The sequence below is a fragment of the Acomys russatus genome, chromosome 5 (assembly GCF_903995435.1).
Source record: "Acomys russatus chromosome 5, mAcoRus1.1, whole genome shotgun sequence".
Lineage (NCBI taxonomy): Eukaryota > Metazoa > Chordata > Mammalia > Rodentia > Muridae > Acomys > Acomys russatus.
Window position 1 is genome coordinate 58,337,668 of NC_067141.1, and position 72,089 is coordinate 58,409,756.

Below are 72,089 nucleotides of genomic sequence, written 5' to 3' on the forward strand. Positions count from 1 at the left end.
TGGCTCAGAGGTTAAGAGCACTGCCTGCTCTTCCAGAGGTCCTGAGTTCAATTCCCAGGAACCACATTGTGGCTCACAACCATCTATAATGAGATCTGGTGCCCTTTTCTGGCATGCGGTTGTACATGCAGACACAACATTGTATATATAATAAATAAATACATCTTTAAAAAAACCCCAGAAAATGCAAATACTGAATGTAAGAGAGTAATTAGACCCTTAAAAACATGGGCAGGCCCAATAGATGGAGTGGATAAGAGACAGAACTGATATTGTCTTTCAGGAGTATTATGCTATTATCATAGGATAAGCCATAGCTAGAGGTCTCAGATATCAAAATACCTGATACTTTAATTGCAACAAATTTGGCCATTTTCAAAAAAATTGTAAGGTTAACAGCTAAAAATGAATGAATGAATAAGTAAATAAAGTAATAAATAAATAAATAAAAAGCTACAGAGATCAAAATAGCAGATGCATTAACTCTGGAGAATATGGTACTCATAGAAGAGGACAAGCAGTTTCTGGCTGCAATGCAATGCCAAGCCTCCCATGGTTTTGCAACTGCTGTAAAAAGGAAAAACACTGGCCTAGGGATTGCAGAGCCAAGAGATACATGTAAGGTAACCTCTTGCCATTGGGAAACAAACAGAGTGGCCTGTCAGTCAAGCAATATGAGCCATCTTTCTTTGGTCAGCCAGGAGCTAACAAGCAGACCAGAAAACCAAAATTAAGTATTGTTGGTCTTACGCATGCTACTGAAGCAGCGCAGCTTTGTGTCTGGCCACAGGTAAACCTCTTACACTATCCCCAAGAGTTGAATGTTACAAAATAACCATTGGTCTTTATAGCCCTTTACCATCAAAGACAGCAGGAAGTTGGGAAGTTGGGGAAGAAGTGGATTAACTTCTCAAGGATTTATTGTGTATCCAGCTAATATTGTTGGGGATTATAAGGAAGAAATTAAAATCATGGCAAGTGTAAAAAAAAAGAGATACAAACTAATGCAGGGGATAGAACTGCTCAACTGTTAATGATTCCTTACACCAAGGTCAAATCTGCTCCAGTAGAAAGTACAGCGGCACTTAGGAGTACTGGAAAACGTATGTTCTGGCAAATAGTGGTTAGGATTAGAGTCAAATGGTGTCAAAATAGAAGGCGTCAAAATCATTGGTTGATATAGAAGCTGATGTCAGTATATTTTCCCAAAAGTCTTGGAATCCAAAATGGCTACTTCAAAAGGTTTATTTATACACAGTTTATAGGAATTGATAAGTTATCTCAAATAAGACAAAGTGTACAATGGATTAAATGTGTGGGACCAGAAGGACAAACAAGAAAGTTGAGTACATTTATGGCTGACACAGCCTGGAATTCCTTCACCTTCTTTGTTACCTAGGTCATGACTTGTAATAACAATTGATTTAAAAGATTGCTTTTTCACAGTACCCTTGCATGAGCAGGGTAGGGAAAGGTTCACTTTCTCAGTATCTACTCTGAACAGTAGTGGTCCAATAAAGACATACCACTGGAAAGTTTTACCACAGGGAATGTTAAATAGCCAAACTTCGTGTCAATATTTTATGTGAAAACACTTAGAAATAATTTGTAGGTAATTTCCTCAATCTATCATTTACCATTACATGGGTGATATTTTGTTGGCTGGCTCTGATGCAAACACCTTAGAGAAAATGTTAAAGAAAACACATAGAATTCTGCTATGCTAGGAGTTACAGAGTGATGCAGAAAAAATACAAAGAGTAGATTCAATTAGTTGTTTGGATTATAAGAATGGATAAAGAAACTGTGGTACATATACACTATGGAATACTACTCAGCTATTAAAAACAAGGAATTCCTGAAATTTGTGGATAAATAGATTGAGCTAGAAATGATCATAATGAGTGAGTTAACCCAGAAGCAGAAAGACTCAAATGGTATATACTCACTTATATCTGCATACTAGCCCAAGGGGCATGTCCCATGAAAGCCTTCACTTACCAGGAAACTGGGACAGAGGGGAGGACATCCTATTGGGACTCTAAATGAGAGAAGCATGGGAGAATAGCAAAGTAGAAGGATCCAGAGGGTCCTAGAAACCTACAAGTAGAACATTATGATAGGCAGATTTGGGCCCAGGGGTCCCACTCAAACTAAGGCACCAGCCAAGGACAATACATGCTGTAAACTTTAAATCCCTACCCAGATCTAGCCAATGGTCAGAACATTCTCCACAGTTGAGTGGAGAGTGGGATATGACTTTCTCACGTACTCTGGTGCCTCACATTTGACCATGTCTCCTGGAGGGGGAGACCTGGTGGCACTCAGAGGAAGGACAGCAGGTTACCAAGAAGAGACTTGATACCCTATGAGCATATACAGGGGGAGGTAATCCCCCTCAGGAACAGTCATAGGGGAGGGGAATATTGGGAAAATGGGAGGGAGGGAAGAATGGGAGGATACAAGGGATGGGATAAACATTGAGGTGTAACAAGAATAAATTAATAAAAAAAAATAAGTCAACAAAAAATTCTGCTACAAAATGTACAGATCCATCGAGACCAGTTGCAAATTCTTAGTGATTTTCAAAAATTAATAGGAGATACTAATTGGCTGAGGCGTACAACTGGATCAGCTACATATGAGTTAAGTAATTTATTTCAAACATTACAAGAAGATTCAGATTTAAACAGTCAAAAATGTTTAACAACCGAAGCAGAAAAAGAGTTAACTCTGGCAGAACAAAGACTGCAAGATACATATGTAGATCAAATTGATCCTAAACTTGATCATATTTTGTTTATTTTGCCTTCAACTCCTTCTCCTACTGGGCTCATTATGCAAAGGGAAGATAGTATTATGGGATAGATTTTCTTAGCCCATAACCAATGTAAAAAATTGAAGACATATATAGAAAAGATTTCTGCATTAATTATAAAAAGTAGACTAAAACTACGTCCATTGTCAGGAACAGGCCTAGATGAAACTGTAGTGCCTCTTACTAATGTGGGTAATCCATGAAGATCGGCAAAGTGTTTGTAGTAACTACCTGGGAGAAATTAATAACAAATATCTGGAAGGCAACCATGCACAGTTTATAAAAAACTAATTGGATTCGTCCATGTATTGTAAAGAAAACACCAATTCCAGAGGCACCAATATTCTATACTGATGCAAAGAAGATGGGAATGGCAGGTTATAAGACAGACAAAATAACTGTATGTAATCCTTGTGACATTATTAGATTTTCTCGAATCTCTTAATTACTGACTCTCAGCATGCATAAAGAGTTGTCTTGCATTTAGAAACTGCTGAATTTGCTCCTGATAACTCAGAATTGACTTTGTTATTTATGCAATTGCAGGAGGTCATCAGAAGTAGAAACTATCCATTATATATTACTCATATTTATTCTCATACAGGTTTGCTAGGTCTATTGGCACAATGAAATGAGGAAATTGACCAATTACTAATAGGAAATGTGTTGGAAGCCTCAAAATTTCACAAAACACATGTTAATAGTAAAGGTTTAAGGAAATTATATCTTAAAAGAAATGTTTATTAAAAAAAAAAAAAAAGAAAAAGCAAAGACCTCCCAGGGACAGACTAAGTAATGCTTTGTTAAGTCTAAATTTTCTTAATGTTGGTGAAAAAGAAACAACAGCAACTGAGAGACATTGGGTTATAGAAAAAACTGAGGAACTATGCCAGCCAATATACTATAAGGATGTGTTGACATTAGAATGGAAAACTGAAATAGTTTTGAGATGGGGATGTGGTTATGTTTACATATCTACAGGGAATGAAAAATATATGGTTACCAACAAAGCTTATAAAGATTACATTTAACCAGGGAAGACCTCCTATTAGCTGGGACACGAATGTCTTTGCACAGCAAGTGAATCTTATTGGCTACCTGACCTTTATGACATCCCATTCTTTCATCTGGCATGGATGGAGATTTATATTACACTTCAAACAGACTTATAAACTTGATAGATGCCTCTCACCTACTCAAACATAGAACAGAAAATTATCTTTAGCTGATTTGTGCACCTATTCAGCCTAACAGACTGCCTCAGTTACTGTTTTCTCAAGAATTTGCATGCAAACCAACTTCAAAAGTGCTAACCTAAATGACTGAACATACAGAGACTGGACAGAAAAAGATACAGCTAGCTTTCTCAGGACTTGGCCAATATCCCAATTTTCATTAGGGTACCCAAAAGATATCTTTTCTCCCAGACAGAAACAAGTGAAAGAATATGATGCCCCTACTCCTAAGAGGTGGGGTGGATATTTTTAGTTATTTGATTGGTTATGAATGTTTGTTGTCATTTAGGGGGTTGGTTATAATTTAGTAAAGGTTAGAATTCAGGGATCTTTTTCTTTCTCTTCTCTATTCTTCTTTTTCACTTATCTTTCTTTCTTATTTAGTGATCTGGAAAAGGAGGGAAGAAGGGAGTGATAAAAAGTGAGGATATAGGATAATAGGATGAAAGTTGGAAGCTATTACTCTCAAGTATTTTACATTGGTATGGATTATTGTATAATGATAAAAATTGAAGATTTTTTGTTCAACTTTTGCTTTAATGCATATTGATAAGAATTTAAGGTTATTTTGTTCAACTTTTGCTTTAATGCAATTTACATATACAACTCATTTATTGTATACTGATCAAAATGTAAAGTTATTTTGTTGTTTTGTGTATTGTATATAGGCAGCTCATTTAAAATGTGATGTAAAGCTCATAATTTCTTTTATTGTATATATTTTATTAATGTTTGAGAGAAAGCCATTTTTTAAAAACAGAAAGGGGGACATGTAGTGGAAGTTGTGGTTAGTTAAACATGTTTTCTGTTTTGATCTTGTTTTGATGGGAAACTGACTGGGGAGAGAGCACGTGATGTGTGTTAGCTGGAAGCAGACTCATGGGGACTGTTTTTTGCCAGCTGGAACACATCCTGTTGTGGACTCTGAGAGGGTATAAATGAGCACACTCAAAAACCGAGAGAGATCACTTTACATCACTTCATATTGCTTGGCTTTGCATCACTTTATTTCCGTTCACATAGCTTTGCATTACTTCCCTTTGCTTTGAGATGCTCCCAGAGAGAAACACTCTGGAGAATGTTTTGAGGAGGCTGCTGCTGGTTCATTCTGTTGTTGCCATGTGCTCTTTGCTACTGTGTTTACCGTTGCTTTGCTGAATTGCTGGAATCCTGATGAAAAAGAGTGGAGGCACCCCAAGGAACTGAATCTAAAAAGGTTTACATCCCCAGTCCCTACTAACCTTCTTTCTCTTTTACCTAGGTTTGGTGGGTTGGAGGGAGGTAGAGGCATTAAGGAGCTCCAAATAAAGTGGGTTAAAAAAACTAAGTCTACACACTCTCATATATTTTTGTTTCTTGTTTTGTTTTATGATCCACTAGGTTTAATGAAGGTCACCAGCATTTGCATGGGTGTGGAGCTATCCTCTGTAGCTGTAGGGACATAGTGGCCACACCATTCTTAGTACAACTAATTAATAATTTCCTTAATTGGAAATCCTGAATTGTGAAATGATTTTTTATCCCTTTTGTACTTTTTTTTTTGAGACAAGGCTTCTCTGTGTAGCCCTGGCTATCCTGGACTTGTTTTGTTAGACCAAACTGACCTTGAACTCACAGAGATCTGCCTGCCTCTGCCTCTGCCTCCCTGAGTTCTGGAATAATAGGCGTGTACCACCACAACTGGCTCTGCTTATTCTTTTAAGGTAGGGTTAATCTGTGATGATAAGTTACCTAAGTTTTGAATTATAAGAAACATATAGTATATATCAATGATAAGTGCTCAATAAGTGACAGTGTACCTGTTGGTAATACAGTCAAAGTTATTACTAATTCGATCATATCTCTAATTAACAAAAATTTAAGCAAATGATTCTAAATTCTCCTGACTTTTCAAGAATGAACACAGACTTCCATCTATGACCATAGCCAATATGAGTTGAATGAGAATAGAAGTGATAAATACAGCAGTGGTGAGGGCAGACTTTAGCATCTAACATAGGTCATAACTAGAGTAGGTTCAGAAGTATTTTTACAAAAGCCCTAAGTACCCAGTCCTTCAACTGCTAGTGGAGATCAAAGTAGCAAAGCTGTTGCTACTGGTATTAAACTAATCTCATCAAATTTGTGTCTTCTTAAAATAAAAACAACACCAAGTGCAATTAGTGATGATTATATTCTCATAGATATGTAGCCATCTGCTGGAGTGTAGTTGACATACCAGGGGTCATACCCATAAAGAAAACTGACTCTCCTTCTCAACCTCCATCACAGAAGCTTTCTTTGCTCTAGATGAGTGGGGCTCAACACAGAGACCTACAACTAATCAAGACACAGAGAATAAGAGACCGCAGTAAGCTCAGCCCTAAATGGGATGTCTGTATTGCACTTCCTTCTTTCAAGGATAAAGAGTCATGTGGAAGAGAGGGAAGGAAGATAGTAAGAACCAGAAGTGGTAGATACATACAAGGAAACATTATCTTTTTGGCATGAGTAGACAGTTATATGTATGAACTTATACTAGTAGTGCCAATATGCATGAGATATGTACAAGTTCCAGCCAGAACATGGAGAAGGGAGATAAAGTTCCACCCTAGCTGAGGAGCTAGTGTCAATTAATCTCTATTGTATTTTGTCTGTGTGTAAATGTCATTGCTTTGCTTTTCATCCAGTGTTTTTATCCATAAGTCAGGTCGGTCTAGGTGACTTTCTTCAAGTCATCCTATTTAGGTTTCATTACGTCTGTTGGATATTTTCAGGGTACCACTATAATAACTTCACTGACATCCGTGCTGCATGATGACAAAGAATTTCCCAATCCAGATACGTTTGACCCTAGTCACTTTCTGGATGAGAGTGGCAATTTTAAGAAGAGTGACTACTTTGTGCCTTTCTCAACAGGTAACAGAAATTAATTTCCATTTGTGCTTTGGACGACATAATGGCATTTTAGGGTTAGGTGCAATTTCTATTGTGATTTTGCCGGGACTGGTAGATTTGCTCATCGTATGCCATAAGGACATACTTTATGACTATATATTTTCTTTGAATGTAATAATTCCTCTTTATTGGACCAGTTTTAGTGAGCATTGCAGACCCTAGCGCACTTTTTCCAAGTTAAGAAAGCAGAGTATATTATTTGTTGAATTTGGCTTCTGGATTAACTCCCAGATGCCTAGGAGCTCCTCTTGGAAGTTAACATCATTTAGACTTTCCTCATCTGCCATGACAGAGGCACCTATGCTCACATTCTGAGTATCTCCTCCATGGCACCCTTCTCTTCCCAGATAGCTCTGGGAATGCAAGGGCCCTGGAGACTATAACAGGTTCTGAGGAGACTTGCTTCTGAGTTAGGGAAGCAGGTGAGTCAGTGAGGCACTGTAATCTAGTTGGATTAGGGCTGTGAGAGAGGCAGTCAGTGGGGAAGTCACCGACATCCTGCTCTTTCATACTCTACAGCATTAGTGTAAAAGGTCAGAGGAAAGTTGGCTGGATTATACCGAGCAAGGAAGTAAGAAAAGAAGAGGAGGCAGGGAACTCTACCAAGAAAAGGAAGCACAGGAGGCGGCATTTTCTGTAGATGCAGGAGGTCAGAGTAAATGCAGGCTAAGAAAGACCTTGGGCATGTAGAGGGACACTGTACAGTGATTTCAGGGCCACAAGAGTTTCCTTTACTTATGACCCTCCACCTTGAATGTTCAATCTCACTGCTCATTATGTATGTTTAGTCTCTGCGCATGGGGTCACTTTCACCTTTTGGTGGAGGGTTTGATTCTTATATTGGTCTTGGAATGGTACAAATCAAGATTTGTACAGAGCCTCTTTTAAGGAACTCATTTTTTTTTTGGCAAGGAGGTGAGAGATAAGAAAGCATGGGATTCAAGCAATCTCTCCTATATAGAATATGCATATGATGAGGAAACCATACAAGGATTGTAAACGAGGAAAGGCCACTAGCTTCTGAGAGAGTGTACTCCATCAAACTGGGCAGCTTGAAGTTTTCAACTTAGTGGTGTTGGAGACTGGTGAAGGGAGCCATGCCTGAAGCAGAGAACATGATGTGCATGCCTTCTACACACACACCTAACAACTCATTGACTGCTGTATAATCTCTATGACAATTTACCACAATTCACAGGTGATTCAGGAACAAATCTCCTTTTGCTATTCCAGGGAAGCGGATGTGTGCAGGAGAAGGCCTGGCTCGCATGGAGCTGTTTCTGTTCTTCACCACTATCCTACAGAATTTTAGCCTGAAGCCTCTGGTTGATGTAAAGGACATTGATACCACACCCATTAACAGTGGATTTGGCCATGTGCCCCCATGGTACCAGGCTCGTTTTGTTCCCGTGTAAAGGGCAGACCCCCATCCACAGCCTCTCCTTTTTGAGTGTAATGTCTACTTCACTCTTAGTGCTATAGTTCTCTCACATCTCCCCATGCCCTGGAGATCCAGTGAACGCCAAACCGCATTAAGCAGAGTTCTCTGAGTCAATACACAGTTTTACCCCTTCCCCCCTGTATTTTGTGGCACTTCCATGTAGTACTGACATAGTAAGTGCTAATACTTATGTGACTCAGTAACTATTAATACTTTGTTTTTACTGTAAAGCAGAAAAATTATTAGAATATGACAATTCAGAGCCATCTGTCCCATGCATGTGCCAAATAAAAACTAATTTCTGGGCCAGTTTCCTGATTCTCTTCATTATGCGTCCAATGCAAGAAAGAAGTAAAATAAACAAAGTCTCGAGAGTGTTGTTGCTTGTGTGTGTTGTGTGTGTTGTGTGGGTGGTGTAACCTGCCTTCTGGTATTCCGGTGGAAGGGTGTCCACAGCTGGGAAGGTGTCCTAGCCCTGAGGTGTGACAGTGTCTCAAGGGTATTTTGAGGCATGGGAGCCCAGGAACCTCACAGCTCTGAGAGAAGGCCTCTTCAACAGAGACAATGCAGCTCTCAGGGAAGGGTTGCCCCTAAACCCTGAGGAACCTTGGAGCCTGAGCCCCACTCCTTCATTTTGTTTCTTTCTCCCCCTCCTCCTCTTCTTCCCCTTTCAGAGCCCTAATTTTTATTATACAAAAAGGAGGAGAATGTAGGGGGATTCTGCCACTGGAGTGGCGGAGGCCAGATCAAAGGCCGCCGCTGCTGCTGCCCAGATCAAGGCTGCCGCCACTGCCTCAGCGATGGCGGCCAGATCTACGCTACCATTGCCGCCACTCAATTTGAGGCTGCCACCGACACAGCCTCCACAGCCCACAGCCATTGCCACCGCCACAGAGGCTGCTGCCACCACCATAGCTGCTGTCAACACACACACACACACACACACACACACACACACACACACACACACACACACACACACACTTATAGATTTCTCCGTGCCTAGCACTATCACCCTCCCCCGCCCCCAACCCTGTGACAGGATACCTTCCTCAAGCTGCAGGAAGCCCACAGCCTCCTGTTCTCCCACCCCAGTTCCCAGTTTTTTTTTTTTTTTGCCCCAGAGTGCATAACATCATCACCATTCCCAAGAGCTATGTAGCCCTTAAGCAGTAGGCCACTAAAATTTAAAGTGGCTTGCTGCCAGTCCTTCTTCCCACCTCAGGGCATTCAGCCAATCCTTCCTGCTCTGGGGCTGTTGGAGATGGGAGACAAAATGGCAGCTCCTGTCAGTGCCTCAGCGAAAGCTGTCTATGGTGACTATTTCTTCTCCAGTCCACTGCTCTATGAAAACTGGACACCTTTCCTGCCATAGAAAGCCTCCTGCTGCCACCATGGGAGCTGGCCGTGATGATGGCAACCTTTTTTGATCCAGCCTACTGCCTTCATAGTGGACTCTTTGTCAAATTTGGACACATTGTAAACTTTATAACCTTTATAAAGTTATAACTTTATAAGTTTATAGCGAAAGACAGGAATCTACAGTCAAACAAGAGAAGGAAACAAATAAAAGATTTCAAGACATGAAAATGGAAATAGAAACTATAAAGAGAACACAAGCTGACATAATCCTGGAAATGGAAAACACAGGCAAGAGGACAGGATCTACAGACACAAGCATTAACAGCAGAATTCAAGCTATTGAAGAAAGAATATCAGGGATAGAAGATATGATTGAAGGAATGGATATAGCAGTCAAAGAAAATGTTAAATCTAAGAAGCTCCTGACACAGAATATCCATGGAATCTGGGACACTGTGAAAAGATCGAATGTAAGACTCATGGGGATAGAAAAAAAAAAGAAGACTCCCAACTGCAAGGCCCAGAAAATATTTTCAACAAAATCATGGAAGAAAACTTCCTCAACCTAAAGAAAGAAATGCTCATAAATATATAAGAGGCCTACAGAGCTCCAAATAGATTGGACCAGAAAAGAAAATCCTCCTGCCACATAATAATCAAAACACTAAGTGTACAGAACAAAGAAAGAATATTAAAAGCTGCAGGAAAAGGCCAAGTCACATATAAAGGCAAACCCATCAAAATTGCACCTGACTTCTCAATGGAGATTATGAAAGCCAGAAAGGCCAGGACAGATACCATGCAGACTCCAAGAGACCACAGATGCCAACCTAGGCTACTATACCCAGAAAAACTTTCAATCACCATACATGGAGAAAACAAGATATTCCATGACAAAACCAAGTTCAAACAGTACCTAACCACAAATCCAACTTTATAGAAGATACTAGGAGGAAAACTCCAACCCAGGGAGGATACGCTTACACAGGAAAACAAAGGAAATGATAAACCCACATCCACAAAAACAAAAGAAAGGAAGCTCTCTCTCTTTCTTTCTTTCTCTCTCTCTCTCTCTCTCTCTCTCTCTCTCTCTCTCTCTCTCTCTCTCTCACACACACACACACACACACACATACACACACACACTACCACTGTCAACATAAAAATAATAGGAACCAATAACCACTGGTCATTAATATATCTCAACATCAATGGCCTCTACTCCCCAATGAAGAAACACAGACTAACAGAATGGATGAATAAACAGGACCCATCATTCTGCTGCATACAAGAAACACACCTCAGCAATAAAGGTAAACATTACCTTAGAGTGAAAGGTTAGGAAAAGATATTCGAAGTAAACGGAGCCAAGACACAAGCTGGAGCAGCCATTCTAGTATTTAATAAAATAGACTTTCAACCAAAAGTAATCAAAAGATATGGGGAAGGACATTTCATATTCATCAAAGGAAAAGTACACCAAGATGATGTCTCAATTCTGAACATCTATACCCCAAATACAGGCGCACCCACATTCATAAAAGAAACATTACTAAAGCTTAAATCACACATTGAAACCCACACATTAATAGAGACTTCAACACCCCACTCTCACCAATAGATAGATCAGTGCAGTGAAAGCTAAATGAAGAAACAAGGAAATTAACAGACATCATGAATCAAATGGACTTAACTGATATATACAGAGCTTTTCACCCAAACACAAAAGAATTCACCTTCTTCTCAGCACCTCACAGAACCTTCTCCAAAACTGACAATAGACTTGGTCACAAAGCAAACTTCAACAGATACAAAAACATTGAATAATCCCTTGCATCTTTTCAGACCACCATGGATTAAAGCTGGAACTTAATAACAACAGAAACAACAGAAAGCCTACAAACTCAGGGAAACTGAACAACTCCTTATTCAATGATATCTGGGTAAGGAATGAAATAAAAAAAGAGATGAAAAACTTCATAGAATTCAAGGAATCTGAAGGCACAACATACCCAGATTTATGGAACACAATGAAAGCAGTGCTAAGAGGAAAGTTCATAGCACTAAGTTCCCTTATAAAGAAATTAGAGAGAGCTCATACTATCAACTTAACACACCTGAAAGCTCTAGAACAAAAAAGAAGCAAAGTCACTGAAGAGGTGTAGATGGATAGAAATCATCAAACTTTGGGCTGAAATCAATAAAATGGAAACAAAGAGAGCAACTCAAAGGATCAACAAGATAGACTAACCGTTTACTCAACTAACAAAAAGGTAAAGGCAGAGTATTCAAATAAACAAAATCAGAAATGAAAAGGGAGACATAACAAGAGACAGTAAGGAAATCCAAAAAAAAAAAAAAAAACATTGGGTCTTACTTCAAAAGCCTATATGCCACAAATTTTGAAAACCTAAATGAAATAGCCAATTTTCTTGACAGATACCAACTACCAAAATTGAATAAAGTCTAGGTAAACAAATTAAATAGTCCTATATCTCCTGAGGAAATTGAGGCAGTCATTAAAACTTTCCTAACCCAAAAGAGCTCAGGGCCTAATGTTTTCAGTACAAAATTCTACCAAACTTTCAAAGATGAGTTAATATCAATTCTCTTTACTATTCCACAAAAATAGAAACAGAAGGAACAAAAGCAAACTCATTCTATGAGGCCAGTCACCTTGATACCTAAACCACAGAAAGACTCCACAAAGAAAGGGAATTTCAGACCAATTTCTCTTATGAACATTGATGCAAAAATACTCAATAAAATACTCACAAACCGAATCCAAGAACACATAAAAAATATTATTCACCATGACCAAGTTGGGTTCATTCCAGGCATGCAGGGGTGTTTTAGTATATGGCAATCTATCAGTGTAATACACCATATAAACAAACTGAAAGAAAGAACCACATGATGATCTCTTTAGATGCTGAAAAAGCATTTGACAAATCCAACACCCATTCATGTTTAAAGTCTTTGAGAAAGCAGGGATGCAAAGCACATACCACAACATAATAAAGGCAATATACAGCAAGCCTATAGCCAACATCAAACTAAATGGAGAGAAACTCAAATAAATTCCACCAAAATCAGGGACAAGACAAGGCTGTCCACTCTTTTCATATCTCCTCAAGACCACTAAAGGAGATAAAGGTGATACAAATAGGAAAGGAAGAAGTCACACTATCACTACTTGTGGATGACATGAGAGTTTACATAAGTGACCCTACAAAATCTAAGAAGGAATTCCTGCAGCTGATAAGCACTTTCAGTAAAATGGCTGGATATAAAATTAACTGAAAAAAATCTGTAGCCCTGCTATATACAAATGACAAAGGGTTGAGAAAGAAATTAGGGAAACTAAACCCTTCACAACAGCACAAATAATATAAAATATATTGGTATAGCTATCACCAAGCAAGTTAAAGACTTATATGAAAACAACATCAAGTCTCTAAAGAAAGAAATTGAAGAAGATATCATGAGATAGAAAGACCTCCCATGTCCATGGATCAGGAGAATCAATATATTGTAAAATTGGCCATATTGCCAAGAACAATTTACAGATTTAATGCAATTCCCATCAGAATTCTAGCACAATTCTTTACAGACATTGAAAGATCAATTCTCAATTTGATATGGGAAAAAAAACCTAGACTAGCTAAAACAATCTTGTACAATAAAAGATCTTCTGGAGGAATCTCTATCCTGGATCTCAAGCTTTATTACAGAGCAACAATAGTAAAAACAGCATGGTACTGGCATATAAATAGGCTCATTGATTAATGGAATCAAGTAGAAGACCCAGAAATAAACCCATACACCAATGGGCATTTGCATTTGACAACCCCAAATCTATACAATGGAAAAAAGAAAGCATCTTCAACAAATGGTGCTGGTCTAACTGGATGGCTACATGTAGAAAAATGCAAACAGAGTCATATTTATCACCATGCACAAAACTAAAGTCCAAGAGGATTAACGACCTCAACTTAATACTAGACACTCTAAATCTGTTACAACAAAAAGTGGGGAAGAGCCTTGAACTCATTGAAATAGGAGACAACTTCCTGAATAGAACACCAACAGCTCAGGCTCTAAGATCAACCATTAATAAATGGGACATCATGAAACTGAAAAGCTTCTGCAAGGCAAAAGAAACAGTCAAGAGAACAAAAGGACAGGCTACAGACAGAGATCTTCACCAACCCTCCATCTGACAAAGGGCTAATATCCAAAATATACAAAGAACTCAAGAAATTAAACACTACTAAACCAAATATCCCAATTAAAAAATGGAGTACAGAGCTAAACAGAGAATTCTCAACAGAGTAATATCGAATGGCTGAGAAACACTTAAAGAAATGCTCAACATCCCTAGTCATCAGGGAAATGCAAATCAAAACGACTCTGAAATTCCATCTTATACCTATCTGAATGGCTAAGATCAAAAATTCAAGTGACAGCACATGCTGGCAAGGATGCAGAGCGAGAAGAACACTCCTCCCATCTTTACTGGTAGGAGTGCAAACATCTACAACCAGTTTGGAAATCAATCTGGCACTATCTCAAGAAATTGGGAATAAGTCTACCTTAAGACTCAGCCAAACAACTCCTGGGCATATACCCCAAAGATGCTCCACCATACAACAAGGTTATCTGATCAACTATGTTCATAGCAGCTTTATTCATAATAGCCAGAATCTGGAAACAACCTAGATGTCTCTCAACCAAAGAATGAATAAAAAAAATACCCATGGTACATTTACACAGTGTAATACTATTGAGCTATTAAAAACAAGGAAACCTTGAAATTTGCAGGCAAATGGAGTGAGGTAACCCAGACCCAGAAAGACGTACATGGTATATACTCACTCATAAGCAGATATTAGCCGCTTAATACACAATAACCACATTACAATACAGAGATAGATGTGCCAACCAAAGTCTATGTATGAAGTGGACCTAGACCCTCTGCTCAGATGTAGTAGATAGTCCGCACAGTCTCCTGGTGGGTCCTACAATAAGAGGAGTAGGGACTACTTCTGATATAGACTCTGGCCTTTCAACATTGATCCCTTCCCCCTGACCGGGAGGTCCTGCCAGGCCACAGAGGAAGAGGACACAGGTAGTACAGATGAGACCTGACAGGCAGAGGTCAGATGTTCGAGGAGTAGGGCTCTCCTTTCCAAGGACTAGGGGAGAGAAGAAGAGGGGATGAGGGAGGGAGGGTGGGATAAGGAAGTGATGAGGGAGGGGGTGACAATCAGGATGTAAAGAATTCAATCCTCAAAACCACCAGGTAATTTATAGTGCTAATCCCACTACGTGGAGATGAAGGAAAGAGAAACCTGTTTTTTAGGATCCCAAGTGCAGGATCGGAACCGTCTCGTGAGAGAACAGGTGAGGTTAATCCACTAGAAGACTGACCACCTCATGCGAGAGCTTAATTGTTGCCAGCTGAAAAGATCCTGTGAACAGACTTTGGGAAGAGATATATAAATGTGAGCCCAGAACTGGAGGCGGGGCTTTTTGGAGACTTGGGATCGTTTTGGCTGTTCATCACTGCACTTCGAGACGCTCCTAGAGAGAACCGCTCGAGGGAAGGCTTTGGGGCTCCGGTTCCTGCTGAGGTTCTGGGTTCTGGTTATTCTAGGTCCCAGCAGAAGAAATCCTATAGATTGTGCCAGGAGAATCATTCCTCAGAACTGATATCCTTACGGTTTTGTTATTGTGTCCATTAATCCTCATTTCCTATTGTTTTGATTAGTTGGGTTATAAGTGACATATGCTCAGTCACTAAGTTGTTAATAAAATATATTGGTTAAGAAAATTGAGCCTACATGGAAATAGCTCTGAGAGTGGCAGAGACATGTACATGCTTAGACAAGGCTTCTTCTTGGTTACAGATTCCCTGAGACTTATTATTAGATGCAATTCTTCATGTGGCATCAATGAAGATTATCAGATGTCTTTCTTCTGTTCATACTAAGAGCAGAGAACAAGTCTTAATTATTCTGTGTATCACACACACCCCATATATTTATAATTTTAGGACTGTATAATGCTTGTGAGAATTTATTTCTTTTCAGAACAAAAGATCCAGACACTGATGCTGGATCAGACCTGAAAGAATTCATTCCTTTCAGCATGTTGGACACTGACAGCCTGCATCTTTCATGTTCCAGCCCCAAGCATTTCAGTCTGCAACCTACGACCTTATTTGTTGCTAACAAATAAGGTTATTTTTAATTCATTGATATAGAATTTTGTATATTGATACAAAGTAAGCTCAATTTTGATACATTGGTATAGAATTCAAATTTAAGATTATTCTCCACACACATAATATATATTTCTATTCTAATATGAGTTATTGAACCCACATAAACCAATTATAATACAAAGCCGACTTCCAATACCTTGAAAGTGCTATAGCAGGCTTTTAGGATAATTAAGTAATACAAACTAATTGTCAATTATCAAATCATGGTCATGCCAACTACCAGGCAATTTTTATCACAAGAATATATATCCTAGATAGATAAAATAGTTATATAAGGTCCTCAAAGGCTCAGAGACCTACAGAATATGACATTCAAAGATTGTTTTAATACATCAAAGGTTTTTTGACAACAAGAACTGGTTAACTCCTGGCAACATCCAGCCTACCTCAAGAAGATGATGAGCATCAACGATGGAGATGGCTTCAAATGTGGCAAACCAGCCACTGGACAAAATGTCCTCATTTCAGCAACAGACAGAATTCTGCCTAAAAATGGGCAAGCTTGTATACTGACAGAGTCGACGTCCAAACTCTGCCAGGACAGGGTAAGCAAGTCCTCAAGAGTTCCTGCCTCACAAAAATGTCTGTCAGGTATATTGGGTCAGAAGGCTGAAGATGATGCTCCAACATTATAGAGAGTTTTGACTGACTGCTCAGGCAGCAAATTGTCTCCTGTCATTTTTTTGTCTCTTTTCAGAAACTGCTAACCTGCACTTCCTGGTCACTCACGTAACTAAGTTTCATTCCTTCTCAAGTCTCTGATGGGTTGGAAAACCAGATAGTTTCGTCTTACAAGTAACCTCAGTTGTTTAGGGGTTAAAATATTTTTAGGTCTAGATAGATGCTTTACGTATATAGAAATGAGATATGATAGACATTGATTCTCATTCAGAGTTTTAGAAACACCAATATAGGAAAGATGTTCTCTATAGGGTTGCCAAATACAATTAACCAAAACACCATGTATGTAACATCTATATAATCCCTGATTGTTTCGTGGTTGTTCTTGCTATATGTATTTTTTATTTATGTGTAATAATATAAATGTATATGCCAAAAATTAAAAAATAATAATAATAAAGGAAAAAAAAAAGACATACAAAAAGGGACCAGAAAGAAAAAGTCAGAAATGTTTTCTTTGTTTTTATTGGACATTTGGATTTAAAGGAGAGAAAATATGTCTAAGAAAAGTTCCTGGCTTTGGTAATCTATCAGTCATGGGAAGAGTGAATATTAAGCCTTAACACTAATGCTCCTGTTTTGATGTTTACAGTGAAGACAACGTAGGGATTGTAAATATTCTTTTTTTCCTTTTGTTTTTGTTTTCAACTTAGAGTTAAATAGTAACTAATGTGCCTATCTTGTTGGTTCAAATTCTATATGATAAAGACCTTGCTGTGGAAACATGAGGATACAAATCTGATACCTAGACTTACGTAAAGAAAAAAAAAAAAAGCAGAGAAACCCACTAGGAGTAGATGGCTGGAAATAATCAAACTCAGGGCTGAAATCAATAAATTAGAAACAAAGAAAACATTTCAAAGAATCAATGAAACCATGAGCTGGTTCTTTGAGAAAAATCAATAAGATAGACAAACCTTTAGCCAAACTAACTAGAAGGCAAAGGGAGAATATCCGAATCAACACATTCAGAAATGGAAAGAGAGATATAACAATGGATACTGAGAAAATCCAAAGAACCATTAGGTCTAACTTCAAAAGCCTATATGCCACAAAATTTGAGAATCTAAATGATATAGATAATTTTCTTGATAAATTCCACTTACCAAAGTTGAATCAAGATCAGACAAACAAATTAAACAGCTCTATATCCCCTAAGGAAATAGAAGCAGTCATCAAAAGTCTCCCAACCAAAAAAAAAAAAAAAAAAAAAAGCCAGGGCCAAATGGATTCAGCACAGAATTCTATAAGACCTTCAAAGAAGAATTAATACCAATACTCCTCAAAGTATTCCACAAAATAGAAACAGAAGGAATACTACCAAACTCATTCTATAATGCCACAGTCACCTTAATACCTAAGCTACACAAAGACCCAACAAAGAAAGAGAATTTCAGGCCAGTTTCCCTTATGAACATTGATGCAAAAATACTCAATAAAATACTTGCGCACTGAATCCAAGAACACATCGAAAGTCTCAACCAACATAACCAAGTAGGGTTCATCCCAGGCGTGCAGAGGTGGTTTCAATATATGGAGATCCATCGATTTAACCAACCATATAAACAAACTGAAGGAAAAAACCACATGATGCTGAAAAGGCAGACAAAATCCAACAGCTTTTCATGTTAAAAGTCTTAGAGAGATTGGGGATGTAAGGCACATACTTAAACATAGTAAAGGTAATATACAGCAAGCCTATAGCCAACATCAAACTAAATGGAGAGAAACTTAAACCAATCTCACTGAAATCAGAGACATGACAAGACTGCCCATTCTTTTTATATCTCAAGATAGTACTTGAAGTCCTAGCTAGAGCAATAAGACAATTAAAGGAGATCAAGGGGATGTAAATAGAAAAGAAGCTAAAGTTTTGTTATTTGCAGATGATATGATAGTATACATCAATGACCCCCCAAAATTCTACCAAGAAATTCCTTCAGCAAAGTGGCTGGATACAAAATCAACTCAAAGAAATCAGTAGCCCTCCTGTATGCTAACGACAGGTGGGCTGAAAAAGAAATCTGGGAAACTGCACCCACAAATAATATAAAGTATCTTGGTGTAACTCTCACTAAGCAAGTGAAGGACTTATATAAAAAAAAAACTTCAAATCTCTGAAGAAGGAAATTGAAGAAGACATCAGGAAATGGAAAAATTTCCCATGTTCATGGATTGGGAGAATTAACATAGTAAAAATGGCTATTTTACCAAAAGTAATTTACAGATTCAGTGCAATCACTATCAAACTAACTACAGAAATTTTTACAGACCTTGGAAGATCAATTCTCAACTTCATATGGAAAAACAAAAAACCCAGAAGAGCTAAAACAATCTTGTATAATAAAAGATATTCTGGAGGAATCTCCATCCCAGATTTCAAGTTGTACTATGGAGCAACAGTAATAAAAATGGCATGGTACTGGCATAGAAATAGGCCAATTGATCAGTGGAATGAAATTGAAAAGCCAGAAATAAGTCCACATTTAACTTTTGACAAAGAAGCCAAAACCATACAATGGACAAAAGACTGGACCTTAAAAAATGGTGCTGGTCTAACTGGATGTCTATTTGTATAAAATGCGATCCATGTTTATCACCCTGTACAAAATAAAATCCAAGTGGATTAAAGACCTCAACATAAAACCAGACATACTAAATCTGTTAGAAGAAAAAGTGGGAAAGAGCCTAGAACTCATTGGCACAGCAGAACTTTCTGAACAGAACACTAATAGCTCAGGCTCTAAGATCAACAATTAATAAATGGGACCTTATGAGACTGAAAGCTTCTGTAAAGCAAATGACACTGTCAATAGAACAAAGTGACAGCCTAAAGATTGGGAAAAGATCTTCAACAACCCTCCATCTGACAAAGGGCTAATATCTAAAATATATAAGGAACCCAAGAAATTAAGCACCACCAAACCAAATATCCCAATTAAAAAATAGGATACAGAACTAAACAGAGAATTATCAATAGAGTAAAATCGAATGGCTGAGAAACACTTAAATGCTCAACATCCCTAGTCATCAGGGAAATGCAAATCAAAACGACTCTGAGATTTAATCTTACACCTATCCAAATGGCTAAAATAAAAAACTCGAGTGACAGTACATGCTGGTGAGGATGTGGAGAAAGAGGAACACTCTTCCACTGCTGGTGGGAGTGCTAACTTCTACAACCACTTTGGAAATCAATCTGGTGCTGTCTCAGAAAACTGGGAATAGTGCTACCTCAAGACCCAGCTATTTATTCCACTCCTGGGCATATACCCAAAACATGCTCCACCATACAACAAGGACATTTGCTCAATTATGTTCGTAGCACCTTTATTTATAATAGCCAGAATCTGGAAACAATCTAGATGTCCTTCAACTGAAGAACAGATAAAGAAACACCTGAAACATTTCCTATTCAGCTATCAAAACCAAGGAAATCTTGAAAATCTCAGGCAAATGGATGGAACTAGAAACAATCATCCTGAGTGAGTTAACCCAGGCCCAGAAAGACATGCATGGTATATACTCACTTATAAGTGGATATTAGCCCAACATAGCTGTTCTCTGAGAGACTCCACCCAGTAGGGGATAGGGACAGTTACTGAGACTCGAAGCTGGACTCTGGGCAAAGTGCTGAGAGTTGTAGGGAAAAGTTCAGGGATGGGAGGTCCAGGAGAGAGGAAGAGCTCCACAGAGAGAACATAAAGGCCTGCAGGTCTAGGCACAGGGAGGCCTGTGCAAACTGATGCACCGGCCAAGGACAATGCATGAAGAGAACCAACACCCCCTGCTCAGATGGCAGATGGACTGCCAATTCTCCATATGGGGGACAGGGGACTGCTGCTGAACCTCTGACATGCACTCGGGTGCTCAGGATTCAGTCACTGCCCCTTGGAAAGATAGCCTAGTGGGTACACAAGGGAGGGGAGGCTCAGGCTATCCTGATGAGATTGAATAAGCTGTGGCCAGAGGTCTAGGGGAGGGGACTAAACAGAAGAGGGAAGGAGAGTGGGAATGGGGAGATAAGAGGGAGGAGATAACACTGTGTATGTAATGGGAACAAATTATAATAAATAAAATATACATGAAAAACATCTGGGTGGAGGAAGGGTGTGCTCCAGAGACTGATGTACCAACCAAGGACCATGCATGGTGAGGACCTAGACACTCTGCCCAGATGTTTTAGATAGGCAGTGCAGTCTCCTTGTGTGTCTCACAATATGAAGTGCAGGGACTACTTCGGACATGGACTCTGATCCTCCTAAAGTTGATCACTTCCCTCTTGCTGGGTGGCCTTGCCAGACCACAAAGGAAGGGGATTCAGGTAGTATAGATGAGACTTGATAGGCTGAGGTCAGATATTAGGGGAGGAGGGTTCCCCTTTCTGAGGACTAGGGGAGGGAGGGAGAGGGAATAAGGGAGAGAGTGAAGGCAATATGGGAGGGAACTACAAACGGGATGTAAAAAATTCAAACTGCAGAACAAGCAGGGAACTTGTGTTGCTAATCCTACTTCATAGCATTGGAATAGCTCTGAGACTTGCTGAGACATGTATGTCTGTGCATAGACAACGTTTCCTGTTAGTTACAGAATCCCTGTAACTTATGATTAGATGCCATTCTTTGTATGGCATGAATGAAGATTTACAGATGTCTTTCTTCTGCTCATACAAAGAGCAGAGAATTAGCCTTAATTGTTCTTTGTATCCTGAACACCTCATATATTTGTAATTTTAGAACTGTATAATGCTTGTGAGAAATTATATATTTTCAGAACAAAAGATCCAGACACTGACGCTGGATGAGACCTGACAGAATTCACTCCTCTCAACATGCTGGACACTGACATCCTGTATCCATCACGTTCCAGCACCAAGTGCCTCAGTGGCTGTTTCTCATCAGAACAGGACATCTCCCAGGACAGCTTCAAAGAAAGCTTCCAATCTCAATTGGTCCAGCATTTCAGATTGTCTCACACAGGACTTCTATTAAACCTGGAATTTCTAGACATTTAGAAACAGGACCACAAATGCTATTTCTAGCTTGTTTAACCATTTCCCCAATTATATTTGGGCCCCTACAAAGGTATTATTCATGCCTCATCAGCTGGAGGAAACCTTAAGAGAACAACACCCCATTTCCCCTAAGGGTGTTGGATAGGTTTTTGTTTGCTCTCTTGGGCTACAGGTGCTAATTTTCAGTGGGAGTTGGTCTTAAGTTATTATTGGTCTTATTCAGAGAGAAAATGAGGTTGGTCCCAGGGATGTCTCTCTTTTCTTTTATCTTTCTTTTATTGGTATGGAGATAGGAATTGAAATGAAAGAAGGGGGAATATAGAAATACAGGGTTGAAAGGACAAAAAGTAGATTATTGAGTCTACTCCTCAACTGAAAGTCTTAATTGCTACTCACAAGGTTATTTTTAATTCATAGGCATAGTATTTTGTATATTGATGCAAAATGACTTTAATTTTGATACACTGATATAGAATTGAAATTTAAGATTATTCTCCACACACATTATATCTATATTTCTACTCTAATATGAGGTATTGTACCCATACAACTCAAGTAGAATACAAGGTTTACCTCCAGTACTTTGAAAGCGCTATTGCAGGCTGTTTACTATAAGTAAGTTATACAAGTTAATTGTTAGTTGATCAAATCACAGTTATGTTAATTACTAGTCTATTTTTATCACAAGAATATACATCCTAGGTGTAACAGATAGATATGGTTCTGTAGATAGATAAGGTAAAATAGTTAGAAGAGGTCTTCAAAAACCTCAGAGACCTATAGAATATGGCATTTAAAGATTTTTTTTATTATTTTAAAGATTCATTGACAATAGGACAGTTTAAGTCCTGGCAACACCTACCCTACCTCAAAGAAATGATGGGCATCAAAGAACTTTCTATTGAGATGTCTTCAAATGTGATAAGCCAGCCACTGGGCAAAATGTCCTTGTTTTTGCTACCGACAGAAGTCTGCTTAAAAATGGGCAAGTTGGATGCAGACAGAGTTGATGGCCAAACTCTGCCAAGACAGTTTAAACAAGTCTTCAATAGTTCCTGCCTCACAAACATGTCTGTCAGGTATACTGGGCCGGAAGGCTGAAGATGATGCTCCAACCTCATAGAGAGTTTTGGGTGACTGTTCAGGCATCAAACTGTCTCTGTCACTTTTTTTTCACTTTGGAAGTTGTTGACCTGCACTTCCTGTTTATTCAGATGATTATTTTTATTCCTTCTCAAGTCTCTGATGGAGTTGAAGACCAGATAGTTTAGTTTTATAATTAAACTTACTTGTTTAGGGGTTAAGATGTGTTTAGGTTTGGATATATGTTTTAAGTTAATAGAGATGAGATATGATAGATATTGATCTACATCCAGAATTTTAGACTCACCAAGATAGGAAAGATGTTTTCTTCAAGGTTGGCAAATACAAATAGCCAAAGCACTATGAATGTAACATTAATATAATTCCTGATTGTGTTATGGTTCTTCTTGCTGTATGTAGTTTATTTTATACATGTGTAATAATATAATTTTACATGCAAAAAATAAAGTTAAATTAAAAAAATTTCACTGAAGGGCTGCAGAGATGGTTCAGATGTTAAGAGCACTGTCTGCTCTTCTAGGGGTCCAGGGTTCAATTCCCAGCACCCTCACGGAAGCTCACACCTATTTGTAGCTTCAGTTGCAAGGGATCTACCACTGTTACAAAGATACACAAGTAAACAAGACACAGGCACACATAGATATAAACAAAAAAATCATTAAAAATAAAAAACTTCAGTGATATATAAATTTTCATAATAGTCAAAATAATAAATAAAAGATTGTATTCCATGTGTCAATAAATTATAAAAACTGGTATTCACAGTACAGTTGTAAATTAGGACAAACATTTGAATAATTCTTCGGAAAAATTTAAAGTGAGTACATATATATTCAATATTTCTACTAATAGGTACATGCTAAATTTAAAAACTACATAAGAATGTATATATTAACAATATTCAAAGTAGCTTTACATTAGAAATAAGATGAGTCTCAGTAATATCAGAAAAATTTGGGATAGCTATAAAGTGAATTAATATTATTTTTTCATTACTGAAAGAAACTCCCTGATATAGGCTATTGTGGTGATTAGTTTTGTTAACCTGATACAACTTAGAATCATTTGGGAAGAGACTCTCCATGAGAGATGTGTCCGTGGGGTTGGCCTGTGGGCCCGTCTGTAGGGAATTGTTTTAAATTGGGTAAGTTGATGTGGGATGATCTAATCCACTATGGCTGGTACCATCCTGAGACAGGGTTTTAAAAAATAATATTATTTATTATTATTACATTATATTATGTATACAGTATTCTGCCCGCATGTGTGCCTGCCCACCAGATCTCATTACAGATGGCCATGAGCCACCATGTGGTTGCTGGGAATTGAACTCCGGACCTTTGGAAGACCAAACAGTGCTCTTAACCTCTGAGCTATTTCTCCAGCCCCAAGACAGGGTTTTTGGACCATATAAGATTGGAGAAATCAAGCCGAACACAAGTAAGCAAGCAAGTGAGCGAGCGTATGTGCATTCATTTCTCTCCGCATTTGATTGTGACTGTGATATGACTGGCTGTTTGAAGCACCTGCCTTGACCTCCCTACCACGATGGACTGTAAGCTGGAACTGTATGCTGAAATAAATCCCCTCTCTCCTAAGATGATTTTGGACAGGGTATATTATCACAGCAATAGAACTGAAAATAGAACAGCTACTTGTGAAGAAAAGATAATTTCTTTTAGCTCAGTTACAGAGGTTCAGTGTCTGAACCACATAGTACAGGCTTGGTATAAGGACTGCTGTGAGGAGAAGCGTGGTTGTTCTAAAGAGAACTAAATGTGGTTTATTAGATTTTAGGGTGATGTGAGTCAGGCAGCGTATAGCTGTTTATCTTTGCCTTGGATAAAGAATTTGCCAAGCCCAGTATTCACTCAAGCAATAAGTGTTATATACTAAGCTTCTGACACCCATTTTAACCCACATGTGCTGTAATTATTAACTAACTTGCTGTTTATTTGGATGTCACAGCCTGAGTCATGAAATGTTGGCTCACGGTGCCTAGTTAATGTTGGTGAACCCAGCTGAACTGAAACCTGGAGAAAAGGGCGCAAGGTGCAGGGTACACGGCTTCCTGTCTTACTTCTACCACCAGCAGTCTGTGTGGCTCTCTAAGGCCAAGTTTCCTCAGCTCTGACAAAGAATTTTACCTTAGGCAAAGGCATGTGAGAGAATACAAGGGGATATGGTTGCTATGAAATCTCTGGAAACTAAACTGTCAAAATCCCCTCAAAGGTGACTACTAGAACATTGTATAACTCTCTCTGTATAGCTGCAGAAGTGACACTTGTGCATTTTATGTTTGTTCTTTTCTCTGAATGCATCAGAGCTAAATAAGGGGTTCCATTTAGGGACCAAATCAGGATGATGTACATTCGGAGTAATGAAAGGTTGGGAGTTGGTTTTATTGTGCCCTCTGGATAGCTTCAGTACGAGCCATAGGTCACCACAGTGGCCAACAGATCTCCTTTCAAGCTCAGTTCTTCTACATATGAGGTACAAGGTACAACAGGTGTGCTATGCTCCCAGACTTCCTTTACCCATTAAAAAATAGGAATAAGACTCCCTGTTCTAAGTATTTTTTTTAAAGGGCATAAAATGGTAATGTGTATATACATACACACATACATTTAATTCATTACTTGATATATGTCGGCTCAGTTAAAATGTGCACATTTCCCAAGTAGTGGCCTACACAGGAGGCAAAGTAAGTAGGATCTTGAGTTTGTAAACAATGTGAGATACACAAGGGAAACAAAAACGGGACATGTCTGAGTAATGGCAGCCATGTTCTCTTTATGCACCTCTCATGTTGGTACAGAATTCTGAAATCTTGCATAAGACTTTCAGTCTCAAGGAGGGCAGCCTAGCGTTTGAGAAGCACCATGGGCTAAGTAGTATTTTATAGATTAGGGACAAAATACACGGCTTGTCTTCAAAAAATCCTAAATTCCCAGCTGGTCACCAGTCTAGAAGCTGGAATGATTTTTTTTTTTTTTTTTTGCAGAAATAACTTACTTCAAGTTCCAGGAAAGTGGCTCAGTTGGTAAAGTGTCCACTGTGCAAGCACGAGGACCTGAGTTCAGCTCCCCCAACACTCATATAAAAGCGGGGCTCTGTAGTACATGTCTGTAACCTCAGTGCTGGGTGGGGTGGGGTAGAGACAAAAGGATCCCTGAAGCTCACTGGCCACCCTGATGATCTCCAAGTTCAGTGAGGGATCTTGTCTCAGAAAAGTCGAGGAAGACACCGGAAGTCAATCTCTAGCCTCCCTGTTCACATGCACACCCAGGTGCACCCATGAATACACATATGTATTTCATTGCAGCTCAGTTCAGGCTTTAAGATGCAACTGGAACTACTAGGGCTTTGAAACATGCCCTCCACAAATAAAAAAACACAGCAATAATAAAGAAAATCCCACACCAATACCTGGGTCAAGTCCAACGTCGGACTAGTTACAACAGCTCTCCAGTGTTGGGTCGTACAAGGAGAGCAGTTGTAGAGAGCAGCACCCTTTCACGTTTCCCAGCAGGCCTGAGTCCAATCAGAAGATAGATTAAGTACTCTTTGCTGATTGGTCACTTATGCCTTGGAATCAGCAGCTAGCGTTATAAAAGCTCTGGGCTGCCAGCCCACAGGCGTCTCCCTAAGAGAAGGCTGCCATGGATCCATTCCTGGTCCTGGTGCTCAGTCTGTCCTGTCTGCTTCTCCTCTCACTCTGGAGACCGAGCTCCGGGAGAGGGAAGCTCCCTCCGGGCCCCACTCCTCTCCCACTTATTGGAAACATCCTTCAGATAGATATGAAGGACATCAGCAAATCCTTAACCAATGTAAGTATCCTTCTTGCTCTGTAGTATCTGGGAAGCAATAATTAATCTTCGCTGATAAACAAATACCTCTCTGGAGGCAAATGATTAAACTGTTATTATAAGGCAAAATTGCCCTGTGGATTATGATATCTGATTTGTCAGAAATGATTAAATGAGATAATGTACTTGTCAAGGACGGAAAATTTTACCTTGTAAGATAAAATCCATACAAGCATACCTTTTCACTGTTTCATGGTCCTTAGCTGTGACTTCTTGCACAAGATAAGAGGTAATGGGATTATTTTGAAATTTTACTAGTAAGGTCCAGTGTTTCTGGACTTTGTGCAAAGCTGCTGCCTGCCTGTCCTGTGAATGAGCAGCATGGAAAACATTGTCCTGTGGAAGGCTGCACGTGCTGTCTCTGCTTGCTGTCGCCCCTTAGTCAGTAATATCAGGATTACAAATCGCCTGGCATCACACTCATCTAGGGAGAGTTTGAAAATGGTAGGTTTCCAGTGCTTAGCGCGGGATGACTGAGATAGAGCTCAGCAGACTCCTGAGGCAGAGTTAGTTCTTTATAGCTGAGTATTTGTTTCAATGTGGAAACTGAGGACTGGCTAGTGGCTCTCGAGTTTTTCACCTGTGGGAAACTAAAATGAATTTGAGATTCTTTCAGCCTCCGTCTTTTTATCCGTAAATCCACAGACAAACTTGCTTCAAAGTTCTGACAGTTTGCACATTAATTTGCCTGGAAATCTTTGGGGAAACTAGACACAGGCTGCATGAAAAAGCTACAACAGCTTTTTTTTTTCTGTATTGAATCTAACTTAATTTGAAGTTGTGGTTTTCAGACTACATATGAGGACAGCAAGAGGCTAATGTCAGCCTAGAGTCTTCTGCTTACTTATATTTTCTTTCATACTTGCAGCTCTCAAAAGTCTACGGCCCCATGTTCACTCTGTATTTTGGCCTGAAGCCTACTGTAGTGGTTCACGGATATGAAGCAGTAAAGGAAGCCCTGAATGACCTCGGAGAGGAATTTTCTGGAAGGGGTAGCTTCCCAATTGTTGAAAGAACAAATAATGGCTTTGGTAAGTGTTCATGTGTACACATGTGCATGTATGTGTATGCATGTTCATATATGTGTATGCCGGGCAGGAATTGGGGGCATGAAATAGCAAAAGCTCCTTGGGCAGGGAGCCAAGTGGCAGTCTGAGGCCAGCCCCTCCTTCTTGTCTCCCTTCTAATGTCCATTTCCTGTTCTGGCAGGAGTCATTTTCAGCAATGGAACAAAATGGAAGGAGCTTCGGCGCTTCTCACTTATGACCTTGAGGAATTTTGGAATGGGGAAGCGGAGCATTGAAGATCGCATTCAAGAGGAAGCATGCTGTCTTGTGGAAGAGCTAAGGCAAACAAACGGTGGGTTCCTGGCTTTTCCTCTACAAGCCCTTTTCAACACTGCAGTAGTAGCCGGCTCGTTGTGGGCAGTGCTTGTTAGCTCTCATGCTAGTGCCCAGGGACAGAGCTTAGCTTGTGCCCTTATGTTTGCTCGCACTGTGCATGCAGTATAGAAATACTCATGAAATCTTATTCTGCCCAGCTTGTTTTCAAAACCAAACATCATAAAGATAGAAAGTTTTAAGCCTCATAAAAATTCATACGGGGTCATATTTTCCAATAGTGTAATTGTGACTTTATTATTTAGAGTATTTCTCAGGAGAATAATTTTCAAATATACATGATATGAATGGGTCCATCATATTTTTATGTAATGAGAGAAAGTGACATGTTTTGTCACTGAGGTGGTCTCTATCTGTCTGGTCAGCTCTAGTGACACAGTGACACAGATTTACTTCAAGACCCATCCTTGCATCTCTGCTGATAATGATACTTAGCATGTTTTTATTTTCTTTTGCTTAGGCAGTTTTGAGTGCTTTTTTCATCAGCTGCATTCACCCTTTAAACAAAGGGCTGTTTAAAACACATCAGCTGGTTATTTGATGTCAATAGCTACTTTCTATGCTATTCTATATCCCTTGAGCAAATAATGTACTATGTTTAATTCTGCTAATATATAACATATATGAAATTACTTATTTAACTGTATTTCAATTACCATTAACTTTATTCTACCTTCCCCTAATTGTAAGTTAGCTTTCATTCTGTCCTTTGTTATTTGCTTATTAGCCACGTTTTAATTTTCTATAGTTTACAATTTTTGATTGATAGATGCCTTCTAGATCTAGGAAGGGGCCTCTACTCCCAGGCATGGCTATTTCCTAGGCATAGAAAATGTGCCTTTGATATTTTAACCATCCCATTCACCCAAATGTTTTCTTTGCCAATTTCACAAACGGAAATCCTGTTTTTTGTTTTTGTTTTTTTTTTTGTTTGTTTGGTTTTTTTTTTTTTTTTTTGCCCCAGGTCACCCCTACATCAAGGTATGGGATCCCTAAGAGCATCCTTATAGTTCAGATGCCACTGAGGCTGCTGCCAATAAAGCTTACTCAATGTTCTCAGCCTGTTCATGCCTTCCTCCTGTGCAAGACCTAATGTCTTTGCTCCTGACTGCTGGCCAACCCTGATGCTGCCTTAAGTGACATGGAGTGAAGTGGCTTGCCATGTCTTGGGATCTGCAACCACTAGTCTTCCCTACGATTTTTATCTGATTTGTTACCCTCAACAGATCTGGATAAAAAGGAAGTTCTGGGTGCATCTTAAATGACTGTTTTTTTGGGGGGCTTGGAACTTTTATTACAATTATTTAAGCTGATGCTAGCTCTACTCATGAAACTGTTTTTTTTCCCCAGCCTGGATTCCAAGTTACCCCAGGTTTTAATTCTCTTCCTGAAATGTAAGGATACATTACAAATCCTATCAAAAATTTTTTGTTCGTTTGTTTGTGTTTTTCAAGACAGGGTTTCTCTGTGTAGCCTTGGTCATCCTGGACTCACTTTGTAGACCAGGCTGGCCTTGAACTCACAGAGGGCTATTTGCCTCTGCCTTGCAGAGTGCTGGGATTACAGGCATGTGCCACCATGCCTGGCACTGATTAAATTTTTTTGAGATTCATTTATTTTCAGTTTTACTTTATGTGTATAGGCATCTTGCCTGCATGCATGCCTGTGTACTGTAAGTGTCTGGGATTTGTCTACTGGGCCAAGGTCACTGGATATGGCCATGAGGATTAAATCAGGCAGGTCGGAGAGTCCACAGCACTGCTGAGGCTGTGACAATTTTATTAAGAGCAATCAATCTTTTTTTTTTTTTTAACCTCTATCAGAAACAGAATGTTATTTCCAGGCAATTTCCAGGATCAATACATTTGCAGTTGCCAAAATTAGTGACTAAGATGCATCACTGCCTGAGGGAGTGCATCAGTCTCTCAGGAACTGGAAGGCACATTGTGCAGCAGGAGCCATGGACTCTAACCTGATAAATGTATAATGTATGCCTCTCAAGGCAGCTAGGCCAAGCCAACTCTATGGTTCCCTGCAGTGTACCATGTGTGTGCCATGCCTCTGGAGGCCTAAGAGGACATTGGATTCCCCCACAACTAGGGTTGTATATGGTTGTGACCCATAAGCCTCCTGGGTTCTCTAGAAGAGTAGTTAGTGCTCTTAATGGCTGAGCTGTCTCTCTAGCACCAGAAATTAGACTGTTCAGTCTGAACACACACACACACACACACACACACACACACACACACACACACACACACACACAAATCTTTGTGTGTTTTAAAGACAGTGTCTCACTATGTAAACTTGTTGGTCCTAGAACTTATTATGTAGACTAGGCTGGCTTCAAACTCACTGAGATCTGCCTGCTCTGCCTCCAGAATGTTAGGATCAAAGGTGTTTGCCACTACATCTGACTTAAAATTTAAATTAATAATTGAAATTTAAATTATTCTTTATCTTCTAAGACAAAATAAGTCTCTCTGTTTTTGTCTCTCTGTCTCTTTCTGTCCTTCTGTCTCTGTCTCTCTGTCTCTGTCTGTCTGTCTGTCTGTCTGTCTGTCTCTCTCTCTCTCTCTCTCTGTCTTTCTTTCTTTCAATAAAAAGCTGAATATCTTGGTGTTTTACCTGAAAAGGAATCCGGTGTCATGTCTGCCAACTATTCAGGTTTCTTTAATTTGAATTCCCTCCCATTTCTTCACATACTTTCATTTATTACATACATTTTGTTTCATTTTATTGCATCTATGATATGAATTTGAGGACTCTGATGCATAAAGCTTATTGGCCATTCAATTAAAACTATTTTGAAACAGCATCTCCCTCTTTAGCCCAGTTTATTCTCAAGCTTGACGCCCTTTCTTTCTGAGGGGGAGGGGCTGGGACTCCAGTGTTCTGCAAAGCACTAGTGGAATCACCACCATTTTATTTAAATATGCCATTGCAAAATTAATATTTCTCATGCTTTTGTTTATTTTGATCAAATTGACTTAAATGATTGTCAAATTTTAAAAAAAGTATATATTTTGTTGTGGCTATATAGGGCAATAACCCAAGATTATAGTAGAGGTTAAACCTTATCTAAATAAATTAAACTGATATACCTGGTTACTAGGGACACTGTTTCCTAAAACAAAAACTAGATATTTTCTTTTTCTTTTTATTATGTGAGAAAAGAATCTATTTCCAATGGAAGAAAAACTAAAATAAAAATTACATATTTTCTTTTTCAATGTTGAAATGAAGAAACTATAAGACTCCATTTATTACTGTAAATGTTGCATTTGTCACATTTGGTTTTACATTTAAAATGACTTTTTAATTTCGCCTTTATTTTAGGCAAAGAAATCTTTAACAATTGGTGCTTGTTTTTTTTTTAATTTTTTTTATTTTTTAATTTTTATTAATTTATTCTTGTTACATCTCAATGTTTATCCCATCCCTTGTATCCTCCCATTCCCCCCCCCCATTTTCCCATTATTCCCCTCCCCTATGACTGTTCCTGAGGGCGATTACGTCCCCCTATATATTCTCATAGGGTATCAAGTCTCTTCTTGGCTACTTGCTGTCCTTCCTCTGAGTGCCACCAGGTCTCCCCCCCTCCAGGGGACATGGTCAAATGTGAGGCACCAGAGTACGTGAGAAAGTCGTATCACACTCTCCACTCAACTGTGGAGAATATTCTGACCATTGGCTAGATCTGGGAAGGGGTTTAAAGTTTACCTCCTGTGTTGTCCTTGGCTGGTGCCTTAGTTTGAGCGGGGCCCCTGGGCCCAAATCTGCCTATCATATTGTTCTACTTGTAGATTTCTAGGACCCTCTGGATCCTTTTATTTTGCTGTTCTCCCATGCGTCTCTCATTTAGAGTCCCAATAGGATGCCTTCCCCTCTGTCCCAGTTTCCTGGTAAGTGAAGGCTTTTGTGGGACATGCCCCTTGGGCTAGTATGCAGATATAAGTGAGTATATACCATTTGATTCTTTCTGCTTCTGGGTTAACTCACTCATTATGATCATTTCTAGCTCAATCCATTTATCCACAAATTTCGGGAATTCCTTGTTTTTAATAGCTGAGTAGTATTCCATAGTGTATATGTACCACAGTTTCTTTATCCACTCTTCTACTGAGGGACACTTAGGCTGTTTCCATGTTCTGGCTATTATGAATAAGGCTGCTATGAACATGGTTGAGCAAATTTTCTTGTTGTGTGCTGGAGCATCTTCTGGGTATATTCCAAGGAGTGGAATAGCTGGGTCTTGAGGAAGCCCTATTCCCATTTTCTGAGATAGCACCAGATAGATTTCCAAAGTGGCTGTTCTGGTTTGCATTCCCACCAGCAATGAAGGAGTGTTCCTCTCTCCCCACATCCTCGCCAGCATGTGGTGTCGCTTGAGTTTTTGATCTTAGCCATTCTGATGGGTGTAAGATGGAATCTCAGAGTTGTTTTGATTTGCATTTCTCTGATGACTAAGGAGGTTGAGCATTTCTTTAAGTGTTTCTCAGCCATTTGATACTCCTCTGTTGAGAATTCTCTGTTTAGTTCCAAGCCCCATTTCTCAATGGGTTATTCGGTTTGGTGGTGTTTAATTTCTTGAGTTCTTTATATATTTTGGATATTAGACCTTTGTCAGATGTAGGGTTGGTGAAGATTTTTTCCCAGTCTGTAGGCTGTCGCTTTGTTCTCTTGACAGTGTCTCCTGCCTTACAGAAGCTTCTCAGCCTCATGAGGTCCCATTTATTAATGGTTGACATTAAGGCCTGGGCCGTTGGTGTTCTGTTCAGGAAGTTGTCTCCTGTGCCAATATGTTCCAGGCTCTTTCCCACTTTTTCTTCTAAGTGGCTTAGTGTCTCTGGTTTTATGTTGAGGTCTCAAATCCACTTGGATTTGAGTTTTGTGCAAGGTGACAAATATGGGTCCAGTTTCATTTTTTTACACATAGACCTCCAGTTAGACCAGCACCATTTGTTGAAGATGCTATCCTTTTTCCATTGAATGGATTTGGCTTCTTTGTCAAAAATCAAGTGACCATATGTGTGTGGATTCATATCTGGGTCTTCGATTTGATTCCACTGATCAACCAGCCTGTTGCTGTGCCAGTACCATGCTGTTTTAATTACTATCGCTTTATAGTACAGTTTGAGATCAGGTATGGAGATTCCTCCAGAGCACCTTTTATTGTACAAGATTGTTTTAGCTATTCTGGGTTTTTTGTTTTTCCATATGAAGTTCAGAATTGAACTTTCAATGTCTTTAAAAAATTGTGTAGGTATTTTGATAGGGATTGCATTGAATCTGTAGATTGCTTTTGGAAGGATGGCCATTTTTACTATGTTAATTCTCCCAATCCATGAGCAAGGAAGATCATGCCATCTTCTCAGGTCATCTTCAATCTCTTTCTTCAGAGTTTTGAAATTTTTTTCATACAAGTCCTTCACTTGCTTAGTTAGGGTACTCCTAGATATTTTATATTGCTTGTGGCTAATGTGAAGGGTGTGGTTTTCCTAATTTCTTCCTCTGCAAGCTTGTCATTTGTGTATAGGAAGGCTACAGACTTTTTTGAGTTAATTTTGTATCCAGCCATTTGCTGAAGGTGTTTATCAGCTTTAGGAGTTCTCTGGTGGAGTTTTGAGGGTCACTTATGTACACTATCATATCATCTGCAAAGAGGGATAATTTGACTTCCTCCTTTCCCATTTGGATACCCTTGATCTCCTTTTGTTGTCTTATTGCTCTGGCTAGAACTTCGAGTACTATATTGAAGAGATATGGAGAGAGTGGGCAGCCTTGCCTTGTTCCCGATTTTAGAGGAATTTCCTTGAGTATCTCACCATTTACTTTGATTTTGGCTATTGGCTTGCTGTAGATAGCCTTTATATGTTGAGGAAAGTGCCTTGTATCCCTGATCTCTCTAAAACTTTAAACATGAATGGGTGTTGAATTTTATCAAATGCTTTCTCTGCATCCAAGGAGATGATCATGTGGTTTTTTATTTTCAGTTTGTTTATATGGTGGATTACATTGATGGATTTCCGTATATTAAACCATCCCTGCATGCCTGGAATGAAGCCTACTTGGTCATGATGAATGATATCTTTGATGTGCTCCTGTATTCGTTTTGCAAGTATTTTATTTAGTATTTTTGCATCTATGTTCATAAGAGAAATTGGTCTGAAATTCTCTTTCTTTGTTGAGTCTTTGTGAGGTTTAGGTATCAATGAGACTATGGCCTCATAGAATGAATTTGGTAATTTTCCATCCATTTCTATCTTTTGGAGTAGCTTGAATAGTATCGGTATTAGCTCGCCCTTAAAGGTCTGTTAGAATTCTGCACTGAAACCATCTGGCCCTGGGCTTTTTTTGGTTTGGAGACCATCGATGATTGCTTCTATTTCTGTAGGGGAAATGGGACTATTTAGCTTGTTTATCTGTTCTTCATTCAACTTTGGCAAGTGAAATTGTTCAAGAAAATCGTCCATTTCCCTTAGATTTTCAAATTTTGTGGCATATATGCCTTCAAAGTAGGATCTTATGATTCTTTGAATTTCTTCAGTGTCTGTTGTTATGTCTCCCTTTTCATTTCTGATTTTGTTGATTTCAATACTGTCTCTCTGCCTTTTAGTTAGTTTGGCTAACGGTCTGTCTATCTTGTTGATTTTCTCAAAGAACCAGCTTTTGGTTTTGTTGATTCTTTGGACTGTTTTCTTATTTTCTAATTTGTTAATTTCAGCCCTGAGTTTGATTATTTCCAGGCGTCTACTCCTCTTGGGTGTTTCTGCTTCTTTTTTTCCTAGGGCTTCCAGTTGTGTTGTTAAGATGCTTATGTGCGATGTTTTCCAATTTCTTTTTAAAGGCACTTAGTGCTATGAATTTTCCTCTTAGCAGTGGCTTTCAATGTATCCCACAAATTTGGGTATGTTGTTTCTTTCTTCATTTTCATTGAATTTCAGAAACTCCTTGATTTCTTTCTTTATTTCTTCCCTGACCCAGGTGTCATTTAGCAGAGAGTTGTTTAGTTTCCACGTACATGTAAGCTTTTTGTTATTTCTGTTGTTGTTGAATTGCAGCCTAAGAGCATGTGATCTGATAGGATACAGGTATTATTTCAATCCTCTTGTATCTATTGAGGCTTGCTTTGTGACCTACGATGTGATCAATTTTGGAGAAGGTTCCATGGGGTGCAGAGAAGAAGGTGTATTCTTTCTTGTTGGGTGAAAGGTATCTATAGATATCTGTTAGATCCATTTGACCCATGGCATTGGTTAATGATGTTATTTCTCGGCTTAGTTTTCTGTTTCAATGACTTATCCTTCAGTGAGAGTGGGGGTGTTGAAGTCTCCCACTATTATTGTGTGGGGATCGATGTGTGGTTAAAGCTTTTTAGGAGATCTTTTAAAAATGTGGGTGCCCTTGTATTGGGAGCATAGATGTTCAGAATTGTGATGTCATCTTGGTTGACTTTACCTTGATGAGTATGAAAGTGTCCTTCCTCATCCCTTTGATTAATTTGGTTGAAAGTCTATTTTGTTCGATACTAAAATGGCTACACCTGCTTGCTTCTGTGACCATTTGCTTGGAATATTTTTTTCCAACCTTTTACCCTGAGTAATGCCTTTCATTATGGGTGAGATGTGTTTCTTGGATGCAGAAGAAGTTGGATCTTGTTTATGTACCCATTCAGTTAGTTCTGTGTCTTTTTATTGGAGAATTGAGGCCATTGATGTTGAGAGATATTAATGACCAGTGACTGTCAGAGTCTTAATTTTGATGTGTTTCCAGTCGAGTGTTTGTGTAGTTGTGTTTTTGCCATGGATAGTTATCTATTTCCTGGGTAGTTTTGGTTGTAGCTTGACCCTTTGGGATGGAGTTTCCCTTCTAGTACCTCTGTAAAGCTGGGTTTGTGGATAGGTACTGTTTGAATTTGTTTTGTCATGGAATATTTTGTTTTCTCCATCAATGGTTATTGATATTTTGCTGGGTAAAGTAGTCTGGCCTGGCATCTGTGTTCTCTTAGGGTTTGCAGGATCTCTGTCCAGGCCCTTCTGGCTTTTATGGTCTCTGCTGAGAAGTCAGGTGTAATTCTGATAGGTTTACCATTAAATGTTATTTGGCCCTTTTTTTTGCAGCTTTTAATATTTTTTCTTTGTTCTGCATGTTTTGTGTTTTGATTATTATGTGGCGGGCAGTTTTTCTTTTCTGGTCAATTCTATTTGGTGTTCTGTAGGCCTCTTGTATGTTTATAGGCATCTCTTTCTTTAGATTGGGGAATTTTCTTCTATGATTTTGTTGAGAATAGTTTCTGGCCCTGGAGTCTGATGTCTTCTCTTTCTTTAATGCCTATTATCCTCAGATTTCTTCTTTTCATGGTGTCCTTAATTTCTTGGATGTTTTGTGTCAGGAGTTTTCCAGATTTGGCATTTTCTTTAATGGTTGATTCAATATCTGTGATTGTATCTTCTAGCCCTGAGATTCGTTCTTCCATCTCTTGGATTCTGTTAGAAAAGCTCACCTCTGTGTTGCTCGCCTTCTTCTCTGAGGTCTCACGTTCTCGTTTTTCTTCTGTCTGTGTGTTTATCATTGAATCCATTTTCATTTTCAGATCTTGAACTGATTTTTTGATTTCTTTCATCTGATTTTTTGTATATTCCTGAGTTCTTCCATTGCCTCTTTATAGGTCTTCAGAGCTTGAACCGTTTTATTTATTTCTTTCATCTGGTTGTTTGCATTTTCCTAGTTCCACTCTATGTGCTTCTTTTATGTCTCTCACCTATTTGTCTGCATCTTCCTGCATTTGATTACGAATTTTATTTGTTTCCTCCATTATCATCCTCATTACTAAGGATTTGAGGTCATTTTCTTGTATTTCCGTTGTATTTGAGTTCTCTGGGTAGTTTTCTTTGGGATAGCTGGAAACTGGAGACGCCATGTTGTTTTGGGTTTTTTTTTGCATATGGTTTTTCGTTGTCCTTTAGACATCTTGCCGTCTTTGTTTTTGTTGGGTAGCTTCCAGAGTTGAATGGAGGGTGTCTGACGATAGATTCACTCTGTTTTCCTCACGATTTCCCTAGGCTGCGAGCTCAAAGCTTCACTGGTGTGGATGTTAGGAGGTTAGCCCTGTTGTTCTGGTCTCTCACAGCCAGTGATCCTCAGTCCCCCTCTGCTGTGGATCCTGCAATTGTTCTGGGTCTCTGAATGAGGGTTGGGTCAGGCCAAGGTATCCACAGCCTTCTGTGTTCCCTGCCAAGTCTAGCCAGGAGCACTGGGACCGAACCATGGGCAGAACTCAGCTAGATTCTCAGGGCCTGAACCGTCTGCCAAGCTCAGCTAGGGATTTTGGGCCCAAAATGCACACAGGGTCCAGCCAGAATTTTTGGGCTGGGACTACGCACCAAGCTCCGCTAGGGCCTTTTGGCCCAAAGTGCGTGCTGTGGTCAGTTATTGACTCAGGGCCCGAACTGACCACCAATCTCAGCCAGGAATTCTGGATTCAAACTGCACACTGTGTCCAACCAGAGTCTTAGAGCTGGTGGAACCGAGCGCTCTGTCCAGCCTGCGCCACAGCAGGAGAACTGTGGCTGCTCTGAGTTAGCGCCAGTGGTGGAACAAGTGCTCCGCACAGACTGTGTCACCGCAGGGGAGCTGCCGCTGAGCTGAGGTGGTGCCTAGGATGGAACTGAGCACGTCAGCAAGCCTGCGCCACAGCAGGAGAACTGCAGCTGCTCTGAGTTAGCGCCTGTGGTGAAACCAAGTGCTCCACCCAGACTGTGTCACCGCAGGGGAGCTGCCGCTGAGCTGAGGTGGTGCCTAGTGTGGAGCTGCGAGCTCAACTAAGCCTGCGCCACAGCAGGGGAGCTGTGGCCATGCTGAGTTAGTGCCTCAGGCAGAATTGCTTGCTGGGCCGGGCCAGTACCCGGGACTCTGGGGCCGAACTGTCCGCCGAGTCCAGTCTGGGTCCAAAGGCTCCACGCAACCCAAATCCTGCCCCGAGTCCCCTCTCCCGTAGCAATTCCCACCAGCCACCACACCAATCGCCTCCACCGGAAGGCTATGAGCTGCAAACCTCAGCCGCCGCTGCTGGTGCCGCTAGTGCTGCTGCCTCTGCCGCTCCGATCAGAGAAAATCCACGCTCCTCCCGTGTGCAGGGGCACGCAGGTCCTCCGCACCCTGGTCCCTCCGAACCGTGGAGCACTCCCGCTGCCGTGATGTTCGGACCTTGGTGTTCCTGGCTCAGAAATCTGTGCAATTCCCTGAATTGTTCACTGGAGCCTCCAAACGCGGTCCACACTGCTCGCCACCATCTTGGATCTCTGGTGCTTGTTTTTGTTAGCTTTTTTTAAAATATGGGTATTTCTGCTCCTGTAAATTTGTCCTGATGAATGTATGCATTTCCTGTAAACCTTTCCTCCCTGGCCATCTTCTCTGCAGGCTGGTCTGGACACAACTCCTTCAGCTCTCCACTGGGAACAATATGTTTATGGATGGCTATTTCTTCCTTAATTGTGTATAAACTTCAGGAGGGATGAGGTTCTACACCGAAAACTTGAGTTTTTTAAAATTGTATTTCTTTTTTAACATATACATTTATATTATTACACACAAATAAAATAAACTAGATACAGCAGAAAGAACTATGAAACAATCAGGAATTATATAAATGTCATATTCATAGTGATTTGGCTGTTTGTATTTGACAGTCCTGAAGAAAACATCTTTTCTATCTTGGTCATTCTAAAATTCTGAAAGAAAATCAATATCTATCATATCTCATCTCTATACACTTAAAACATCTATCTAGACCTAAAAACATCTTAACCCCTGAGTAACTAAGCTTAATTGTAAGACTAAACTATCTGGTCTTCAACCTCATCAGAGACTTGAGAATGAATAAAACTTAATTACCTGAGTAAACTGGAAATGCAGGTTAGTAGCTTCCAAAATGAAAAAAACGACAGAGACAGTTTATGTGTTCTTAAAAGTGGTCATATATTTTCTTAGAACTTAACTTAGAATATGTACCCAAGAGTGATGTTTACACTGGGGGCAGATGCTAAAGATTTAGCTAATGATTATAAAGCAAGCTAGGAATAAGGAAAAAGGGTGTGCTAATTGGAAGTGTGTAGAAATTCTTGCCAGTATGGTAATTTCTATGCCAATACTCAGATTCTAAAGCCATTTGTATTTTTTAGTTCAAAGATAAAATCTTTTGCACTAATGTTTTAATGATATTTTAAAACGTTTCCGATCCTTCAGGCTCACCCTGTGATCCCACATTCATCCTAAGCTGTGCTCCCTCCAACGTGATCTGCTCAGTTATTTTCCACAATCGTTTTGATTATAAAGATGAGAATTTTCTTAACTTGATGGAGAAATTCAATGAAAACTTTAAAATTTTGAACTCCCCATGGATGCAGGTGAGACAAGCACATCTCTTAATGAATCATTTATGTTTATTTCTCTAACAAATTAAAAATTTTTTACTTTAGTGTAATGTGTTTATTTTCCAGACATTCACCTTGAAACTTGGTATAAAGAACTTTGTTGGAAAGCAGAATCAGTCTCTCTTGCCCTGTTTCCTTCCTTCCTTCCTTCCTTCTTTCCTTCCTTCTTCCTTTCCTCCCTCCCTCCTTTCCACCCTCCCTCCTCTCAGTTACTCAGGATCGGGAGTAGGTGAAATGAAAGGAGAGGCTAAAGATGAATCTTAGTGTGGAGAGCTTGTTTAGTTTACACAGGGCCCTGGGTTTGATCCCCAACACAACAATTACAAAAGGACACTGCATACCAGTTACAAAGGCCCATTGTCAAGGCCACTGTCAAGCCAAGGAGACAGGTGGGACAAGGGCAGACACAAATCTACAAAGCCTTTTCTACTTTTCAAAAAACTGTATATGAGTGCTGTGTCCAGATACTTTTCTGTATACTATGTGCTTGCCTGGTGCCCACAGAGGCCAGAAGAGGGCATTAGATCCCAGTTAGGAGCCATCTTGTAGGTGCTAGAAATCCAGCCTGGCTCCTTTGGAAGAGCAGAAGGTCCTCTTAACATCTGAGCCATCTCTCCAGCCCTTTTTTCATCATTTTAAACCCACTTCCTCTATTTTATCAACTCCGCTTTCACATGGATAAGCTTTATGTTCCAGAGTTGTGACAAAGTTGATTCTGTTTCTCCTCTTGTCCCCCTCTTTCTCCTTAAAAGTTTTCATGGCTGAATGAAGTGTCTGCCCATGAGTGAGTGTTTCCACAGCCATGGTCCTGTCCAGATCTTGGCATGGTGGCACGGACTTCTCAAGAAACGCCTTCAGATTTTCAGAGCATGTGGCAATGCTCAAATATAGTTCAAGGCCACCCGAGGGCTTTCCCCGCTGACTCCCTTTTCCAGGCAACACTTTGCTGACAGCCTGGAAACATGTTCAAGCTTTCAGAGGACATCGAGGTTTTCATTGAAAAGATTCTGTTACTCACAGACTTGTCTGTCAATCAAGGCAGAGACATTGTCGTCACTTTATATGGCTGAAATTTCTACCCTGAGAATACCAAGGATAGGTACTTAGGAACACTAATGGGAATGTTGACTGGGCTTTAGAAGGCGTCACAGAATCCCACTCTGTTGGGCTGGCATGTCCCATACACTGCCTGGAAGATATCTGTGTGGTTGTATAAAAATTATTTAACTGCTCTTGAGTATACATATTTATCCATAAAATGCTGAGTTCTGTTTCATGATTTAAAAAAAAAACATAATTTCCTATTTGTTCACATAAAACAGACTCTTTAGGAGAAATTTTACTATGGTATCACTAGTTGAGACTCTTAATTTGAATTTCTAATATTTATTTATTTATTTTTAATTGAATTTTTTTGAGATTTTCTTTTCAATTTTCTGCAGCTCATCCTCTTTTTATCAAGCATAGATTCTTTTATCATACAATATAGTTTGAATACAGTTTCCCGGCCCCTTGTACTCCCTCCCAGTTCCTTTACACTTCCTCTCCCATCTGGATCTACCTCCTTTCCATCTCATTAGAAAAGAGCAGGCTTCTAGGAGATAAGAACAAAAACATAGCAAAATAAAACACAGTAGGATACAATGAATACCATCATATCGAGGTTGGACAAGTCAAAACAACAGAAAAATAAAAGAGCCCCAAGAGAGGGCACAACAATTAAAGACTCACTGTTACGCATTCAGGAGTCCCCCAAAAGCTCTAAACTGAAAGCTGTAGTACCTATGCAGAGGACCTAGGGCAGATGGGCTTAGGCCGTTTGATTGCTGCTTCAGCCTGTGAATTCACAGAAGCTTTGCTCAATTGTTTTAGAAAGCTTTGTTCTCCATCCCCTCTGTCTCTGTGACTCCTTCTCTTCTGCAGGGTTCTCTGAGCTCTGAGGGAGGATAGGGATTTTGATTTGAAGAGAACATGGCTTAGAGCTTTGTATGTGGTATTAAGGCTCTCTCTCTCTCGATCTATATCTACTATCTCACTCTATCTCTTATCTAGTATCTGGTCTCTCTACCTCCCTCCCATCCCTACCACTCTATCTCTCTATCCCTCCCTCCCTCCCCCTTATATCCTCTCTCCCTCCCTCCCCTCCCTCCCTCTCTCTCTCCCTCCCTCCCTCTCTCTCTCTCTCTCTCTCTCTCTCTCTCTCTCTCTCTCTCCCCCTCCCTGTCTCTATCTGTCTGTAATGTCTGACTGTGTATCTCTGTATTTGGTCCCATCTGCTGCAGGAAGAAGCCTCACTTTTGAGCATTTCATACAGAGTATTATGTATTCACATCATTTTCACTCTTCCCCCCCCTCTACCTCTCTATGACATTAATGAATTCTCTAGTTTACTGATATATATGTATATATGTGAACAAGCCACCGAGGACACTTAGTGTTGCTCATGTGTTTAGGACTGGCCGCCTGGGATTAGATGACTTATCGTAAATCATCACTCTCCTTCTTTTAGCAGCCATTGGCTGCCTGCAGCTCTAAATCTACAGTCAGTTGTTCTCTGCATTTTGACCACTTGTGGGTTTCTGTAATAGTATCTCTGTTTTAAGAAGAAGTTTCTTTGATGAGAGGTGAGAGCTACACTTAGCTGTGAGTATAGGATAAATATTTAGAATGCAGTTAGGAATTATATTGATTTAGTTAGGTAGCAGTAGTAGGTTCTCCTCTTGGGTCTGTAACCTTACCAAGTTTACAGCACAACTCACGGATTCCTTCCACGGAGCAGGAGTTAAGTCCTAGAAGACAGCTGTTGGTTACTCCCAAGATATAAATGCCACGGTTGCATCTTCGGGGATATCTTGTTGTTCTGGTCAGTGTTGTAGTTTGTAGGTTTTGTAGCTGGATTAAGGCCTACAGTTGCTTTTCTTTCTTGGCAACTTGTGTATCGCCTTTGAATACAGTGAGAGGCAGTCCTCAGTGAAGAGAGTTCCAGGGTGCTTTCAGCTGGATTCTTCTAGGTCCTGTGTGTCTGGTGTGTGGGTTGTCTTCAGCAGTAGGGTCTTAGATTTAAGTTCTGAGAGGCAATTAAGGACAATGGCAATAGCCTATACTGTTTTAAGAGCTTGCTAGGCTGGGTGGTGGTGGCACACACCTGTAATCCCAGCACTCGGGAGGCAGAGGCAGGTGGATTGCTGTGAGTTTGATGCCAACCTGGTCTACAAAGCAAGTCCAGGATAGTCAAGGTTACACAGAGAAACCCTGTCTCTAAAAAAACCAAAACCAAACCAAAACAACACACACACACACACACACACCCCAAAACAAAAAGAACAAACAAACAAACAAAAGAGCTTGTTAGATTTCCACAACTACCAACTTGAAGGGAGATTTCCATGCCTATCCCTGGGGTTTTTGTGAGCTAGTCTATGGTTCCTGAGGGAAGCATACAACTTCATTTCCTACATATGTATATTAGACTTCAAATATATATGTGTGTGCGTGTGTGTACATATATGTGTATATACATACAACTATATATTATATATATATTTTAAGGAAACGCAAAACAATGTTTTCCTATGGCCTTTTCAAGTACACTTAGAGTTATTTATCTTCTTCCTACCATCTCCTGTACTACTCCACCTCCCTAGTTAAAGTCTCCCTCCCTATTTTACACTTTTCCCATCTCCTTCTTCATGCTCTTTGCACCCTTCCTAGTTATAGAGTAAAAATTCCATTCTGGAGATGAGTACCAATAGTGAAAATAGCAGCAGTGGCATTGTGTTTTATAGTACATTGCTCCAATTGCCTTAATCTCTGCTCTCATCAATAACACGTAACTCACAGAAATAAAATTTCAAAGGTTAAAAAATTTAAATCGGCACATGAATTGATGGGCATACTGGCTCTGACTATCAAACTCTCAATAAGATGAAGTTTCAGAAGGCAGAGAGAGCCAGCTCACATGGCAGATTGCATGGCTGAGTGATGCCAGCATAGGCCCCTGCTGTGCAAAGAAGGGAAGATGTTAAAGTAAAGAAAGCTCTTGTGGCTTTAAATGCGTGTTCAGTATCAGTTAAACATCAGCACAAACTGTGTGAAAGATAGTTCATATGATCGCCTGACCTCTGACCCCTAACACCTTGTTTCCAAGCTTCAAGAGTTCAGAAAGAAGTTACTTAGCACATCATCCTCTTCCACTTCCATCCTCTGTGCTACTCTCTTTTTCTTTTAAAAATATTTTTGCTTTATCGTAATTTATTTTATTTTATTTTATTTTGAGACTTGTTTTTTCTGTGTAGCATTGGCTGTCCTGGGACTAGCTCTGTAGATTAGGTTGTTCTTGAACTGACAGAAATCATCCAACCTCTGCTTCCTGAGGGCTGGGATTAAAGGGATGCATTACCATCACCTGGCATTTTATCATATTTTAAGGTTATTTTATTTATTTGTTTTTGTGTGTTTGTGTACATGTATATCTGGTACATATGTGCATGTATGCATGCATGTGGAGTTCAGACGACAAGCTTCTTTAGGTACTCTATACCTTGTTTAATGGACAGAATCTCTCTTTGGCCTGTAGCTCACTTACAAGGTAGACCAGCTGGCCATTGAGCCTTGAGGATCTGCCTGTCTCTGTCTCCTTAATTCTGGGATTACAAGTATGGGTCCCCATGTCTGGCTTCTTCAAATGAGTTCTGAGAACTGAACTTAGATTCTCAGTTAATGCAGCAAGTGTTTACTGATTGAGCTTTCTCTTTATCATTCTGTACAGATACGTCTTTTTGTTTGCTTTTCTGTTATATTTTTGTTTTATTTAATTAATTTATTCAGATCACAGCTCAATTGTTATCCCATCACTTGTATCCTCCCATTCCTCCCTTCCTCCCGCTTTCACTCTATTCCCCTCCCCTAGGTCTATGACTGAGGGGGACCTCCTCCCCCACTATATGGTCATAAGCTATCAAGTCTCATCTTGGCAGCCTGGATTATTTTTTCTTTGGGTGCAACCATTGATCCTCACCAAGGGGAGGTGGTCAAATATGGGGTACCAGAGTTCATGTCGGAGTCAGTCCCCACTCTCCACATAACTGTGGAGAATGTCCTGTCCATTGGCTAGATCAGAGTAGGGGTTCAATGTTTACTACTGTATTGTCCTTGGTTAGTGCAATAGTTTGACCAGACCCCCTTGGGCCCCGAGCCACCCATCATGATGTTCTTCTTGTAGGTTTCTAGGTTTTTTTTGAGAAAGGGTTTTCCTGTGTAACCTTGGCTGGCTTCAAACTCACATAGATCCTCCTGCTTCTGCTTTTCAAGTGCTGAGATTAAAGGCGTTTGCCACCACCTCCTGGCTATCTGCTATAATTTTTAAAAGAGTGTTTATAAAAGCAGTTTTAGGTCAATAGCAAAACTCAGTGGAAGTACAGGGATATTCCTACTGTTTCCAGTGAACTCCCTGACTTTTGATTGTTTTCTGATCTCAGTCTCCAAGAGTAGTTTAGGTTTTTTTTCTTTTAACATTTATTTTATTATTATTGAGAATTAACTTTCATAGGTGACAATTGTATTTACATAATTTCTACCCACACTCTCCTTCTCTAGCTCTTTCCCTGCCATCTCATTTCATCTAAGTTCATGACATCTCCTTCTTTAACAATTGTTTAAGTATTTAAATATTATAGAATGTATAAATAAATAAATACATGCATTGCTCTTATGTGTGTAAGTTTACCCCTTGGGATTGGATAACTTAGCAGGGGTTTCATCTCTGGACAAGACTGATTCTCCAAATTTTAGCAGCTGTTAGTTGCCTCTAGTTGCCTCTCATCTTGGGCTGGGGCCTTGTGAGATTTCTTACATCCATGTTGGTCAACTGGAGCTGTTATTGTGCAGGTCTTGTACAGACCATATTTAAAGATTTCATGGGTATAAGTCCCTATCATATAGCAAAGACACTATCTCATATAGAACCTGGTGTAACAACAGAAACCAGGGAATTAAAAAGGGTAGCTTGGTTTTAAATAGCCATATCTGTCTCAAGACCATGCTTGGCGAGTGCCCCATGTGATCGATCTGCCAGAGGAGTTACTCGCACGAACTTCCACAGCTGAGTTTTACCACTATGTGGCCAGATCGCATTTGATTGTCTTGTCAACATAATGGACTCTTTTCTATCTTTAGTTAAATGTTCTTGGTCAAATAAGGACCAAACTCACTTTACCTTTTAACTGTTGCCTTGCATATGCTGAATACAACTTCAATACATGTGTATATTTCGTACCTTTTAAAAAAGATGGTACATTAGTATGCTACCTGAGTTACTCTCAAACACATAGGCTCTGTTGACTCACTCACAGAGGCATCCTGAGTAACTGTATTACAAATGTGAATGACCACATATAGCTTAGTAAACATATATATTTAAATCTTTAAGGTCTGCAATGCTCTCCCTGCCTTCATCGATTATCTCCCAGGGAGCCATAACAAAGTAATTAAAAATTATACTGAAATAAAAAATTATATTTTGGGGCGAGTGAAAGAACACCAAGAAACACTGGACAAGGACAACCCTCGGGACTTCATTGACTGTTTCCTGATCAAAATGGAACAGGTAAAATGTTATTTATTGGTTTTCATTTTGCATTTAATCAGGCATTTCTATTCTTACAGGGGAAGCTTTAACTTTTCAGGCAAGAAAAACTTGGTAGGCACTTTAGGTGCCTATTGTGGGCATGAATTGGACCAGCATCATTTAGGATTTAGAACTGAATTGTTAAGCAATTAATATACAAGAGAACCCATGTAGACCTAAAAACATCTTAACTCCTAAACAATTAAGCTTCATTCTAAGTTGATAATGATAATATGTGATGGAGATTGATTTACATTCAGAAAGTGAGATGCACCATGATAGGAAAGATGCCTTCTTCAAGGCTGTCAAATACAAATAGCTAAAACATTAAGAATGTAACATTTATGTAATTCCTGATTGTGCCATGGTTCTTCTTGCTATAGGTAATCTATTGTATATATGTGTAATAATATAAATGTATATGTAAAAAATAATATAATGAATAAAATGAAAGCTTAACAAGAAGCAGATTATATTTATAGTCTCCAAGTAGCTCTCCACAAATGACATCTTATTAAAAGAAAGATGTAATTTTACATGGGAAAAATCACAGAAAACTTTATAATAAAGTTTTCTAAGATAACACTACCAATAATGGAATAAACATCTAATAAGATCCAGTGGAAACAAAATACAAGAGAACCATTTAATAAACTATACAAGGAAAGAGAATATAAACAACTTAGAAAATACAAAATATCAAAAATACAAAATATCAAAAATTAAAGTAAAAAGTGAAAAAAAAAAAAAGCAAAAAGTGGACTTGATCATATAGGAGAAAGACAAATGTACTTAACTTGGCAGGTTTCCCAGATGACTTGAGCTTGTTACTAATCTTGGAGTATTTGCAGTTAGGTAGCAGGAATGAGGATTTAAGATGTGTAGAATGAAGTGACGAGAGGCTCAGATGTGCGTGGTCATGCAGAGGAGGGTAAGAACCTTAGCTGAGTTGAGCCAGGAATGATTTAGGACAGACAATCTGGTAAAGACGTCTTTGAGGTACTCTGCAAGCATAGCATAGGTGTTGGCACAAAGAAATTAGATTTAGTTGGGTGTTTTTTTTTTTTTTTTATTAATTTATTCTTGTTACATCTCAATGTTTATCCCATCCCTTGTATCCTCCCATTCCTCCCCCCCCCATTTTCCCATTATTCCCCTCCCCTATGACTGTTCCTGAGGGGGATTACGTCCCCCTATATATTCTCATAGGGTATCAAGTCTCTTCTTGGCTACTTGCTGTCCTTCCTCTGAGTGCCACCAGGTCTCCCCCTCCAGGGGACATGGTCAAATGTGAGGCACCAGAGTACGTGAGAAAGTCGTATCACACTCTCCACTCAACTGTGGAGAATATTCTGACCATTGGCTAGATCTGGGAAGGGGTTTAAAGTTTACCTCCTGTATTGTCCTTGGCTGGTGCCTTAGTTTGAGCGGGACCCCTGGGCCCAAATCTGCCTATCATATTGTTCTACTTGTAGATTTCTATGACCCTCTGTATCCTTTTATTTTGCTGTTCTCCCATGCGTCTCTCATTTAGAGTCCCAATAGGATGCCTTCCCCTCTGCCCCAGTTTCCTGGTAAGTGAAGGCTTTTGTGGGACATGCCCCTTGGGCTAGTATGCAGATATAAGTGAGTATATACCATTTGATTCTTTCTGCTTCTGGGTTAACTCACTCATTATGATCATTTCTAGCTCAACATTCTTCTGCATCCAAGAAACACATCTCACCCATAATGAAAGGCATTACCTCAGGGTAAAAGGTTGGGTGTTTGTTTAAAACAAGATAAGACTGCAGTGCTCCTGCTACCCAGGGGGAAATCACTGAGTTCAGTAGAGTGATATCAGAGATGAGAATTAGATTCAAGAGACAGCTTGAGGCCTTTCCCTTCTTTGGACTGTCTTAACGGTAGTCTGTATTATGAAAAAAATAGAATCTCAAATAGTGTTATTAATCTTGGCTTGTTCTCATTCATCTTGAAGTTTAAATGTTATTTATTTATTTTCCATTCATGAGAGTTTTGCACATTAAAAGAGGCATCATATCCTATGGGACTACAGTTATAGGTGGTTGTGAGACACAATGTGAGTTCTGGGAATTGAACTCAGGACCTCTGGAAGAGCATCCAGTGCTCTTAACTGATGAGCTAGCTATCTCTCCCACCCCACCATCTTGAATTTTAATCTATCTTACATTTTAAAAATTTACCAATTTGTTCATAGGTACCTCGGTTGTTCCCAGTGGACAATACTGAAAATAAAAGCAGTGTAGGCATCTCTTTCAATTATTAATTTCAATTAGTTTTTGGATATGTGTTTACTCTTTTGAGGAACTGCCTTACTATGGATGGTAATACTTTATAATAGAATATGAATGTTCAGTTTTTCCTTTGTCTGTACCCTCACTTGTACTTAACTTGTTTAAGAAGTCTCCTCAGTGACTAGCACCATTAGGGATGCTTGCATGACTTTATAATGCAACCATTCGCCCCTATGGTTTAGATAACCACACAGATGTTTATTCCCCTCTGGTCCAGTCACTGGTTTAAGAGCCAAGTTACTGGGAACCTTTGAGATAGACTGTTTCAATTGTGTCTTGTCCTTATTTCACTTAGAAAATTCTGTATGCTGGGACTGTTAAAGAATTTTTTGATAGACTCTTTTGCCATTCTTGACCCAAAATACTTTCAACTTTTACTTCTCATTTGGTATGAATATGAATAATTTTTTAGTTGACAAGTGTGCTAATCTCTAAATCTATTCTGACATCAATATATATATACATATGTAAATCAATAAATGCATATAAATATATACTAATATACTTATCTACCAAAAATATATATTTTGATGTATATATATCTATTAATGTATCAATAGCTACAGGGAGAGTCAGGAGTCTCTTTTCCCCTCTCCTCTGTTTATTTGTTTAATTACTTTACATCCCAATCTCAGCTCCCTCCCTCTTCTCATCTCAGTTCCACCCCAGTCCCTTCTCCCACTCTTCCTCTCCTTCCTCCCAGAGAAGGGGAGGTCCTCAAATGGTACCAATCTACCATGGTATCTCAAGTCACTGCAGGACTAAGCACATTCTCTCCCGCTGGGGAATGACAAGGCAGCCAGCTAGGGGAAAGTGACCCAATGGTTGGTAGCAGATTTAGCGACAGCCCCTACTCCTATGGTTAGGGGACCCGCATGATGACTAAGCTGCACATTTGCTACCTATGTGTAGGGGGTCTAAGTTGTCCATGCAAGCTCTTTGGTTGGTGGTTTAGTCTTTGTGAGCCCAAGAAGACCTAGAGAACAGTCAGGGGTCTCTTATTCAACTTTGTGTCACGCTCTAAAAACTAAAAATTCTTCCTGGATACGGTAGTACATGCCTGCCATTTTCCATGCTTACACTTAGTATATGAGTATTCATATTGATGTTAAAGAGTTGTTATTATTTAGAATTATGCATAGGTCTGTGTATTTGTAAGTTTGTACATATGAGTGCTGGTTACCCTGGAGGCCAGAGGTGTCAGATCCTTTGGTGCTGGAATTACAGATGGTTGTGAGCTGCCAACCATATGTTATTTATATACAGATGATATGGGAGCTGGGAACCAAAGTTGGGTCCTCTGGAAGAGCGACAGGTACTTTTAGCGGCTGAGGCATCTCTCCAGCCTTCGTACAGACCTTAAACTACCCATGTTCCAGTCAATGTATACCACCTCCATTGCCACAATATGTTTTAAATAAGAAGGAATGAAAAATTGTACCAATGGGCTCTTTTTCTTATGTTATTTATGTGACATGTTTTGCATGGCTAACACAGCTATAAGAAGGGCTGAGAAACTGAATTTTGATGCAAGGGGAAAAAAATAAAGGCCTAGAAATGAAGATTGAGTCAGTTTATTTACATTATCGGTCATACTGTGAACTTGCTGTAATATTTTTACTATGCCATTCACATTCTAAATTTGCTCATCTGTAGACCAGCTTGTATTATATGGAATTTGTTGAAACTGAGCATACTCTCTAATAATGAAATAAAACTTCCTAGGAAAAGCACAATCCACACTCTGAGTTTACTATTGAAAGCTTGATGGCGACTGTGACTGACTTGTTTGTAGCTGGATCAGAAACCACAAGCACTACCCTGAGATACGGACTCTTGCTCCTACTGAAACACAGGGAGGTCACAGGTATGACTCTGACGTGTGGGAGGCAAAGTTAGTCTTCTTTAGATAGCTCTGAAAGAAGTTTCAGTATTGATGTTTTTGTGTCACCAGATGTCATTTGTACACATATGATGAGATAAAAATGAGATCAATTTTGACAACAGAGAAAATGAATAAAAAAAGTGTAGTTTCTGTGAAACACCAGAGCTCTAGCTCCGAAGTTAATGAAAAGATGCTCTGAGCAGCTCTCTCTCTCTCTCTCTCTCTCTCTCTCTCTCTCTCTCTCTCTCTCTCTCTCTGTATATGCATGTGTATGTGTGTGAGTTTGAATATTTTTGTGAAATGATCATAGGGATGTAATTCCTTCCTATTATAAAACTGCTCAGAAATAGTACAATCAAATGATAAAAATAGCTATTATTTACAAATGTGAACAGAAACTACAGACAAAACGTCTACAATGTTTCAAAATGAATGCCTCTTGGGAATGTAAGAATAAAGAAAGATATTAAGTTTCACATACACACTAATACATATACAGCTATTTAGTATTCAATGTTTAAAATGTTTAAAAATCTTTAGTATTCAATGTTTAAAAATGTTTTGTCTACATGTATGTTTGTGGACAATGTGCATGCCTGGTGCCCACAGGGACCAGAAGAAGGCATCAAATCTTCTGGGACTGGAGTTACAGACATTTGTTAATCATCTGTGGCTGTTATGAATTAAACCCGGATACTTTGAAGGAGCAACCAATGCTCTTAGCCACTGAAACATTCTTCCAGATCCAGGATTCGATTTTAAAGCATTAGTATCATTTATATGTGAAATTAAGTCTTGCTTTGTATTTTTCCAGTAAGACAGTAATTATTAGAATTCATATGTCAAAGAATTTGCATATTGAAACATCTCATCATTTCTGTGTGATAATATACCCATTTTCACAGATTCAACTTTATGCCTAAGTTGTGGAAGAATTTTGTGTATTATAACATAAAAATTCTTGAATTCTAAATGTGTGGCCTGATACTGTTATCACACTTCATGTAGACCTGAATTGCAATGACAAACGTACCATTTTTAAATTGTGCCCTATCAGCTAAAGTCCAGGAAGAGATTGATCGTGTGATTGGCAGACACAGGAGTCCTTGCATGCAGGACAGAGCCCGCATGCCCTACACGGATGCAATGCTACATGAGATCCAGAGATACATTAACCTCATCCCCAACAATGTGCCCCATGCAGCTACTTGCAATGTCAGATTCAGAAATTATGTAATTCCCAAGGTAAGTTTGTTCCTCTGACCCCTGCACGTCAATTATCTTTTAGTTTCTGGATTTAAAATATGGCTTTACTCCTCCACCAACCCAAAGTGAGAGGAACTGAATCAACCATTGTATTATTATATAGTGATCTTCTTTATCTCCTTTTTCTGATCTTGGCTTGAAGTATACTTTATGTAACTATGGCGACTTCTGCTTTATTCGGATTCCACTGCCTGTACCATCTTATTGCTTCTCTTTCAGTTTGTACACATCCCAAGAAGTGAAATAAGCTAACTAGACGGCTTTTTAAAAATATTAACTCTGGTGTGATGTGCTTTTTTTAATTTGAGAATTTCACCTACTTATAGCTAGTACTCGTCGACAAGCAATGCTTTCTAATTGTTATTTCCAGTCGAATCATAGCATCTTTATTTCTTCCTTCTCTTTTAAATTCTCCTTCGCGTTGTGATGTTCTCAACAAGTGTATTTTGATTCCTTGCTTATTTTTTTTTTTTGTGTGTGTCTACTGTAGATTTTTGCCTTGTATAAGTAAACATATTTTGATGGCAACTCAACATGCTGATAAAGTTTAAAAAGATAAATAAACAATAAGAAAGGAAGAATAAATTAGCTCAGTTCTCTCTTGCCACCTTCTGCAATCTGGGGATCAGACCCAGGCTTACATGGAAGTGCCTTTACCTGCTGAGCCACAGTGCCAGCCCTTGCACTCATGGAATTTCTTATCACATACCTTTATCTGCTATTTTCAGGGCACAGACTTAATAACATCACTGACTTCTGTGCTATATGATGACAAAGCATTTCCCAACCCAGAAATATTTGACCCTGGCCATTTTCTGGATGAGAATGGAAACTTTAAGAAGAGTGACTACTTCATGCCTTTCTCAACAGGTAAATGAAGTTTGCTTCTATTTGTACTTCAGGTGCAAGGTCAACTTTTCTTGGACACTGTGATGTCTAGGCTGACCCTGAGCACCTGAACTCAAGACTCTTGTGCCAGGTCTCTGAGTACTTGGCACTACAGACATGTGCCAACCTGATTCCATAAGATACAATTTTGAGAAAAAAATGAATCACCCACCGTGCCCTCAGGGACAGGCAGATTTGCTCCTTGTGTTTCCTCAGGAGTAATGCTGCTTCCAATGGCCATGCAAGTCCCTTAACTGTGACGTGCTCACTGTTGTTCCACACAAGTCAGGCTTTGGGAATACCAAGCCTATGTTTTGAATTGAGGAAACTAGAATATAGGCCAATTGAATTTTGCTTCTGCATATTCCTCTAAGCTTCCTAAGTGTTCCTCTTGGAAGTGAACCTCATTAAGGCTTTCCTCGGCTGCATGAGAAAGGTATCTTGATCCATTTCAGACAATGCTGGGAGCCCCAGGGCCTTAGAGAACAGAACAGAGAATAGGCTCTGAAGGGGCTTACTGCTGAGTTAGGGAAACTGGTGAGTGAACCGGGCCTTGCGAGAGAGGGAAGCTAGGGTTTCTGGGGAGGTCAGGAGGGAAGTTGCTCATATCCTGTTCTTTCATACTCACAGGGCTGTTCTAACAGGGCAGAAGGGAGTTGGCTGACATAGCAAGAAGGCAGTTAGAAAAGGAGACAACAAGGCAGGGAGCTGTACTGAGAAAACAAAATACGGGAGGGGACATTTCCTGTGGATGCAGGAAATCAGAACAATGCCGGATGAGAAAGACCTTAGGCATGTGGAAAGATAGTCTGCAGTGATTCCATAGCTGCTAACATTTCCCTTATTTATGATTCCGCACCTTGAATGTTCTCTCTCACTGCCTGTTATGTGTGCTGAGTCTCCCTGGCCATGGAGTCACATTCATTTGTGCCATTGTGTTTTTATGACTGATGTGGGTCAGCTGTGTACATTTTCATACAGGACAACTGAGCCCTTCCTTTTAGGGAGCTCATATTTTGGCAGGGAGACAAAAGAGGACACAGCAGAATGTGGAAGCAGGGACAGTAAGGAAGCCTGGCAGTTGGGGTCTCCTACCTGAGGGGATCACAAATGCTCATAAAGAAATGGCACAGGCTGAGGGTCTTGAGGAAAGTATCAGAGCAGCACTTCTTAGACGAGGCTGAGGGCCTTGAGGAAAGTATCAGAGCGGCACTTCTTAGACGAGGCTGAGGGCTGAAGCTTTCTTCATGACGTTGGAGATTGGGGAAGGGAGCCGTGAATGGAGCTGAGGAGCGATAAGCATTGGTGTCAGACAGGAAAGAAATTGTGAAGGTTCAGGCCAAGCCATTTGCTTCTTGTCCCATAGGGCAGATGCAGGGGATGCACTTAAAGTGAAGGAGTCGTAGATATAGACAGATAAGTTTGGAACGCTTATTTTATGGCTGTTATTATCCCATAGGCACAAATGGAGATGTGGTGTCTGCAATGGCCTTAATACTCCCCCTTCAGCCACTAGAGCAGTGAAGTGAATGGGTCTCTAGAGGATTGGTGTCAACTTGAAAGGCCAAAGGGTGGTTATACTGTATGACTTGCTACTAAAGTTGTGGTATAAAGCTTATAATAAGAATTTAATGATTGAAGCGTGCCTGCTAAAACCAGACGTTACATGGTTAACATTTGTGTCCAGTATGGTGTGCATCTCTGTTCAAAAACCCTTCTGATCACTCTGTGTTTGACTTACCCACCATTTAGTAATCAAATATTAAGCTGCCTACCCTCGCAACCTCTCAGGACCTGCTATAAGGAGGGAAACCTCTGTGTTGCTTTTGTTTTCCAGGAAAGCGGATGTGCGTGGGAGAGGGCCTGGCTCGCATGGAGCTGTTTTTGCTCCTGACCACCATCGTACAGAATTTTAACCTGAAGTCTTTGGTTGATACAAAGGACATTGACACTACCCCGGTCTCCAGCACTTTTGGCCGTGTGCCACCTCTGTATCAGCTACACTTCATTCCTCGTTAGATGGGGACAGACTGGCTGTTGCTATGCTGGTGTCTATGCCTTTTCTCAGGGCAAGGTCCACTTCCTCTCAACTACTAGGGACACCTTTCTCATTTCTCCTCTCACATCGTCTCATTCTCTCGCAATCCGGGGAGCGTCTGTCCTTCCTTAATCGACTTTTCCTGAGTTATCGTGCAAATTCATCTACTGCTCCCTTCAGGCTCTAATACTTGTGTTGACCACGACCTGTGCTGACACATGTGCTGAGTTGTTCATGTGTTATGAGTGAGATGCAGAAGAATTCAACGGAGAGCCACCCCTGCTCCGCTTGATTCAAAATAAAAGGAGCTGTTAACCGAAGGGTCATTTCTTGGGCTCCTTTGTTTGTGTGTAATGCATGTGAGGAATGCAAAAAGTAAAGTTGCTACCATAATGGGATGTCACCTCTCACCTATTAGGATGGGGGAATTATGAAATTAAAATGAAGCTGAAAAAGATGAATTAGTAATAATAAATAGCAATTGGAATTCTTTATTTTGTCAGCCGTTTTAGAACCTGGGTATCTGTTGTTGCGTAGGTTTCCTTTTTGCCCTTCTATTCCAGTTCATTGATCTACATGTCTGTTTCTGTGGTAGCATTATACTGGTTTTGTTACTATGGCTCTGTAGTGTAATTTGCAATCAACTATTTTGGTAACTGCAGCATTAATATTTTATGTAGTATTGCTTTGAAGTTTCAGGATCTTTTCTGTTTTTTTTTTTTTTTTCTATCTCTGAGAAAACCCACATTAGAATTCTGATGAGGATCACATGCATAGCTCACTTTCATTCATGTAGCTCTTTCATGATATCAATTCTGTTGGCCCATGAGTGTCGGAGGTCTTTCCATCTTCACATGTCTTGTTCAATTTCTTTTTTTTTTTTAAGTGTTACATTTTTGTTGTAGAAGTCTTTCACTTCCTTCTGTAGGCCTGTTATGTTGTGAAAAAACTATTGTGAGTGGACTGTTTTCCTGATTTCTTTCTTATTGCTTTGAAGCTCAATTCCAGGCCTGCATGAGGTAGAATCCAAAGTCACCCCCTATACTCCCAGGCCAGAGATTACAGAGGATTCTGTAGACCTGCTCCCGTGTCAAGTAGAAATCTATCTACGTCACTGCTAGATGCACAGTGAGCTTGAGACCTCCCTGAACACTGATGGACTGTGAGATTCTGATAGGACTTAGATTAGCAATAGAGCCTTGGTCCTCCAAGGGACTGTCCACACAACCTTTACCTCCAGACAGCATAACTATTATTGAGCCAATGGTTGCAGATAGAATTCTAGACTTCCTCCAAAAACAGGGAGAAATCTGCATCTGGTGAGACATATTTCTATTTTGACTTAAATCACTGTCAACTTTAGCATAGGCCAACACCACACTGGGGCAGCATAGTATGAATGGAGTCTTGTTTGCAGGTGTTTGGGTGGAGCAGGGCAAAGGAGTCAGCTCATGCCTGTGATGAAACGTAGTGCCAGCTTGATGAAGCCCAGCACTGAGGAGACTCTACGACTCTCACCCCAAGGCTTTCTTGTACCTGGAACAACTCCAGTGCCAGGAAAAACATGAGATCCAGGCTACTGGACTCTAATTTCAGCCAGCTTCACCTGTGGTTGACACCGAAGTCTTAGGTCATGGGTCTGTTTCGGCTCAGACAATCATCTTTCTCTCTCTGACACAAATATAGGCCAGATCAGACTAGATTAAAATCAGATAAATGTAGATTTATTAGGTGCTACTCCTGAGTGGGTTCACCAGTTCCAAGGAATGGGGCCAAGGAAGTCATGCACCTAGGCGAAGGCAAGGGGGTATGATGATGTGTTAGCTGGAGCTGGGATTATGCCCATATATGGTCAAAAGCTGAGCCCCTGGGTAGGTGCTTTTGGGTGATTAGCCAGAAGCACAAAGGTGAGGGGTGATGACATGTGAGCCAGGAGTTTTCTCCAGGTACACGCTTGAGGGAAAGAGGGCAGATGGGGTTTCCCATATAGTGTGGGGAGAGCAGGGGTTCCAGCAAACACTATGGTTTTCTGGCTGTGGGCTCAGAGTATAGCATAACTTAGTGACATTTATTTACACAAATGTGGCATAGGAACTTGGAACTGGTTCATTAATGGTGGCTCCATTCAGTTCTAGGCAAAATTCTTCAGTGTCTGACCATAGGCTTGTAAATTGATAAAACAGCATGTCCTGCACCAATGCCAGGAGGCATTCTGGTTGTCTGCCTGCTCTCTCCTTGCTAACACATCCATTCCTTCACCCTTTTTAGATACTACACTTGCTTGTTCTGAACTACACAATGCTAGCTGAGACAAATCTGAGCCCTGATTGCCACAAAACAAAACAAAACAAATGAACAAAAAAATGTTTTGGATGCTGCCTAGTGCTGAAATGGTGGGGAAGTGACTACAAGTTGTTCTAAATTCCTGGAAAGACAGGCATGTAGTAGAGTTTTGGTTTCTTTAAAAACCCAGTTATATTATATGAATATGTTATTGTTTTAATCCCAGGTGTGCCATAAGAGGTGATTTACAGCAGGTGATTATGATGTGTCTCCTGTACTAGGGGAGGCTTGATTTTTGCCAGCTGCAGATAGTTTAATTCTGGGAACTCTGAAGAGGGTATAAATGGCAGAGCCCTGAGAAAGCCTGGGGCAGCTGCTGCTCCCCCTGCTCCTGGTTCCTGGTGGTGTGGTTTGTCAAATGGTCATGAACAAAGAGATGAGAAGAAGAGGGAGATACCCTGACTAGGAAGATTGGAGTTTCCCCAAGGAACCCTATGCCCTTGATCATCAGGAAGTAGTCTAAGAGACTCATGCCCCCTTTCCCCTGAAGCCTTCTACCTAGTGTTGGGGGTTAGAAGATATTAGGGTGAAATAAAGGTTGGGAGGGTGGTAGATACAAGACTACAATAAAACAGATAAAAATATGACTATGCAGGAAAATACCAAATCATTGAGTTCTTAGATATTTTTGCACACCATAGGCATTGAGAGTTTTTAAGTAATTACAGTCTCTCCCAATGGCCAAAATTAGGTGTCAGAAACTGACAAAACAGAATCAGTATGGAAGGAAGTCCTATGAGAAAATTAAAAGTAACTATGGTGAGAGGAACTCAACATCTTCAAGAACACACATGAATGATCCAGTACTCTGACAGAGAACCTTAACAAAGAGATGAAAGCAGTATAAGCCAGATGTATTAGTCAGGGTTCTCTGGAGTAACATAAATAATGAGGATTTATTGGAATTACTTACAGGCTATAATCCTGCTAGTCCAACAATAATTGTCCACCAATGGAAGGTCAAAGAATCCAGTAGTTGCTCAGTCCGTTAGGCTGGATATCTCAGCTGGTCTTCAATATACACTGGAATCCTTAAGAAATAGGCTCTAGGGCCTGGAGAGATGGCTCAGAGGTTAAGGACCCTGTTCTTCCAAAGGTCTTGAGTTCAATTTCCAGCAACCACATGGTGGCTCACAACCATCTATAATGAGATCTGGTGCCCTCTTCTGGCCAGCAAGTACACATGCGGGCAGAATATAATAAATAAATAAATCTTAAAAAAAAAAAAAAAAAGAAGAAATAGGCTCTAATGCCAGTGAAGGAATGGATGTGTTAGCAAGGAGAGAGCAGGCAGACAACCAGAAAATTCTTTCTTCTTCCATGTTTATATAACCTTCTAGCAGAAGACATGACCCAGATTAGAGATGTGTTTTTTCTCATTTATAATTCTTATTCTTATTATAATTATTATTATTTTCTTGTTTAAAATACACATTTATATTATTACACATACATACACTACATGACACACAGCAAAAAGAACCAGGAAATAATCAGGAGTTATATAAATGTTACATTCATAGTGTTTTGGCTATTTGTATTTGGCAACCTTGAAGAAAACATCTTTCCTATCTTGGTGAGTCTAAAATTCTGAATGTAAATCAGTATCTATCATATCTCATCTCTATTTACTTAAAACATCTATCTAGACCTAAAAACATCTTACTCACTAAACAATTAAGCCTTATTGTAAAGCTAAACTATCTGGTCTTCAACTCCACCAGAGACTTGACAAGGAATAAAACTTAATTACCTGAGTAAACAGGAAGTGCAGGTTAGCAGCTTCCAAAATGAAAAAATTACAGAGACAGTTTGTTGCCTGAACAGTCACCCAAAAACTCTCTATAACATTGTAGCATCATGTTCAGCCTTCTGGCCACGTATATCTGACAGACATATTTGTGAGGCAGAAACTATTGAGGACTTGCTTACCCTGGCTTGGCAGAGTTTGGCCATTGACTCTGCCTGCGTCCAAGTTTAACCATTTTTAGGCAGAATCCTGTCTGTGCAGAAAAGAGGACATTTTCCCCAGTGGCTAGTTTGCTGCATTTGAAGCCATCTCCATAAGGAGGTTCTTTGATGCTCATCATCTTCGTTGAGGGAGGCTGGGTGTTGCCACGAGTTAACTTGTCTTGTTGCCAATGGATCTTTAAAAAAAAAAAACTTTAAATGCCATATTCTGTAGGTCTCTGAGGCCTTTGAAAATCTTATCTAACTATTTTACCTTACACATCTGTAGAATCATATCTATCTGTTAAACCTAGAATGTATAATCTTGTGATAAAAATAGACTAGTATTTGACATGACCATAATTTGATTGACAAATAATTAGCTTGTATTACTTAATTATCCTAAGCATCCTGTAATAACACATTCAAAATATTGGAGGTAAACCTTGTATTCTACTTGAGTTTTATGGGTACAATATCTCTTAAGCACCTAGCTACCTCTCCAATCTGGGTACAATATCTCATATTAGAGTAGAAAAATATATAATGTGTGTGAGGAGTAATCTTAAATTTGAATTCTATACCAATGTATCAAAATTAAAAATATTTTCATCAATATATAAAATTATATACCAATGAATTAAAATAACATTATTTGTAAGTAACAATTAAGGCCTTATGTTGAGGAGTAGATTCAATAATCCACTTTTTGTCCCATCATCCCTATGCATTTCTATATTCCCCTTCTTTCTTTTCAACTTCTATTTCCAAACCTAAGAAAGAAATATAAAAGAAAAGAGAGACATCCCTGAGTCCAACTGTGTTTTCTCTCTGAATAAGACCAATAGAAACTTATAACCAACTTCCACTGAAAACAATCATCTGTAGCCCAAAAGAGCAACCAAAAACCTAATAAACTCCTCTTAGGGGAAATGGGACATCATTCTCTTAAGGTTTCTTCCACCTGATTTGAGGTGAATAATAACTTTCTAGGGACCCAAATAGAATTGGGGAAAGCGATTAAATAAACCATGAATAGTATTTGTGGTCCAGTTTCTAAATGTTGAGAAATTCCAGGCTTAATAAAAGTCCTGTATGGGCTGGCCAATTGCCATCAGAAGCTTTCTTGGAAGCTGTCCTGTTCTGATGAGGAACAGCACCTGAAGTGCTTGTTGCTGGAACATGAAGGATGCAGGATGTCAGTGTCCAGCATGCTGAGAGGAATGAATCCTTTCAAGTCTGATCCAGTGTCAGTGTCTGGTTCTTTTGTTCTGAAAACATAATTTTTCACAAGCATTATACAGTTCTAAAATTACAAATGTATGAGGTGTGCAGGATGCACAGAACAATTAAGGCTGGCTTTCTGCTCTTTGTATGAGCAGAAGAAAGACATCTTCAAATCCTCATTCTTGCCATACAAAGAATAGCATCTAATAATAAGTCACAGGGATTCTGTGACCCACAAGAAGCATTGTCTATGAATAGACATTGATGTCTCAGCCAGTCTCAGAGTTGTCCCATGTAGCGGGATTAGCAATATAAGAACCTACTTATTCTGCATTTTGAATTCTTTGCTTCCTGTTTGTGACCCCTTCCCTCATCACCTCTTGATCCCACCCTCCTTTCCTCATCCCTTCTACTTCCTTCCCATAATATTTAAAAAGAGGAGCCCCCATCCCCTAACATCTGACCTCAGCCTACCAAGTCTCATCTGCATTACCTGTATCCTCTTCCTCTGTGGCCTGGTATGGCCACCCTGCCATGGGAGAAGTGATCAATGTTGGAAGACCAAAATCCATGTCAGAAGTAGTCCCTACTCATCATATTGTGGGACCCACAGGGAGACTGTGCTGCCTATCTACTACATCTGAGCAGAGCATCTAGGTCCACATCATACATGGACATTGGCTGACACATCAGTCTCTGTATTGTAGTGTGGTTATCCTGTGTTAAGTGGCTAATATCCGCTTATGAGTGAGTGTATACCATGCACATGTTTCTCGGTCTGGGTTACCTCACTCAGGATCATCCTTTCTAGTTCCATCCATTTGCCTGCTAATTTCAAGAAGTCCTTGTTTTTGAAAGCTGAATAGTATCCCATTGTGTAAATGTACCATGTTTTCTTTATCTATTCTTTGGTTGAGGGATATCTAGGTTGTTTCCAGATTCTGGCTGTTATGAATAAGGTTGAGCAAATGTTGAGCAAATGTCCTTGTTGTATGGTGGAGCGTCTTTTGGGTATATGCCCAGGAGTGGTATGATTTTTTCCATTCCAGAGAGTGGCAGATTGATTTCCAAAGTGATTTTACAAGTTTGCAACTCCCATCAGTAATGGAGGAGTGTTTCCCTTTCTCCACATCTTCGCCAGCATGTGCTGTCACTTGAATTTTTGATCTTAGCCATTTGCATAGGTGTAAACTGAGATCTCAGAGTCATTTTGATTTGCATTTCCCTGATGATTGGGGATGTTGAGTATTTCTTTGTTTCTCAGCCATTTAATATTCCTCTGAGGAGATCCTGTTTAGTTTTACCCCATTTCTTAATTGGGATATTTGGCTTGGTGATGTTTAATTTCTTGAGTTTTTTGTGTATTTTGGATATTAGCCCTTTGTCAGATGTAGGCTTGGTAAAGATCTCCCAGTCTGTAGGCTGTCTCTCCATTCTGTTTGCTGTTTCCTTTGTCTAACAGAAGCTTTTCTTTATTAATTGTTGATCTCAGAGCCTGATCTCTTGGGGTTCTATTGAGGAAGTTGTCTGCTGTGCCAATGAGTTCAAGGCTCTTTTCCACTTTTTCTTCTAACATATTTAATGTGTCAGATTTCAAGTTGAGGTCTTTAATCCATTTGGACTTTAGTTTTGTGCACGATGATAAATGAGCCTATTTGTGTTTTTCTACATGTAGCCATCCAGTTAGACCAGCACCATTTGTTGAAGATGCTTTCTTTTTTTCCATTGTACGGATTTGGCTTCCTTGACAAAAATCAAATGCCCATAAGTGTGTGGGTTTATTGCTGGGTCTTCTATTCAATTCCATTGATCCACTAGCCTATTTCCATGCCAGTACCATGCTATTTCTAGTACTGTTGCTCTAGAGTACAACTTGGAATCCATGATGGAGATTTCTCCAGAAGATCTTTTATTGTACAGGATTGTTTTAACATTCTGGGTTTTTTTCCATATGAAATTGAAATTGAGAATTGATCTTTCAAGGTCTGTAAAGAATTGCGTTGGAAAATGGTGCTGGTCTAACTGGATGTCTACATGTAGAAAAATGCAATTAGACCCTTATTTGTCACCATGCACAAAACTCAAGTCCAAGTGGATTAAAGACCTCAACTTAAAACCAGAGACATTAATTCAGTTAGAGGAAAAAGTGGGGAAGAGCCTGGGACACATAGGCACAGGAAACAACTTCCTGAACAGTACACCAACAGCCCAGGCCTTAATGTCAACAATTAATAAATGGGACCTCATGAGGCTGAGAAGCTTCTGTAAGGCAGGAGACACTGTCAAGAGAACAAAACGACAGCCTACAGAATGGGAAAAGATCTTCACCAATGCTTCATCTGACAAAGGTTTAATATACAAAATATATAAAGAACTCAAGAAATTAAACACCACAAAACCAAACAACCCAATTGCGAAATGGGGCCTGGAACTTAAAGAGAATTCTCAACAGAGGAATATCAAATGGCCGAGAAACACTTAAAGAAATGCTCGTCCTTGTTAGTCATCAGAGAAATGCAAATCAAAACGACACTGAGATTCCATCTTACACCCATCAGAATGGCTAAGATCAAAAACTCAAATGACACCACATGTTGGCGAGGATGTGGAGAGAGAGGAACACTCCTTCATTGCTGGTGGGAATGCAAAGTAGTACAACCACTTTGGAAATCTATCTGGTGCTATCTCAGAAAAATGGGAATAGGGCTTCCTCAAGACCCAGCTATCCCACTCCTTGGACTATACCCAGAAAATGCCCTACCACACAACAGGGACATATGCTCAACCATGTTCATAGCTGCTTTATGCTTAATAGCCAGAACATGGAAACAGCCTAAGTGTCCCTCAGTAGAAGAATGGACTAAGAAACTCTGGTATATTTACACGATGGAATACTACTCAGCTATTAAAAATGAGGAATTCCCGAAATTTGTGGGCAAATGGATTGATCTAGAAATTATCATAATGAGTGAGTTCACCCAGAAGCAAAAAGAGACAAACGGTATATACTCACTTACATCAAAACACTAGTCCAAGGGATATGTACCATGAAAATCTTTACTTATCAAGAAAGTGGGTCAGAGGAGAGGACATCTGATCGAGACTTTAGGCAAGAGTAGCATGGAAGAAAGGGGAAATAGTAGGACCCACAGGGTCCTGGAAACCTACAAGAAGAACTTTATGACAGGCAGATCTGGGTCCTGGGGTCCTCCTCAAACTAAGGCACCAGCCAAGGAGAATATAGGCAGTATGCTTCGAACCCCTACCAAGACCTAGCTGACGAACAGGATATTCTCCAACGTTGAGTGGAGAGTGAGATCTGACTCTCACATGAACTCTGGTGCCCTTTTCTGACCATGTCCCCTGGATGAGGAGACCTTGTGGCACTCAGAGGAAGGATAGCAAGTTACCAAGAAGAGACTTGATATTCTAAGAGCATATATAGGGGGAGGAGGTCTCCTTCAGTCACAGACATAGGGGAGGGGAGAAGGAGAGAAATGGGAGGGAGGGAAGAATGGGAGGAAACAGGGGAAGGGCTAAAATCGAGATGTAATATGAATAAATTAATAAAAAAATAAATTAATAAAAAAAAAGAATTGCGTTGGAATTTTCATGGGAATTGCATTGATTCTGTACATTGCTTTTGGCAAAATGGCCATTTTTACTATGTTGATTCTCCTGATTCATGAGCAGGGGAGATCTGCTCTGATATTCTGATATCTTCTTCAATTTATTTCTTTAGAGACTTGAAATTTTTTTTCGTACAAGTCTTTCACTTGCTTGGTGAGAGTTACACCTAGAGACTTTATCTGTGGCTATTGTGAGGGTGTAGTTTCTCTAATTTCTTTCTCAGCCCTTTGTCATTTGTATATAGAAGGGCTAAGGATTTTTTTGAGTCGATTTTGTATCTAGGCACTTTGTTGAAGGTGCTTATCAGCTGTAGGAGGTCCTTGGTAGAACTTTTAGGGTCACTTATGTATACTGTCATGTCATCTGGGAAGAGTAATAGTTTGACTTCTTCCTTCCATATTTGTAACCCCTTGATCTCCTTTAGTTTTCTTATTGCTCTAGCTAGGACTTCAAGTACTATACAAAAGAGCTATGGAGAGAGTGGACTTCCTTCTCTTGTCCCAGATTTCAGTGGAATTACTTTAAGTTTCTCTCAATTTAACTTGATGTTGGCTATAGGCTTCCTGTATATTGCCTTTATTATGTTGAGGTATGTGTCTTGTACCCCTGCTCTCTCCAAGAATTTAAACATGAATGGTTATTGGATTTTGTCAAATGCTTTTCTGGCATCTAAGGAGATGATCATGCAGTTTTTTTCTTTCAGTTTGCTTATATGATGGATTACATTGATGGATTTCCATATATTGAACCATCTTTGCATGCCTGGAATGAAGCCTACTTGGTGATGGTAAATGATATTTTTGATGTATTCTTCGATTTGGCTTGTGAGTATTTTATTGAGCATTTTTGCATCAATGTTCATAAGAGAAATTGGTCTGAAATTGTCTTTCTTTGTAGAGTCTTTTTGTGGTTTAGGTATCAAGGTGACTGTGGCCTCATAGAATGAGTTTGGTAATGTTCTTCTTGTTTCTATTTTGTAAAATAGTTTGGAGAGAATTGGTATTAGGTCTTCTTGGAAGGTCTGGTAGAATTCTGTGCTGAATCCATTAGGCCCTGAGATTTTTTTTGGTTGGGAGACATTTGATGACTGCCTCAATTTCCTTAGGAGATATAGGTCTATTTAATTTGTTTACCTGATCATGATTCAACTTTAGTAGTTGGTATCTATCAAGAAAATTGTTTATTTCATTTAGGTTTTCAAGTTTTGTAGCATATAGGTTTTTGAAGTAAGATCTAATTACTCTTTGAAGCTTTCCTCTGTATCCATTGTTATGTTTTCTTTTTCATTTCTGATTTTGTTGATTTGGATACTCTCTCTCTGCTCTTTAGTTAGTTTGGCTAAGGGCTTGTCTATCTTGTGGATTTTCTCAAAGAACCAGCTCTTGGTTTTGTTGATTCTTTGAATTGTTTTCTTTGTTTCATCTGTGAGTTTGATGCTTTTCATCCATCTATTTGTCTTTGATGATTCTGCTTCTTTTTTCTTAGGGGTTTCAGATGTTCCATTAAGTTGCTTGTATGTGATGTCTCCAACTTCTTTATGAAGGCACTTAGTGCTATGAACTTTTCTCTTATCACTGCTTTCATTGTGCCCCAAAGGTTTGAATATGTTGTACCTTCATTTTTGTTGAATTCTAGGAAGTCTTTAATTTCTTTATTTCATCCTTTACCCAGATATCTTTGAATAGAACATTGTTCAGTTTCCATGTGTTTGTAGGGTTTTGCTAATTTTGTTGTTGTTGAAGTTCAGCTGAAGTTCAGATAGTCTAATAAGATACAGGGACTTATTTCAAAATTTTTGTGTATGTTGAGGCTTGCTTTGTGACCACATATATGGTCAATACTGCAGAAGATTTCATGAAGTGCTGAGAAAAAGTGAACTCTTTCATGTTTGGGTGAAAAGTTCTGTATATATCAGTTACGTCCACTGATTCATGACATCTATTAATTTCATTGTTTCTCCATTAAGTTTACACCTTGATGATCTATTTATTGGTGAGAGTGGGGAATCGAAGTCTCCCATTATTAATGTGTGGGGTTTTATGTGTGATTTAAGCCCTAGCAATGTTTCTTTTATGAATGTGGGTGTTCCTATGTTTGGGGCATAGATGTTCAGAATTGAGACATCATCTTGGTATATTTTTCATTTGTTCCCCATCTCTTTTGATTATTTTTGGTTGAAAGTCTATTTTATTAGATACTACGGTGGCTACTCCAACTTGTTTCTTGGGTCAGTTTGCTTGGAATATCTTTTCCCAGCCTTTACCTTAAAGTAATGTTTATATTTATTGCTGAGGTATGTTTCTTGTATGTAGCAGAATGATGGGTCCTGTTTTCGCATCCATTTTGTTAGCCCATGTTTCTTCACTGGGTGAGTTGAGGCCATTGATGTTGAGAGAAATTAATGGCCAGTGGTTGTCGGTTTTCATTTTTTCAATGTTACCAGTGGTAGACTGTGTGTGTGTTTGGCTTCCTTTCTTTTGTTTTTGTGGATGTCAGGTTACTTATTTTCTCTGTTTTCCTGTGTTTAGTTACCCACCATTGGTTGTAGTTTTCCTTCTAGTATTTTCTGTAAAGCTGGATTTGTGATTAGGCACTGTTTGAACTTGATTTTGTCATTGAATATCTTGTTTTCTCCATCTATGGTGATTGAAAGCTTTTCTGGGTATAATGGTCTCAGCTGGCATCTTAGTGGCTGCATGACATGTGTCCAGACCCTCGTGGCTTTCATAGTCTCCATTGAGAAGTCAGGTGTAATTTTGATAGGTTTGTTTTTATATGTGACTTGGCCTTTTTCTCTTGTAGCTTACTTGCTTACTTCTAAGTTCTCCATTATCTTCCATTGTGCTGTCTTTTGATTTTGATTTATTTATTAAAAAAGAAAAGAAAACCACTGTGCTTCTTTGCTTTCTGTGCTTGAAAATATACCTTTACTTTATGTACTGTACTGTCTCATGCTTCATAACTTTTACCTTAGTTTGCTTTGAACATTTGGAGTTGGCTTGTGATTCCATATAAATTATTAATTTTTTTCTTAGTCCTAGGAATAGGTTTTTGGTAACTTTTTTTTATTTGATTTCAAAATGTTCATATATATTCAGGAATGAGCTCAAGTTGGACTACAGAGGACTTTCTGATGGCTAGAGTCCTGTGAAACAGGTTTCTGTCCCCAAAAGGAGTTTGCGTCCCAGCTACATGCCCTTTAAAAAAATTATTTATTTAATATTATTTATTTGAGTTCAATTTCCAGCAACCACATGGTGGCTCACAGCCATATATAATGGGATCTGCTGCCCTTTTCTGCACTGCAGGTGTACATGCAGGCAGAGCTCTGTGGACATAGTTATCTCATAGTCCATGTGATCTTTCCACCCTGCACTCTCTTGCCTCTTTTGCTTTGCTCTATCTTCTGCTATCTCCACTCTTCTCTCCCTCTCTCTTGCTTTTAGAGCCCTAGCCATCATATCCAATCTACCTTTTTTCTCTGCTCTAGACTCTTCCAGATACCTCTGGATATTTTTCTCTCTTATTCACAATAAAATTTTTGCCCTTAATGAAGGAGTCATGTTGGAAGTTTCTTTACAGTGCCTCCTCACACACACATTTTTTTTATATGAATGTCTCTAAATTGTTAAGTCTATTTGGATATGACATTTTAAAATAATTTATTTTTATTTTATGTGCTTTGCTGTTTACCCACATGACTGTGTGAAACAGTAGGTCTATATCCTGCATTGTCAGATGCCATGGAACTGGAGTTACTGATAGTTGTGAGCCACTATGTGGGCACTGGGAGTTGAGCCCATGTCCTCTAGAAGAACAGCTGTTGGAAGAACCTTGTTTTTCAGTTCTAGTCCTCCCTGTCTGGATAGCCACGCCAAGCTTGGTGTTAGGTGTAGGACTTCCTCTCCCCACCAGGGACACTGGCTCTCTGCCTGACTCCATCTGGAGGTCTTTAGATATAGATGCCCCTAGCCACACTTGACATATGGCCCTTGATGAAGCTTTCCCCTTTTTGCGCCTATAGGATAATTAAGTACTGTGTTTCTGTTCATATGATAGAGGAGTATGCTGCCAAATGTAAAATAAGCATTCTAAAAGTCCATGGTTTCAATCAATTATGAACATATATCTGGGAAACCCCACCCACTCCCCAATGGGTGTATAGCCTTTGTTCTCCCTGAAGTTGAACTAGTTTCTGAAGTGGTTCCTGAAGTATTTGATCTCCATTGTACTTACAGCATTCCAGGCCCTGCATCTTGTCTGCTCCCTTTGCCTTGGTGAGCTGGTGGCCATTAGCCCCATAGGGAAGAGAAGAACCACAACAGCCACCATTCTTAACCCCTGAGCCATTTCTTCAGCCCTATGTATGAACATTTAAAAATGTTGCTCAATCCCTTTGAACACAGAATATGCTTTCATTTTTCCTTCCTTCTTCAATATATTTCATAAGTTCCTTATAATCTCAAATCGTAGTAATATTTATCTTCTTAGGTTCAATTGATTTCCAAGTATATTCATTATTGCACTACATTGTGAGTTGCTCATTCCTTAATTTCATATTAAAATTTGGATTAGTTGTTTGGAGTTATGTTCTGTCTTCAAGTTATTTCTGATTCTGTCATTTCTACTGAAGGAGAGAGGCAGCTTGAAGCCTCATCCAGATGGAAGGTAGGAAAAGCAGCGGAAAGAGAGGCATCTCTGAAAAGAATAAAAAACAACAACTGATGTTAATTCATACAGAAAAGAATATTGATTTTCCTTGAGAGTTTACAGCTCAGCAAAGGGAGAAGTCTGGAGACCATCTACCACGGATGCTGCAGGCTCCTGAGTGACCAGCCGCACCATAGCCAGAAGGCAGCTTCCATTGCCTCTCCTCTTCATCCCCTAGGTCTTACATCCCAACTTCCATGTTGCTCCTTTCCTAAGCCCTGGAGGAGGGATTGATATAGATGTCTTCTGAAAGACTAAGCACCTAGTAAATCATTGATGGACGCTCCTGCAAAAGGAAGCTTCTCTGACCAAGGCTGAGACTCTCCCAGGCCTACTCTTCTTTGAGGATGTGGCCACTGATTGGGTTTGCAAGCTTCAGTGGAAGGCCTCATAACCATGCACATATGGGCAATCCAGTGTGGACTTGGGCTTTATATGTTAAAAACTCCTTGAAATTGGGAGGATGGCTTCTTCAGGAGGATATGATGGAATCAGAGGTAGGAGGTAGGGTGGGGATGAAGGCTATTATTGCTGTGCCTAGATGGATCCCAAAAAAGAACCAGAAAGAGAAATCTTTAATGCAGCCCTCGACTGGACTGTGCCAGATCCCCAAATCAAAGGTCTTGGGAAGGACGGTTATTATACGTTCTTCCCTCCTAGTGGCTCCTAAGCAGATGGCGGTGGGGCGAGGTGGGGGGTCTGACATCCAAATGATTTAACTTCCTTTGTTCTCTTTTTTCCACCATTTGCTCAGGAAAGTGTGTAATCCCATCTCCAGGAGGTGGGTCAGTTGCTATTTATGGTTGTGCTGTGAACCTGAATCTCTTTTAAGGCTGTTTCTTCAAAGAATTTTGTGGACCTCAGATAGGCTGATGCCAAGATCATCCAGAGTTAGCTCAAAAGGCTCTGTGCTTCCTTCGGGATTTAGCAAATTAAAAAAAATCTTCTAGGCTTCTCATTCTTTCATTATGATGCTAGCTCACTGTGTATATGTATTGAAAATCAAATAATAATTCCAAAGAATTTCTTTCTATGTAAGTCAGGTAGCAAACTTTTGCTTTCTCTCTATTGTTCATGAAGTGTTGGGAGCCATGTTTTTGTGCTGTGGCTCTGTCGAGCAGAAGCCTGGTCTTCTGCTTATTTTTGAGCTGTCAACCCCTACTGGGATGATCCATTCTGTTGCTTCAGATGCCAGAGAAGCTTTGCTGCACCTGGATGTTTGGGTCACCTACCACCACTGAGAGACACAAAGGACTTGGGGCAGAGGGATTTTCCATGCTCTGCTCTTTTTTCAGCTTGCCTGAGAAAGGAGTGGAGGGGACCTGTAACAAGAGACTTGCTGTAACTTGTATATATACTGCACTCCCTTGAATTAAAGTAGAGGCCCTGGTTGGATATCCTGGTTTTGGCTTTCATTTCTGCGTGTCTCTGTCCTGTCTCTCCAATTCTCTCCCCTTCTTTCAGGTGTACCCTGGTTTGATATGTTCCACAGGATGGGACAATAAAGCTTTCAGGGCTGTGTGGCTGGCATGGAGCCACATGGGGTTCGAAAGATGATGTCCTCAGTGCAAATCAAAACAACTCTGAGATTCCATCTTACACCCATCAGAATGGCTAAGATAAAAAATTCAAGTGATATCACATGCTGGTGAGGACATGGAGAAAGAGGAACACTCCTTCGTTGCTGGTGGCAGTGCAAACTTGTACAACCACTTTGGAAATCTATCTGGCACTTTCTCAGAAAACTGGGAATAGGGCTTCCTCAAAGACCCAGCTATTCCACTTCTTGGAATATACCCAGAAGATGTTCTACCACACAACAAGGACATATGTTCAACCATGTTCATAGCAGCCTCATTCCTAATAGCCAGAACCTAGAAACAGCCTAAATGTCCCTCAGTTGAAGAATGGATAAAGAAACTGTGGTACATTTACACTATGGAATACTGCTCAGCTATTAAAAACAAGGAATTTCCAAAATTTGTGGACAAATGGATGGAACTAGAAATGATCATTGTGAGTGAGTTAACCCAGAAGTAGAAAGACTCACATGGTATATGCTCACTTATAATTGGGCACTAGCCCAAAAGGAATGTCCTACAAGAGTCTTCATTTACCAGGAGATTGGGATAAGTGTGAGGACATTATACTGGGACTCCAGGTAATAGAAGTATAGGAGATGGGGAAATAGAAGGACCCAGGGAGTTCTAGAAACCTTCAAGGAGAACATTGTGATGGGTGGATCAGGGCCCAGAGAGGTCTCCTCAAACTATTGCACTAACCAAGGACAATACAATTAGTAAACATCGAACTCCTACTCTGATCTATCCAATGTACAGGACATTCTCCACAGTTATGTGGAGAATGGGGACTGACTCTGACATGAACTCTGGTGCCCCATATTTGTCCACCTCTCCTTGGTGGGGAGGCACTCAAAGAAGGAATAAGCAGGCTACCAAGATGGGACTTGGTATAGCCTCTGACCATACAGTGGGGGAGGAAGTCTCCCTTGGTCATAGACCTAGGGGAGGGGAATAAGGTGAAAGCAGGAGGAATTGGAGGATACAAGTGATGGGATAACAATTGAGTTGTAATCTGAATAAATCAATTAAATAAAAAAAGGAAAAAAGGTTAAAAAAAAAAAAAAGAAAGATGAAGTCCTCAATGCATTCTGAGGAGGACCCCTGGCAGCTGCCACTGCAGCTGTTGCTGCCTCTGCCACTGCCACTGCTTTTCAAGCACAGTGTGGGCCAAAGAGACGACATTCGAGGACGGGGTGCTGTTTTAGTGGAGCCTGAGTGAGGACTGCACTGCGCACACCACAGGCCTCATGGGCCTCCTCTCATGAACCGGGGCCATGCTCAGTGCCAAGAGCCATATTGTGCAGAGGTGGATACTAGGGCCAGTACTGAGGTGGGGGCGTATGGTGGGTGGAGCATGTGATGGAGCCAGAGACTCAGGAAGCACAAATAAACAGAGCCACAAGTTCCTCTGGACAAGAAGATGAGCTGAGCCAACGTCAATGGCTTCTGTGAACAATTCAACAAAGACTTTGAAGGGCCTCCACTTGCCACCTGATTGATGACCCACAAGGTCCAGTACCCACAGGAGTAGGAGGCCATGCAGGCCTTGATGGCCAGCAATAATTTGGTGAATTGAATGTGAGCAGGAGAGCTGGCCCTGAGGACACAGAAGCAGTAGAGGTGACCCCGAGGACACAAGAGCAGGAGAGCTGGCTCTGAGGACATGGGAGTAGGTGAGCTGGCCCTGAGCATGCAGAAGCAGGTGAGCCATCCCTTGGGACATGGGAGATGGAGAGCTGTCCCTGCCCTGAGGACACAGGAGCTGGAGAATTGTCCCTGCCCAGAGGACATGGGAGCAGGAGAGCCAGCCATGATCTGATGACATAGGAACAGGAGAGTGTTCCCTGCCCTGAGGACATGGGAGCAGGAAAGCCAGCCCCACCGTAATAACAGCTGGTGCTGCCATGATGATATGGAAGCAGGTGAGCCAGCCCTTCCCTGAGGATACTGCCCTGAGGACAGGGGAGCAGGACAGCCAGCTCTACCCTGAGGACACAGGGGCAGGAGAGCTGTCCCTACCCTGAGGACATGGGAGCAGGCCCTG

The 72,089-nt window shown here is 39.9% G+C and overlaps 2 protein-coding genes across 2 annotated transcripts in view; both read left to right on the top strand.

Moving 5' to 3' along the window:
• Positions 1–8,456, top strand: part of LOC127189548 (cytochrome P450 2C11) — a 26,815-nt gene extending 18,359 nt beyond the window's left edge. The window contains exons 8-9 of the mRNA XM_051146470.1: positions 6,810–6,951; positions 8,224–8,456. Coding sequence (XP_051002427.1) covers positions 6,810–6,951; positions 8,224–8,405 — 324 coding nt within the window. The 3' untranslated portion in view covers positions 8,406–8,456. The remainder of the gene's footprint in view (positions 1–6,809; positions 6,952–8,223) is intronic.
• An 18,044-nt stretch (positions 8,457–26,500) lies between these two features.
• On the top strand, positions 26,501–54,603 carry LOC127189546 (cytochrome P450 2C55). Its single transcript, XM_051146468.1, has 9 exons — positions 26,501–26,711; positions 27,619–27,781; positions 27,960–28,109; positions 39,398–39,558; positions 46,013–46,189; positions 50,251–50,392; positions 51,468–51,655; positions 52,405–52,546; positions 54,402–54,603. Exons 1-9 carry the CDS (start codon positions 26,544–26,546, stop codon positions 54,581–54,583), a joined length of 1,473 nt encoding a protein of 490 aa, XP_051002425.1. The 5' UTR covers positions 26,501–26,543; the 3' UTR covers positions 54,584–54,603.
• The last annotated feature ends 17,486 nt before the right edge of the window (positions 54,604–72,089 follow it).

Bases quoted from the DNA above. Each gene is read 5' to 3' on its own strand.
- LOC127189546 (XM_051146468.1), top strand. From the start codon at position 26,544: ATGGATCCATTCCTGGTCCTGGTGCTCAGTCTGTCCTGTCTGCTTCTC. The intron at 50,393-51,467 runs GTATGACTCTGA...GTGCCCTATCAG, and splicing joins GAAACACAGGGAGGTCACAG to CTAAAGTCCAGGAAGAGATT. The intron at 52,547-54,401 runs GTAAATGAAGTT...TTTGTTTTCCAG, and splicing joins CTTCATGCCTTTCTCAACAG to GAAAGCGGATGTGCGTGGGA.